Source organism: Haliotis rufescens, unplaced genomic scaffold (assembly GCF_023055435.1).
Source record: "Haliotis rufescens isolate VD_foot unplaced genomic scaffold, xgHalRufe1.0.p SCAF_3, whole genome shotgun sequence".
Taxonomy (NCBI): domain Eukaryota; kingdom Metazoa; phylum Mollusca; class Gastropoda; order Lepetellida; family Haliotidae; genus Haliotis; species Haliotis rufescens.
In genome coordinates, this window is record NW_025964001.1 from 67,739,626 (window position 1) to 67,811,714 (window position 72,089).

The window sequence follows — 72,089 nt, forward strand, 5'->3', positions numbered from 1 at the left end:
GGTACTTTTATTAGTTTTCCGTGTTACGAAATATATTCACTGGATATTAATGCTTTTCACCTGGATAATAAGGTTTATTCATTTCATGATGAGGATCATCTTTTTTAAAATTGTCCCAACTGTATGCATACCTGACAGGGACGACATGGGCTACCATCATGATACGATGTCTTACATTTCTTCTCAGGAGGAATACCATTATTCCTTCTTTTGTTTCTATTTTTTTCTGACTTTTTGGATGGCATAAATGCACATACATTCACAAGATGCAAAAATCCACAAGCGTTTTAAGTTCTACATAATATAAATGCATACACAAGCCTTATTGGTACTAATGTACTCTTGATATTTTCCACTTCATTAGTTTTAGAGGCGTCAGAATTCCAATATGTTCATACCTTTCTTGACAAATCTTCAGTGGTGTCAGTTGGAAGTCGCATCATGATAAATAGTTAGTTAGAGACTGGTATTCCAAGTGAGTGTTAAGAAAATAACAGTTGAAACACATGATTTAGCCATGACTGAGCATAAAAATGCAATAGCTAAGGTATAATCCAAAAGTAATCGTCCACCACAACAGTAAAAGTAGTATACTGCTACAGCAGACGATAGGGTTGAGCCAATCATTTTACTGATAGAGGTCACGTGACTAAAATCTTGACTACTTCCGGTGCTGTGAAGGGTTAATTTCCCTAATTAAAACTAATAAACCAATACATATTTGAGATTTAAGTTCTGATTTATTTAAGCGCAAATGTCTGTTCAGTGTGATAACAGTGACAAACTATGTCCAGACAGCTTAAGACAGAAAGAACCAAATGTCAAACACCACAACCTGTAAACAATCAGTTTAGACCCCTGACATACAAATTAGACCATCAATGACATATCAGTCAACACAAATTTAAACAAACGGTATGAAGCTGCCCAAAAGTAACATCTATCACTAGAATGTGATGCCATCAGTAAGGTGCCAGATTTATTTATGTTTCTGGACGCTCTGTGAGGGACGTCTTGGTCACTTCGTGGGGGAAACTGGGAACTGTCTTTTATCCAAATACAAACATGTTTACAGTTGTAGCTCCTCCTATTTTAAGTTGGATATAGTAAGCTTAGTGATCAGTGATTGCAGGAAGCATAGGAATTGGTCCCTCCTCCCCTTAAGATAGATGGAACCCATATTTTGGTGAATGACTTCTCCCCTGTGAGAGAATATTTTGAGGTCACGTGACTTCAATAAACATGTTCTCACAGCCTCTACAGTACATGGATGGGTTATATTTAGGTATTATTTTGATAAATTGACATCTGTGGAAATGGGAAATATATGAAAACATTACATGTTCATATAGGATTTGTAATAAAAGGTTTATATGAGGTAGGTGTAGAGCCAAGCATTTTTCACTTCCTGTGACAGGGGTTGTGACGTCACTATGGGGGCCTTTAGCATAGACTGGTTCCCGGATCCTCCGCTTGGTGACGCTGCTCTTGCTCCGCTTTCCACACTCTCCTACTCAGGCAGCCAGCAAGCCATGCAAGTACCTCATTCGTGACCCAACTCGTGTTATTCCGAGACAAGCCGAATAGCGACTCGTGCCCCTCTCATGGCCATTTTTGCGACCGGGTTCCGTCTTAGCGCAGACGGGCATACCTAAAACAATTGTCAACTCGTTGCGTAATGGTTCACATTTATTTCCCCATATATTATATATATTTCAAATGCAATTTAAAGCACATCGAGACATGTGGAATTATACAGTATGATTGAACACATTTAAAGGGGCACTGATCTAACGCAATTCCCCGGACTGGTTGTTGCCTTTGTTATTGTTTTTTTTCCCGTGAGTACCCGGATGATACGCAACGCAACTGAGCGTGACCAGAGACTGGGCTACCGTCTGCAAGGACAGCTAAATAAACCCGGAGGCTGGTGGCAATATTTGTTTTACGCATTTTTGCATAAACACTGATTGGTTAACCGTGGTCTGTAAAGATTTCGACAAAGGGCGCATGTTAATTAATTTCTTCAGCCTAAACAAACAGACAAAAAGAAAGGCGGAGTTCATCGGATGTCGTCATTTGGAAATACCCCAGATGGTTATAGTTTAATACTAAAAAAGTATTCATGCAGTGAAAGCATTTTCGGATTTCGGATTGCGTCGATAATACGATTATTACTCTCTTGTTGTCATCCACGTTTTCTCTTATAACCCTACACTTGTGTATTTGTCGTCACTCACTTGATGCTCAGTTAATGAATTTATTACAGGTACAATTAGTGGTAGCACCACTTAGATTACCTGACAAAGGTTCCCATTTGGCATTTATTGTGTCTAGGGTAATTATTCAATCTACATCAAGGTTTGAAGTGAGGTGAAATGTGTGTCATGTAATATGCACGTGGCAGACCAGCAAGAGGTGAATGATCAGTAGATTTGCTTCTTTTTGTAAATCAACGGATCGTTCCTAGTCATCAAAGGATTAACAGGAAATACGTTGATTGATTAATCACCGTTATCTTGCACAGTGGATATGTCAAAAGTGAGTGTTTACATGTCTAGGTTTACTAAAACAAAGGGAATACACTCATATCATGGCGTGAAGTGCCGATGTAAAAACAACATACTTTGTTCAAAGGGTTAACTGATAATACGTTGATTGATTGATCATTGTTATCTATCACTCAATAGAATTTTTAGGAACCGTGGACGTTATGAAAATAGTTGTCACGTGGGCTTTCTCAGCCGACCCTTGAGACTTGACACCTATATGAAACACCTGAAACAATCCAAGTGATCAGTTGAGAAACGAACACGGGTTATAATATCCCGAAACGATATATATCTTTTAAAATATTTGATTGTTACAGAGATACGTGACATCGAATACGTTTCTTTGTATAGCTTCAGACAAGTGGGATATTGTTCCTTTGTGTGGATATTCACGGATACATTCCTCGAACAAGGAAGCTGCCCAAAAATTATACACATAAATTTGGTAGGTTGTAATTATGGTATTTGCATTTTGTTTTCCTTCATTTGCTGTAGCATTGAACCGATTCGTCCTTGTTTCTCTACGTATTGGTTGGGAAATTCTTCAATGCGCGATAGACGTTGTTTTCACAGGTCTTTTCCTTTGTAAGCGTGTATATATTACCGTCAATTTGTAAAATGTGATTCTCTCAGGCAATTTATAAAATGTGTAAATATTTCAGTCATTTTGACTAAAAAATCGGTCCAGATTGATTAAGACGATCAAAAGGGCCTACAAACATCACAACAGATTATTATGTAGGATTAGAAGCCAAACAACATAGAAATGTACTTTTCAATTTAACATTTTCAGTCTCTTGGTGATGACATTAAACATCAAAATGTTTGGAATTCGTTATCATAATAATACAGATGGAAATGTTTTTCAGTCACTTTGTAAAATAACTGAATATTTAGGCGTTTAATAAATTTGAAAATGTTACATATTTTGACAGTAAAGAAATATACACACTAAAAAAAAAAAGGCAATGCTCAGGTGAAATATTTACTTTGTGTTGCAAGTCAAAATAGTGGAAACGAAAATCGCAAAATTACCAAGCAAGTGACTTATCAAAACTTCGTCACCATTACCGATGCTACCCACAGAGATACCTACATTTCCTTATTATCTCGAAAACTGTATTTCATTTTGTCGATCAATGTGACCATACGCCCTTATTACTACCCATACAAGTGACTAATGCGCTTACGAATGGCGCAACAGTGGTCGCGAACTAGTCTAGATTTCTGCTATTCATCCGGGTACTCACTGGAGGAAACAATAACAAAGGCAACAACCAGTCCCGGGGAATTGCGTTAGATCAGTGCCCCTTGAACTGTGTCTTGGGTATATTTTTAGATGCAAGACATATGTAAAATAAAAAATATTTCTGAGGGATTCTTTGACGAAGAACTTGAAATCATACGCGCATTCTGATTGGTTTGTCGTATTTTCGCACATAACATTCATCGATAGGGGGACGAGTGTTCTTGCAGGTTACGGAAAGGGGCGAGTGGTGACGAATGCATAGTACCTCTGCCACAGGCCAGCGCCATGTGACGATTCGTCACATCTTTCACAGTTCATTCAACCGTTTCATGTTTGACAAATCTACAAATTTTCAAAAACAAATGTCAAAGAATGGTTACGCTTCATTAAGAAAGTATTCTAATACGTGAAAATCTACTTGTTTTTGCGTAGTTATCCTTTGTTTACATTGGTTGTACGGCTCCACGTACTGTCATCGAAGCCCTACGGAGAGCTAGCGATACGGTCACTTCGATGTATAAATATATGGTGTCATGCAACTCACTGGCGCAGCATATCTATATAATTGTGCAAAACAATATGTAAAGCGCCCCCAAAGATTTGCGTTAGTCCGTTCTATACTGATTCCTGAAAAAGCGCGTTTGTTTACAAACAAGAGAAAAGTCTGGTCACGTGATATGCAAATGAGCCTGTGGCAGTGTTGTTAAGTGTAACGAAGGTGTCACGCGCTGGGAAGGAGCTTGCCGGAGTAAATAGAAAGGGAGATAACTCACGTTATGAAAGAGGGCTGAGCTCGCACACTGACATGGCTGGCAGAAACCTATTCACGAGAATTTCGCCTCTTCGGAAGGCCCTTCCCCAGCTGCTTCAGGTACTGATATGGGTATCATACGAATGTCTTATCGTTTTAAAGAAGTCTTTATTCTGGCAGACGTAGCAAATATTTCACTAAGGCTTCTCGAACATTGTATGTTGTCACTTTGGTCAGATCGGGAAATGACCTTGGCCTTGTACCTAATTTGTTGTAACTTATGTAAAAATTTCTTTTGGGAATTCAGGTAAATATATGGTTAATTGTTGTCAGTATTTGAGCATGTATCAACGAGTTGGCAGTTTTCGCGAATATTAGACTAATATTGCCATATGAATAACCATCAACAAATTATTTCAAACTTTTCTTTTCATATTTACTTTGAATGACATAAATCTACTCATAAATCTAGATCTATTAGCAAACAAGCATTATTTTTTTTAAAATCCTATTTTGGACCATGTCACAATATTTCCCCCAATTTGGAATCTAAGATAAATCCCTGGCTCATCATGCGTTCAGAAATTCATGCATTAAAGTTTAAACGAAATAATGTACAAAAACGGCATGCGTAAACACAATGAAGCTTTTTCAGCATGCGTACAAAGAAGCTAATTTCCGAAAAACTATTACGAGCTAATTTACTTTCTGAGTCAAAGCCTATATATATTTAGAACAGTTATATATACATCCAAAACATTCTTTCTTTCTTTTTTTTAATCTTAAGATGTTCACTAATTATGGGAAAAACCCAATAGAGTGATGAATAGACAAGGGAGAAAATACTGGTTACCCAATGAAAAATATAAGAACCCAATGAAAATAGAAACCCAAGAGTAGCTATTCTTGGCCAAGGACGTCCTCCATCCAGGCTTTGTTTTGGTAAGTCCAAAGTGCCCACACGTTTAGGGCCTTCTTGGTCAAGAGTTTCTTGATTGTGAATGTGAACTTCGTAAGTTCCCTTCATTTTATAATTACAGGGCATGATTCACCTGAAGTTAAATGTATTTTGTTTGTGTGGGTTTGTTAAGTTTGATTCAACATATCACCATCGCTATTGGGCCTATTGTGTCATGTCATGTCAATAATTAAACTTTGATTGAATCTATTATAATGTTTTCGTTTTTAATTTAGCTCATGTGACATATTATATTTATTCATTTTCATGTTTACTCAAGTCTTACTTTTCATAAGTAGATCTAGGCTATTACTTTCTGCTTTTCAATATATTTCAAAGTCCATTTTCATTCCTAATAAAGTATATGCCTCGAAAAATATAATGGGGTAATTTCGTCCATCTTTGTAAGCTTTTTTGTCCCGTTACATTTGACTTGAACAATAAGGAATTCGAGCATAAATATGTTCTAAAAGTTAAAATCTGTAATATTTGAATGTTTCAGATACGATTTCACCCAGTTTATACAGTAATGCGCACCTTTTCCTGTATATAGCAACCTGTCAAACTCTCCTTTCTTCACCCTTGATGTCATTTCATCCGACCAATTGTATTGCTTGTAACATAACATTAGTCTGTCTTACAGACCCTGATACAAATATATATGAAATACAGCCCATGCAAGTATATAATGTTTGGCAAGTCTAGCAGTAAAATGAAGAGAGTTACTGGGCTCCTTTTTATTATATTTTTATTAAGATAAACTGTTTTTTTATGTAAGATGTGTTCATTTCAGAGACTAGATGTTAGTCTAACATAGCATCTAAAAATAAGTTTTTATGTGCAAACATGTGTAAGGGAACTACTACATCTATTAATAGACATCAACTCAACTCGATAGCGGATATTTTTGTCAGTTCTGTTGTCGACAGTTTTGTGAAAAAAAAGGTATTTCCATGACTCGACAAATTTCCCCCACACCGCGAAACTTCCCCTGTTTTTTCTCAGAATTTCTCATCAGCTTACAGAATTAATACCCACATATATTTTACTTAAAATGAATCTGAGTGTCAGTACTGAATGCAAGTGACAATTCATGTGACAATTCACAATTTCCATGCAATCAGTCCAAACCACCACACCTTATTCATATGATTCCCATCAAAAGAGACCACCTCCGTGGTCTAGTGGTAGAGCGTCCGTCCGGAGAGCGGAAGGTCAGGGGTTCGATCCCCGCCCGCGTCATACCAAAAGACGTTAAAAGATGGTACTTGTTGTTACCCTGTCTGGCGCTCGGCATTAAGGAGCTAAAACAAGGACTGGTCGGCTCGGAGTCAGTATACTGTGTCTGAGTAGGGTATTCATGTTAAACTGCGGCATGGTATCTCAGTGAGCTAGCACTATAAATCGGCATCAGTCTGGACTTGTACAAGCAGCCACACAAACACACACACACGTACATGCACATCGCTATATAAGTGCAATAATCTTGGACGCGACGTTAAACCCCATTTCACCTCACCTCACCCATCACAAGATAAACAATATGTTAAAAATTGATGACACAGCTGTCTGATTATGTCAGTTTAATGGAAGCATCGGTGTCTAGTCCATGACTGATTATTCCCCCTTGTTTTGATTGTTTCAGACAAGGCTGGCCCAGACTGCTGCAGCTGCGGCCCCACAACTCAGCCCCAAGATAAAGAAGTTTCAAATCTACAGATGGGTAAGGATCACATGGCGTATTGACTCCAGAGAAATCATGTTCACTTTATTGACGAGTATTTCACCGCTCCTTACCCATTCTCATCCTTCAAATTGTTGTATCACTGAATAAAGGTGATTTTTGTGTACATATGGTATTCTGGGTTAAGATGATGATTCAATCTTTGTATGAAAAAGACTTTAGATGCTTAAAAACTACCAGTTGTCAGCAATAGAAACAAACATGTTTAGTCCACTAGACCTTATAATGGTAACATAAAGCAAAACCCTTAAAAACAAGACCACCTCCACGGTCTAGTGGTAGAGCGTCTGCCCGGAGAGCGGAAGGTCTGGGGTTCGATCATACCATCGTGTCATACCAAAAGACGTTAAAAGATGGTACTTGTTGTTACCCTGTCTGGCACTCGGCATTAAGGGGCTAAAACAAGGACTGGTCGGCTCGGAGTCAGTATACTGTGTCTGAGTGGATATTCATCGGCATCAGTCCGGACTAGTACAAGCAGCCACACAAACACACACACGTACATGCACGTCGCTATATAAGTGCAATAATCTTGGATGTGACATTTGTCAAGGACTATAGGACTAGTGCTAATTTCTAGCGCTGGTTGTCAGAAATAGGAAAATATACAAGAAATGAGATCTATGCCATTCAGCAGTTATTTTGAACCCTAGTAATGGCCTTTACTCAGCTAATTTCGGCAGATAAACAATCAGTAAACATGTCCTATGATCAATCGATGCACCACTAGTACATATCATTCTTCAGTTGGGGGTGTTGAAGCTTTCAAGTGACCTTCATTGAAGGTCAGGGCCATTGGAATGGTCCTTTGTAAAGTATTTCTGCTTCTTCAAGTACTAACCCAACTCCATGTATAGGATGAACATGTTTATAGGACAGAGCTCCAGATAAGCTTTTGGTGTTGTGGGTATTTTACCCATGCATTTTAAAATCATTGGGTATCAGTATTTCTATCTGGGTATTCAAATTTCTGTTACCCACTAGTTTTTACACATGTGGGTATTTAAGTTAAATATTTAAAAAACACTATTCAGCTAGTCCCTGCAAACTGGTGTCGTGTGGGTTCGAGAGCTTTATAGGACTCAAAAATACCACGATACTTCCACAAGAAAGTGTGATGGCAAATGATCATGATGTCACTGTCATCGTGGAGTTTGGCAAGGTTGACGGAGTGCCCGTTTATAATTTCAAAATAAGTTGCTGATTTGCTAATCGAATACACAGGGTTACTTCACAATACTTTGATGATACGCACAAGTTTTATTTTTGTAGCTTATCTGTAATGTTCGTTGCGTATTTGATATGCTTGGATTTTATTTTACTGCATATTTCTGCATTTCTGATGCGTATTGTATCTGGAGCTCTGGTACAGTAAGCATCACCATTTCATTACTGTACAGGACCCTCTGATTTGATTTATATTAAAGTTTTGAAAGTCAAGGTAAAACCAAGCTGCCATAACAGGATAGTAATAATTTCACAGAATTTGAATATCCACACCCAACATCCCCTCAACACCCAACAAATTTGTTCAAAATGTAATGGTATCTGAAGATTCACTGCAAGTTACTAAGACATGATCGGTCAGTGAAGTTGATCTTAAGTTAATTAGACAAGTCACACACTAATTTTGTGTTGCAGGACCCTGACAAGACTGGTGACAAACCCCGTGTTCAGACCTATGAAGTGGACTTGAATCAGTAAGTACAACATCTCAGTGTACTAGTTTCTACAGTCCACGAAGAGGAGCGCGGATGGCCCTCTCGTCTAAGGTGCCGCAATAGACTCTTTTAATTTCAATATTTTATGTGTATTACTCATTTTTTCACAGAAATACTTTGTTTTCCAACAATTTTACTTCCACCTAAAAATATATTACCCACTGCAAAATTGTTTTTCTAATACATGATCAAAATACATTTCCTCCTTGTTCTAACCACGAAACTACCCGCTAAATAAATATCGTGCATATTACACGCATCATTCTGATTCAGACACATTTAGTGTAACAAGACGGATGTTCCGATTGAACATTTTAGTCAGGCATCGGTTAACTCCCTTTATCGGCTTGTCGACCAGTCACTTGTACGCGAGACGGTTCGCGCAGTTTCGAAGAAAGTAAACATGTTTCAACGCGATGGAAAATGGGTGTGCATTGGTGTGCGTGAAATAATTTATATATTTTGTAACTCTACGATGAATAAGCTTTTAGAAAATACTACGAGTTAGTTTCTGAAAAATATGTACATAGGAGAAAATCGCTGTCAAAAACAGAACATTTTGCTCGATTTTTACACATTTTTCTCCCAATTTGACCGTTTATTATTTTTCTTATGACATTTTTTTCATGTCATTCGATAACTAGTAGGATAATCAATTATTGTACTTAATTTTGTTTTATTAATTTCACAAATAACGCTTGTAGAGACATTTTTGTGCAACATGCAGAAATCCATGGTCCACTGACAGACCGTCACGCATACTGATAGGCTGTGCAGAGTTGGTTCCCTTGGGCACGCCAGAAACCTATGATTCGAATCCCGGTTCGCCCCGATTATTTTTCTAGGTTTGTCAGCACCATACCCATGCTCGTGGGTTTCAAGAAAAGTGGAAAACGTCTGAGACCTGCATCACTTCGGGCTTTCCTCCCACATTAAGCTGACATGCCGTGATATAACTGGAAAACTGTTAAAAGCAGCGTTAAACCCAACTCACTTACCCATTTCAGACTGTTTAAAAAACCCTTTAAGAACTGGTTAATTTTATACTTTCAAATTTTTAAAATCTTCTCAAAGAAAGCAATGTGGTCAAGAACTGAACATTTATGATTTTGGAAAATTGTTTCAAATATATTATAGAGATCACAGTGATCCAGCTTGGGCTTTGTGGTGGTCGTAATCATTATGAGACATTTCCACTGACTTCTAGGCATCATCATGTTGTGCTACATTGATGTTTGTTACTGTTCATATATACTACCGTATTTGACGTAATAAGCGCCCGGGGTGCATTCAAAATTAGAAATATGGGGCTCTTATTAGAATATTATTTTGATGAAAAAAACAGAGTTGAGAGATAAATTTCGTGGTTTATGCTGACAGATGAAATGTTTAAATGCGACAGATTATATTTATTTTTCCAGAATTTAATTGCCCATAATTAAGAATGCATATAACACACGAGTGCGTACTATACACGAATAAATAAGTCTTGTGTACATTGATCAATCGGAAGGAGTGCTAAATGGGATTGTTCACAAGCCAATATATTAGCAAATATCACCGTGGGCGCTTATTAGAGCAGGACGCTTATTACGTTGAATACGGTATATCAATATGAGGTTTATGTTGTCATAACAGACAACACAGGATAATTAAGACACTCATGTCAGACACTTTACTTGATGGCTTAAAATTTCACTTCATATACATTCAGCTCATTTTGAATATACCCAGTGAGCTGCATTGTTGTATTTTTGTCATTTCTCTTCAGTGAACTGCCATTTGAAATGTAGGAGATACCGAGTTTGAGTTTGCTCATAGTGTATGGAAATGTCAAGATAGTTTGACCTATTTGTTTTACTCTGTTGTAACTAAGGCTGGATCAAGGTATATATTCACAAACAGGGTAAAGTTGAAAGTATTCTAACATGTTCTCTGGAATCTCAATCTCATTAAAATCATATCTTAGTTCTCGCTACCGCTAAACAAAGATCTGAGGACATCCCATTTGGGGTCACGTCAGAACAACCTTTCATCCGACCAATCAGAGCGTCGCTTACCAGATCATGAAAGTGACAGTCGGAATGTGATTTCTAATCATGCAGCTTTGAAAACTTTCACACAGTGTATTCCGAACAATAGTTACGGGCTGAACAACTGAATCTATACAATCTAGACCATTTATTAGCCATTCAAGAATGTTCTTTTGTTCAGGTTTCAAAATTTTAAGCGAGAATTTGTCAAAATATGTTTCGAAGCATAGTCGCCAATTTGCAATTAGTGCCGTAAATCACGAGAAAGCTGCCTTCTGATTGGCTAATGTTGACTTCTTGTCAGTAATTCCATTGGTCGGTCAGAGGTCGAGAAAGGTCGGTCTGACGTGAGCCGTAATGGGATGTCCTCAGATCTTTGTTTAGCAGCAGCGAGGACTAAGATCTGATTTCAAAGAGATTGCTGGAATCTGGAATTTGAGGATGTGCAGGTCCTCAGTTGTCTTTACAATTTTTCATTTCATGAAATTAGCATGAAAACAATGTTTGAAATGTATTCTTTTTCTTTGTAATCATAGTTGTTGTCTGTTTTCAGATGTGGTCCAATGGTTCTTGATGCTTTAATTAAGATAAAGAATGAGATGGATCCAACCTTGACATTCAGAAGATCCTGCAGAGAAGGTATCTGTGGGTCATGTGCTATGAACATTGAAGGCACAAACACCCTTGCATGCATAATGTAAGTGCTTCTGCTTAACATGTTCTTGTAGTGGGATGGGCGGTCGGGTAGCCTAGTGGTTAAAGCGTTCGCTCGTCACGCCTAAGACCCGGGTTCGATTCCCGACATGGGTACAATGTGTGAAGTCCATTTCTGGTGTCCCCTGCCGTGATAATGCTGGAATATTGCAAAAAGCAGCTTAAAACCATACTCACTCACTCACTCTTGTAGTGGGGTATTTTTGGTATTGTTGGCAGTCCAATGTAAGTGGGTACCGATGTGTTATGGTTTTGTCTGAATTTGCCTGAACAGGTCTATTCTTTCGGGTATTTCTCCTTTGTAGCCTTTAGAAATGTTTATAACACATTGACAGTCATGTCACGGGTCAAGGCCACCCCCAATGTCATAAAAGTTTAAACAATAACTAAAGATGGATAACTCAAGAAGCATTTACTGAATAAGGAAGAGAATTTATTGATGTCAACTTCTTTATTATGAGGACCACAACGTTTTGGAGTATATGCTTACTCCTTCATCATTTACTGAATGTAATGAAAATTGGTAGATGTCATCCATTAGGTTCGGGCTGTGATGCAAAGAGGTTGTGAGTGAATTCCATTTAAGGTCAGAGGGAAGGTTATCAGTTTGGTATGTTTTCACTGAAATGCTGTTTTCTGCAGATTTATTTCAAGTAATAATGTGGAATTTCACATTTGAAACTCTTTCTGCTTTGTCAGGGATATCATATCATGAATATCTCCTCGTGACCCAGGGAAATCTTTTGGCACAATGAATATCACGTTAACATGTTAAGAGTCAAGGTCCTAAAAATATTTTACTGCCTAAATCAAGTAGGTTTTTCTGTAGGTCAAAGGGACTTGGTACATGTCATATGAAATGGTCTGCCCCCTATATGCTGGATAGCCCTTGGGAAAGTTCTTGACATAACTGAAGGTCAAATTCCCTCTCAAGGTCATTTGTTATGTTGGCAAAACTGAAGATGTTTTCTCTGTAATACTAATGGGATTAATTTGGCACATATCATCCTCCAGGTGGGGCTTTGGGTATGTGTGTCACCAGATGTGGTAAATTCAAAATATTTTTTTATCTTAATGCTTCTAGGACGTGTCTCAGCAGAGCTCTTCAAATTGGATAATTTTAGACCTTCAGCTTTGGATATAATTCTAAATTTTATCTGCAATGGGTGATGTGTTCTCTTCATATTACTTTCACTAAGTTGTGTAGTTTCATGTGGGTTATTTTGGTGTAAAAAGACATTGTCTTTTTTTCCCGCCATGTGCTCGTTGATTCCCACCATTTTGAATTTGTGTTACAATTTTTTGTCTGCAAGGGTAGTCAAATTGTTTACAATTCTCAGCTAGATATGTATAACATATTCATTTTTTTTAAAAATACTAGTAATTTTGGCATTACATAGAATTTAGTGTATCAATATTTGTATACACTTTCTACTCGTAAAAATATCTGCCCAAAGAATATTGTTTAATTCCATGGCAATCTTCCTACTCCGTCTCATCAACAATGCTCTATTTTGCGTAACTAATGCTTACGTTGTTTGGCATGCACACAGACATACAAAGGATGACAGGCTTGTCAAGGCCAACTACCCTTAAGGTACAAGATACCAGTTTTGCGTTCATAGAAACGACCAAAATCAGAGCAAAGCTCTTTGTTTCTTTGATCTTTTGTATCAACCTAGGAAGTAGTACAGGTGTCAGCTTAATGTGGGAAGAAAGCCCGAAGTGATGCAGGTCTCAGACGTTTACCACTTCGGTGAAACCCACGAGCATGGGTATGGTGCTGACAAACATAATCGGGGCGAACCGGGATTCGAACCCACAATCATAGGTTTCTGCACCACAAATCGCGGCGCCTTAGACGACTGGGCCACCCGTGGCCCCTGTAGGAAGTGTTTGCTGACTTATTAGCATGATTATCAATCTGATATGCAGATAATCCAATGACGTCATGTAGTAGGATGTTTACTTTGCTCAAGACTATTCTGTTCATGCTTGTCAACATGGTTATTTTTGGACTTTCTATTTTCCAGTAAGACCGACACAAACCTGAGTAAAACCTGCAAGATATATCCCCTGCCACACATGTATGTTATCAAGGATCTCGTCCCTGTAAGTTTATCATCCTGCTACTATTCATAACAATTTGAATTGTTTGTATAACAGATATGTATGTCATCATCTCTGGTCAGGTTTGATGTGACTACTATATACTGGCCCTCAATATGCTATATACTGGCCCTCAATATGCTATATACTGGCTCTCAATATGCTATATACTGGCCCTCAATATGCTATATACTGGCCCTCAATATGCTATATACTGGCCCTCAATATGCTATATACTGGCCCTCAACATGCTATATACTGGCCCTCAGTATGCTGGCGTTTATGTTGTATCTTTGTTTGTGTTTATGTTTACTTCTTAGAATATTATTCTGACGGTTAACGAAACAGTTTCAAAGCATAATTATTGTCAGATAATATAGATACTGCATTTAACGTAATAAGCGCCCCCCTCTAATAAGCGCCCATGGCTATATTTGCTGATATATTGGTTAGTGAACAAGCCCTATTAGCATCCCTTCCGATTGATCAATGTACACAAGACTTATTTATTCGGTATAATATGCACACGTGTGTTATATGCGTCCTTATTTATGGGCAATTAAATACTGGAAAAATATATCTGTCGAATATAAACATTTCAGGCTGTCAGCATAAACCACGAAATTTATCTTTCAACTATGTTTTTTTTCACCAAAACAATATTCTAATAAGAGCCCCCTATTTCTAATTTTGAGAGAGCCCTGGGCACTTATTACGTCGAATACGGTAGGTGAAGTAGGGGCTGAATCATCATTTACTGCCCTGCTGAAGGGACAGCCACCAGCAACACGATCCATCTGCTAAAAAAAATCACTTGTAAAATGCATTGTTCTGGTTACATTTGGGTTTACGCCAGGTTATACATGTACCTGGAATACTGTTCAAAGCGGCGCTAAAACCCAACCCAGGGTGTTTATAAGTGGAAGACTATATGTGACTGCTTGTAACTTTTATTTGATTGTGTCAATGTTCCTGAAGGTTGATAAGCTTATTTATGTATGTAGGACATGAGCAACTTCTATGCCCAGTATCGCTCCATTGAACCGTACCTTCAGAAGAAGAATGAGACAGAGGCAGATGTGGGAAAGGAGCAGCATCTTCAGAGTGTGGCTGACCGGGCTAAGCTGGTGAGTTGCTTGTGGCTGAAGTAGGGTTTTCCATGCAGCAACAAGTAAACCTTGTGTTGCAGGAGCAATGGAACTTTTAGTAAGTGTTCTTACTCTTAATGGGGTGTTGGGGTAGCCTAGTGGTTAAAGCGTTCGCTCATCATGCTGAAGACCTGGGTTCGATTCCCAACATGGGCACAATGTGTGAAGCCCATTTCTGGTGTCCCCCGCCGTGATATTGCTGGAATATTGCTAAAAGCGGCGTGATACCATACTCACTCACTCACTCACTCACATTTACCTGGCTTCCTGACTGGTATGTATAGGATAAAACATGCCTCTGAGGTTTTGGTTAAAAATGTAAAACTGTGAGCGAGGGAAATGCCCAAGGGCTGAAGGCTCTAAACATCTACATACAGTGTAAAACCTAGGATTTACAATTGAAATGTATTCATCAGGTCCTGGGCATTCCACTGGAACGTCCCAGTCATTGTTGATATTGCCTGCCTTGCTAGTTAACTAATGTTTTTAAAGAACCTTCTGTTACTGTAGTGTGACATCATCAGAGGTTTATGATTGTAGTTAGTTAAACTTTAATTATACCCCCGACCTTTTAGGTCCGTCTGTCCGTCCGAAAACTTTGTCCGTGCAGTTTCTCTTAAACTATTCAGTGGATTCATCTCAAACTTAGTACATATAATCTGTGTCATATGGAGGGGTGCAGTCAAAAGAAAAAAATTGTTTTTATTAATTTTCCATTTTTTTATGAATTTTTCAAACCCTAACCCTATCCATTATTTAATTTGAAACTACTGACACACTAGGCGGGTTGGGGGTATTAGTGAGCCATGCTCACTTTTGCCCTTGTTTAGTTTTATAATTCCTCCTATTCGCCGATAGCACTTTTACTTGCGTATGTTGTTGGTCATGAAGATGGTGGCATGTGTTCCAGGATGGACTGTATGAGTGTATACTGTGTGCGTGCTGCTCCACCGCCTGCCCCAGCTACTGGTGGAACTCTGACAAGTACCTGGGACCTGCTGTCCTCATGCAGGCTTACAGGTATGTCATACACCAATCTCAGGACACCAGGGCAAGATGGCAACTACGTGCAACGCTCAAATAGAGCTCAAACCATCCCATATCAATATAAAGAAATTGGTAGTTGTTGATCATATGCAAATGCATCTTGCTCGATCTTAAACATTGTTCAGTTCAGAAATATTAATATATATTTATACATAGTTTTGGGGGAATTGAGTAACATAATTATTTTTTGGTATAAAACGTAAAACCTTAAATTTTTAAACCTTTAACATTTCTGACATTAGGCCTTCATGAATATTAGGATTGAGATTGATATTAGGTATAGTTATGCAGCAGAGTGAGTAAAGTGGTGAGTATTGAGTTGGAGTATCAAACATCATGAACATATGACCTCAGGATAGAAACAAACCAAATAATATAACTTACAGCAGTGTTGGTATCACCGAACAACTGACTATTACCGAACAAACTTTATGTTTTTTATCTTATCCTGCATTACTACCTTAATGCCTCCACTGCCGTTTTTTTTTTACTTAGAAAACGGAGCTGTGAGAGGTCCTGGTTACAGAAGTTGTTGTTGTACCGACTTGTGGGACGGTCAGGTAGCCTAGTGGTTAAAGCATGCCTCAGATCTCCCACCCTGAGTCGTCCCAGTCAAAGACATACCTGTAGGTGGGAGATTGGGCAGGTTTTGTACCAATTTGTCAATTCTTCAAGATCCATTTGTCACCAACATCCTTCGTCAGGGGTACCGGTTCTCTCCGTAAACTTCTTACCCTATATAGGACTGACCCCCCCCCCCCCTGTCAGGCTCAGCTCTTGCTCGAGATCATTTATCTTCTGGTGCTCAAGCAGGCGGTCGGGGACTTCAGAATTTTGGATAATACACAATCTCGCTATCTTCAACAAGCATTACCTGGAACATCCTCCCTACTTTCGTCTTACTACAGATAAGAATCAATGCCAGTGATTCCCTGATCAGTCTCGACCTCAGGGACGTTTATCTTCATGTGTCCATCCACCCCAGTTGCAGGAAGTTCCTCAGGTTCTTTTTCCAGGGTATCCACTACCAGTGGGCATTTCAATGGCCCCATTGTTATTTCCCTGGATTACCCAGCCAATTACTGCATACCTACACCTGAGGAACATCGACGACCGCTTACTGAATCATCAGGACATGGAAACCCTTTACTTCACAGGGATTTCACGCGTCATCTAACTGCACAACTTGGATGGATCATCAATAAGCCTTAGTGGGGACCCACTCCATCCTTCAAGCTCCAGTTCATAGGCGGCCTGTTTCGCACGGACACGGATCTCCTCCTGGTACCAGATGACAGGTGGCACAAAATACAGCACCATCTGCTTCCTACCCTTCACCAAGCTCACACTCTGTGTCAGTGGCAGGTATTAATGGGCCTTCTTGTGCCAGCTCAGGATCTCACAGCTAGAGGCCTACTATAACGTCCACCAGAGCAGTTTCTGGCCCTGTTTATTCGTCGACAGAACCCACAGACCTCCACAGCACTCCCGACTCAACTCCGCCCATATCTCTGTTGGTGGACAGTGAGATCGAATGTCTGAGACGGTGTCTCCATGGAGGCGCTCCGATGGCACATAATCAATCTAGAATTAGAAGCATTCATCTTGGCCGTGTCTCAATGGCAGTACGGCTCCAGCGCCAAGTACTTGCCATATCCACAGACAACATCACAGTCATCTGGTGTCTGTGTAACCAAGGGACTCCTCAATCATCATCCCGACCGTCTCAGACCTTCCTGTTCTTCCAGTTACTACACATAAGTCTACTGTTCCTTTTTTCCGTGACTGGATTTCAGAAAGACGGTCTTCCTACTCGCCACAGCAGCCTGTGTCAGTGAGCTACACGCCCCAGGACGTCACATGGGTCCGCTTTGAGCAGGGAGCACACGGAGCCGTGCATCTGGGGCTGTGCTGGGCCTTCATTGCAAAGAAACAGCTCCCAGGCCAGATTATATAGATTATGGGCGCGGAAGATGAACTAGAGCTCCGTCTATGTCCGGTTAGAGTGCTTCGTTGCTACATCCGACGATCCAAGGAACGCCGTAGACAACAGCGACGCCTCTTCGTACCGGTATCTGCGACCTCGCGAGCGGAAGTCAGCCGCAACACGATCGCCCTCTGGCTACGAGCCGTCATCCTCCAGGCCTACGAGGACGCGGGATTGGACCCCCCACGCACCAACAATCAGCATGAGATCCCGGCGGTCGCCTCCACCATGGTGCTTCACAGCAACTGCTCTCTACACGCCATCATGGAGGGATGTTTCTGGCGATCCAATGCTGTCATCGCCATTCACTACCTGCGAGACGTCGCATTGGAGGACCTGCAAGGCACGCACAGCCTTGGTCCGTTAGTAGTGGCCCAGCAGGTCACCACTACTACACGTCATTGACCTCGCCTCCAAGTCCAGAGCCGGCCTTTCGACCTCCCCTGGCGTGAGCCCTGGAATAGAAGGTTCATGCCTCATTTGCATACGGCTCGGTGCTCCAGTCTCGACCTAACCGAGCGTTATTGTCAGGCTGCACAGTACCAGGACACAACGCATACCTGACTCTTCCCTTCCATGTAATGGTCATCCAGGCCGACCATGGGCTGAGGGAAACGGAGTTTCCCATACATGGAATGGTCACCTGATGCTGACCACACAGCCGAGGACGGGCTGAGGGAATTTGAGGTTCCCATACATGGAGTGGTCTACCGAAGCCGACCACACAGCCAAGGATTGGCTAGGGAACAGAGTCTGGAAATAGAAGATGAAAGTCCACATCTGAAGGTATGCCCGCCTCCGGTTCCGTCCGATAAAGATGCATTAAGGAGTAATGCAGGATAAGTAAAAAATCTAATCAAATCCTAGATATTTTTTATATTTGTATACTTATCCTGCATTACTGCGTCTAAAGAGACCAACCCATCACAGATCTACCTCCCCATGATGCCTTCCGATGTTTCGGACTCCAGAGTAATGTGAGGATCCGTGACGTCACTTCCTTTGGTCACATCGGAGCTGCGTTATTGGCTGGCCTCTCAGCTAGTTGGAGCAACTTCTTCAAGCATAGACCTTCACACAGCTCTTTTCTCTGTCAAGAACAAGCAGTAATATGCATTAAGAAGTAATGCAGGATAAGTATACAAGTATAAAAAATATCTAGGATTTTACTAGAACAGTGTTGTGGTCCTTGCTTTTCTTAAATATTGTCTTGCCCCTAAAATCCATAGTCCAATTCAGTCTGTATTAATGTCAAGATCACTCATGGTTTAGGTCAAAACTTATTTGAATTATATTCCTATCAAATTGCTTTCGTTAAAAGCATTGGTGAAAAGTGTTTGCATTAGCAAAAGGACATGTCCGATATGGCTTTATTATTATTATTGTTAATCTTTGAGATGGAGTCAGTATGATTAGTTAACTTTGTTGTGCAGGTGGATGATTGATTCTCGTGATGACTTCACTGATGAAAGGCTGGCCCAGATGGAGGACAAGTTCTCTGTTTACAGATGCCACACTATTATGAACTGCACCAAAACTTGCCCAAAGGTATAGTCCTCCACCAAAGCTCCACCTGAACGCCTTCATGTATATTCGTCCGGAATTTTAACAGGCTACCTGCACCTGTCATGTATTTTTATTTCATGACCTGTTTGTCTAGTGTCAGGCGCCATCATCTTCACCTCAGAAACAATTGGATCAAAACTGAAAGTTTACATACTTGTTCCTATCACTGATGATTCCACAATTTGTTCAAGAGGGACCTGCCGTGATATTGCTACAATATTGCTAAAAGTGTCGTAAAACCATACTCACTCACTCAATTGTTCAGGAGGGTTGCAACCGATTTTCAATATAGCCACCTTAACACCTAATTGGAAACCCTCGTTGTTGCTATTACTCAGATATTTTACTTTTAAAAATGTCCTGAAATTTGGTGTGTGTATGTGTGTGGTTGGTTAGTTGTGGGGCTAAACATATGTTTGTTCTATTTTTCCTGATATTTGAGGGGCGGTCGGGTAGCGTAGTGGTTAAAGCGTTCGCTCGTCACGCCGAAGACCCGGATTCGATTCCCGACATGGGTACAATGTGTGAAGTCCATTTCTGGTGACCTCCGCCATGATATTGCTGGAATATTGCTAAAAGCGGCGTAAAATCAGACTCACTCACTCACATGATATTTGAAAGTTTGATGTTGATTTGACCATGCTCCTTAATTCTCTCAAAATACATTTCTGCACACTGTATACATCCTCTCTTTATAAACCACTAGACCAATAAAGTTTAAACTTCACAAGTTTGTTCTCCGCAATAATGTCACCGGAATTTGTTCAAGAGGTTTCATAAAAAAAAATTAAATAAGGCGGCTATGGCAACCTATCGAAAAGTCGATTTTTGGTCATGTTGGTTCTGAATGTAATGAAATTTAGTAAATGTTAGTTAGTAGTGGGACTCCACAATTATGTTCAATATTTTTGCAATTATTAATTTTGACCTTATGACTTGTATTCTCTCAAAATGCGTGCCCTCAATGGGGGTTGAAGTATTGTTAAATTATTGTTCCCCATAGAGGGTATTGTAAGATCATGTCATTCAAAATAGTTTAATATGGCTCTGGTTTCATCGTAAAATGTTATTTTATTTTAATTTTTGACTTAAATCAAGATTTCATGGAATAGGATGGAACATGCTTCTCTGCGTGTATGATGCACACTGCTCGTTACTGATAGATACTGGCACTGGAGCCTATGACAAATATTACGTCACAAGTGCATGGTTTTCAATATCACATGTCATTTGTATTGGACACCATTCATCCAACTGCTGCATGTACCTTGAGACGTAACGTAACAGGAGATATTTCTGTAGCATAATTGACACTCTCCAGAATGAATGCTGATGGGAGAAGGTGGAGATTTAGCATCTGTGATGTAACCTTAGAAAAATGGATTACCACAGATACAACACATGCTGCAGAGTGCATTTTTTTATATATATAGTTACAGCCAAATGTTAAATGAAGGTGTCATTTGTTTCTGTAAGTCACAGGAAGCATGTGAATAGGAACTTCTATTTTTTGCTCATCTCATTCTAATGTAAAGGTTTGCCTCATTTTCAACATATCCTCTAAAACCTGAAGGTTCACAAAGCTGAAGTTCTGTGAACATGTACACTTCAACTTTTGATAGGGACATATCTGTTAATTTCTAAACTTATCCTATGCATATCTTCTTTCTTCTTCCCCGTTGGGGCCCTTGGACCCGGGGAGGATGAACAAGAATGTCCTCAGCATCCTATTGCTGGTCGTAAAAGGCGACCGATTTGGGCAAGCCTATTTGCCGTGGGCTCAATCTCATTAAAATCAGATCTTAGTTCTCGCTGTCGCTAAACAAAGATCTGAGGACATCCCATTACGGGTCATGTCAGAATTCGAATGGTCGGTCCATGATAACCTTTGTGGAAGTGACCATTTTCCAACAATACTTACAACTATTAATCTGTCTAACAAACCACCCTCAACAAGGTGGAACTTTACAAAGGCAAATTGGTCTTTATTCCATTCACTATGTTCTGAAAAACTAAAACCTGACAGTTTCAGGAATGTTCCTGATCCTATACAACTTTTTTTTGATACATTAAATGATATTGGAGATAAAAGCATTCCTAAGTCCACTGCAAACCCTTATATACGTAAACCATGGTTTGATAATAGTTATGAACAAGCTAGAAAAAATAGGTAGAAAGCTGAGCAATATTTCCGCCGACATCCCACTGTCCACATCTTGAATAACGTTAAAATCACGGGCGCCAAAGCGAGATGTGCCTTTAAACAGAATAAATGTCAATCCTGGAAGAACTTTGTCTCAAAAATCAATTCAGGCACACCCATATCCAAGGTGTGGAACATGATTAAAAACATTAAGGGCAGAGGATCCAAATCTGGAGTTCACCATCTGAAAGATGGTAATACACATTTAACCACTAAATCTGAAATTGCCAACAAACTTGGTGACACTTTGGCAAACCATTCCTCATCATCAAAGTATAATTAGTATGGTACCTGGAGAGCAATAACCTCCTGAGTGACATCCAGTGTGGTTTCCCCCTTAAAAAGTACCATTGACCATTTGGTGCGTTTAGAATCATTTATTAAAAATTCCATTGTCAACAAACAACATATTGTATCAATCTTTTTCGATCTAGAGAAGGCATATAATACAAAGTGGAAACATTATTTTAAAAGATTTGCATGAATTTGGATGAGGGTCAGATAACTTCAGTTCATATCTCAATTTTTAAACAAGACAATTTCAAGTACGAGTCGGCTCTACCCTGTCTGATCATTTCGATCAAGATCAGGGTGTCCATCAAGGCAGCATACTATCAGTCACACTTTTCAGCATAAAAATTATTAGTCTCTATAAAGTATTAAACAATAGCGTTGATGGTTCACTTTTTTGTGGGCGATTTCAACATTTCTTGTCATGGTAAGAATGGCCCTGGCTACAGCACTTCGCGTCAGTGATACATGCCCTGGATGTCACCAGGATCCAGTTCGAATGATCCAGAAGGGGAAGAGTGTTCCTAGGCCTTTGTTGGGATTTTCTAGCAAAGAATCAACTTCCCGCCAAGCCTGATCGGTTGTTTACTATTTCCCCGCCCATCGATTTTGGGATTGGATGACGAGGAAGATCTCTCTCCCTCTCTCCCTCTCTCCTGTTCAAGGGCATCATATTTATTTATTTGACTGCATCTCGTCAATGCAGAAAATCACAGAAGAGACTCTTCCACTTCCGCCTCGGAGATTTCCCTGACTGTGCTCTATTTGGCTTCGCTCCAACATCCTTCGAGTGTATAGATACTTTTGCTTGGCTGCCTCCAACCGCAACATCCAACCCACTCGAGACCCAGGCGGTTACTTCCACCATGGCCTTCCACACTGTTTGCACCCTCTCGGCCATCATGGAAGGTGCTTCTGGAAGTCAGACAGTTTTTGCCTCTCCCTACCTTCGTGACATCTCACAAGTTCGGCCCTTTGAACTTGTCACAGCCCAACAAGCACAGATAAAATATTATGTACAAATGATTCTCACTATGTTTTATTACCTATATACTTAATAAATCTTAAATGTTAACCTTGCGTTTCCCAGACTGAGTCCCTCTTCGAGGGTGGATAGAGACTGTAGAGACTAATAGTCTTCAACAATGAAGTCGCAACTGGGCATGGCCGTTCCTCAAAACAGAACATGTCCCGAACCGCATGTATCATTGTAAAATTATCTTGAATGTTTACCTTGCAGTTGAATATGGTTATGAAATATTCATGATACTATATTATGTCAAAACCAGTTATTTCTTTGCATAGTATTGTTTACCCGTTGATTATGATAATTAATGTAATGTTGTTAATATTCCAGAAAAATTCAGGCCAGCAACAGAGCATTGTTTTTCTATGTTTCCAGGGTTTGAATCCAGGTCAGGCAATTGGAGAGATGAAGAAAATGCTCCTGTCCTACAAGAAGACTACTGCAGCTCACGCATGATGAGAGGAACACGAGAGAAGCAGATGTCACCAGCACAACTTAGCAGTGTTCTTGTTGCCAGGGAATCTTCAAGCAACCATCCTAGTACTTTCATGCCCTTCCTTCAATACCATTGTAGCTATGGCGGTGTAGCAACAGGGCAGTGGAGTTGTAGCTATGGGGGTGTAGCAACAGGGCAGTGGAGCTGAATGTTGAAATCAGGCATACTTTGCAGGTTGATTTCAGTGGTATTGCGGTGTTTTTTGGCAATGATGTTATTTTAAGGTATTTACAACACTAGTGTGAACATATTTATTTGCATTTATTTTGTGTATATGCTAGAACGTTTGAGGCCAGTGATATTCTGCTGCCTCCTTGTAATGGTGATTATGGTCTGTATGTTTCGGTTGTTGAATTATTCCTGTGTTTCACATTGTCATCGCAGATCAGACTGACATTTGCCCTCCCAGTTAGCCTTGTACAGTTATGGGGGCGGTCGGGTTACCTAGTTGTTGAAGCGTTCGCTCGTCATGCCGAAGACCCGGGTTCGAATCCCGACATGGGTACAATGTGTGAAGCCCATTTCTGGTGCCCCCAGCCATGATATTGCTGGAATATTGCTAAAAACGGTGTAAAACCAAACTCACACACTCACACTGTACAGTTATGTTGACTTCCACTAAATCCTTTAGACATGTTCATGTGTGCAGCTCCATCTGACAGAGGCACAAGGCCACAGATAAGGTTAACTGTTAAGTTTAACATCAAGTAAATGTTGTTTTAAGATTGTAAATAAAACTGACATATTACGATCATCTATGAAAGAATTTTATCAATGGTAGACTTTTATTCATCTGAAATACGTAAATGTCACAAAATGTCTGGAGGAACTGGCACAGGTGTTGACATTGGAATGGAACTGGTTTGTCATTGGCACTCTTTGTTCAGGAGAGGGCATGGGTGGCCCAGTCGTCTAAGGCGCCGTGATTCGCTGTGCAGAGTTGCGTCCCTTGGGCACGCCAGAAACCTATGATTGTGGGTTCGAATCCCGGTTCGCCCAAATTATGTTTCTAGGTTTGTCAGCACAATACCCGTGCTCATGGGTTTCACCGAAGTGGTAAACATCTGAGACCTGCATCACCTCGTGCTTTCCTCCCACTTCGCGATGTAACTGGAATACAAATGTACTGTTTAAAGCGGCGTAAGACCCAACTCACTCACTCACTCTTTGTTTTGCCCAGGTGTGTAAGGGAGGTTGTGAATGCAGGGGTGCACTCACTACTTGGAGCAGTGGCATTCTTGCAGTTACAGCTAATACTGCTTTATATTGTATTCACGATCCTTGTGTACACATTAGCCAGCCACCAAATGCAGTGGATTTGTTTCTATTATGTGTCGAAACGTTACCAGACGTTCTTGTGTGTTTTACATGGTGGTCTGGTATGATTGAACAGTGTTTCATTAACTGTTGGACTGTTTGGATCATGAACAATGAATTTTACACACAACACTTGTTTTTGATTATTGTGTAACTGTATATATGTATTTGTGGTGAATTAAACTCTGCAAATGCTTAACTTTTGGTTTGGTTATTAGTAGTCTGTTCTACTTACTCTATTGGACAGTGGCAGTGAAGGTGTGTCATCCATCGTTCCATCACAGATAGTTGAGGTGAAATGGGGTTTAACGTCGCATCCAAGATTATTGCACTTATATAGCGACGTGCATGTACATGTGTGTGTTTGTGTGGCTGCTTGTACTAGTCTGGACTGATTCCGATTTATAGTGCTAGCTCACTGAGATACCATGCCGCAGTTTAACATGAATACCCCACTCAAACATAGTATACTGACTCCGAGCCGACCAGTCCTTGTTTAGGCCTTAATGCCGAGCGCCAGACAGGGTAACAACAAGTACCATCTTTTAACGTCTTTTGGTATGACGCTGTCGGGGATTGAACCCCGGACCTTCCGCTCTCCGGGCGGACGCCCTACCACTAGACCACGGAGGCGGTCTCCATCACAGATTAACTTTGAATGGATGATCCCAGCAGTGTCTCTTCTCAAAGTTGCTTACAGATCCAATCGAAAACATGGCAGTCGTATTGAAAGTTCACATTTCTTACTGTGACAAGTTTACATGTATCATTATGAAAACCGATAGACTAAATAGCATGTTTTGGGCATATTTTTATTTTTCACCTTGTATGGCATATCATTATAAAATATATACTGAACAACAAAAGTTCCTGTGACATTGAATAAGATTTAATCCAAAGTTATGTTTTTTACCAAATCTGAAACAATTTCGGTTTGCAACAGATAAAAGACTCCTGTAAGTGTTCAAATGGTTAATTTGCCATACTGACTTCAGAAATGCGTGATTTCATAAAAAAAAAAACATGAACATGCCAAAATGTCAATTTACAAACCAATTGGGTATGTGTCCTCCTCTGGTTGCAATGCAAGCAACACATCTTCGTCTCATGGAATGGACCAGGCGTCGCACAAAGTCCTGTGGGATATCTCTCCATATCTGCTGGAGCATGTTTCGAAGTTCCTGGAGTGTCTGTGGAACACGTTGTTGACCGCGAAGGCACCGATCCATCTCATCCCACGTGTGCTCGATTGGTGAGAGATCAGGGGAGCGAGCCGGCCAGGGGATGACATTCCTGTTGTTTTGTTGAAGAGAATCCTGAATAAGTCGGCGCTGTCATGTTGAAAGGTAATGCCTGGGCCATGACGACGCAAAAACGGTAGAACAGCAGGGCCGGTGATCTTGTCGCGGTAGCGCTGTCCATAGAGATTTCCCTCTACACTATCAAACGGGTCCTCTGTCTTGCTGTAATCCCACCCCATACCATAACGCTGACGCCCCCGAACTGATCTTCTTCCATGACACAATCATTGACGTAACGTTCACCTCGACGTCGGTACACTCGAATCCGTCCATCGCTGTGGCTGAGGTGAAAACGAGACTCGTCAGTGAATAGAACTTGTCCCCACTGCATGGCCGTCCAGCGTAGATGCTGTCTGCACCACTGTAGACGTGCTTGACGGTGGTTTCCTGTCAAAATGGTACGTCTGGCGGGTCATCTGGCGACAATCCCTGCACATCTGAGGCGACGACAAACGGTTTGTGAAGATATTCGTCGAAGGCCAGGGATGCTTCTTGCAGTCACTGTTGCTGGCTGGAATCGATTTCGTAGGTGTGTTGTTCGAATCCAGTTGTCTTGTCGATTGTTGGTTATGCGTGGCCTGCCACTCCGCGGATGGTCTCTGACTGGCCCAGAGTACTACTGCCTTCACCTGAGTAAGTAGACATTCAAATAGTTGTAATGCAAGCTGCTACAGAATCACTTCCCGGTTAAAGGTTGGATCAAATGGTAAAACCCGTTGCTATTCTTCATGTTTGCTGTCAGATGTTTGCCTTGTCGTGTGGTGTACAATGGATTGGTCTGGGGGATGTTCCAAATAACTTCTTTCGGTACGCCGAATTGGGTATTTTTTACAAACACATGCAGACACGCACATACATGTAGGCCTAGGCCTGGGCACAATGGCAGCCCTACCAAGTTTAAATCAAGTCCCGGAACACGCACAGGAAGAGGAGGTTGTTTTCAATGTGGCCAATTGATTGGTTATGACGCTCTCTCTCAGCAATCCGACTGTGCTAAATATATTACTTCATTGCAGTGACGACATTTCTCATTGCCTTATCTTAAACTTATTTGCAGCTCCTTGGTGGAACTGCAATCACATGTGCGCTGACTTGTTGTATGGTACAAGAAAGTCCGCTAAAGCACTGTCTCTTGACAAAAATATATTGTTGAAGTGTTGTGAGTTCAATAGAAGGTTTCTCCTTTCAGAGGTAAAGATCACACACACACACACACACACACACACACACACACACACACACACCTTTCTAAGAATATTAAAGGGCAAGTAAACTGAAACAAATAACTGCGATCTTGTCAGTATCGATTTCCGAAGTTGCTGTTAGTCAGTTTCCAAGAGAAAATCTCACATTGTTCGTAGAAATTATTTAAATGTCCAAGTGAAAGTGCTGAAATCATTCTTGTGGCCGGCCCGAATGTTTTGCTCATGCTCGAAACTTTCGAAGTGGAGAAATATCGAACTGCATTCGAAGTGAATTCTAACTGCACTCTGATTGCATTCTAAATATTCTTACGGTATTCCAACAGCATTCGATCGCATTCGAGGGAGAATCCGAAACGCCAGGCCACTTCAAAATCCCGCCAGAATGTCCCGAATGCGCCTCGAATGAGCCGGAATGCATCTCGATTGCTGCCGGTATCTATTCCGATGTTAAAAGAATTCATCTGGAATGCATTCCGGCGGCATTCTTGATACACCCGGGAGATTCGTGTTACATTCGAAGTACATTCTAAGTATTCGAGCTGCATTCTGTTTGAATTCTTGGACGTTCGAACCATATTCGGCGGCCATTCCGAGCGCGTTCTGAATCCATTCGAGGTGAATTCGTACAGCATTCGAGGCACCTTCCAACCGGACTTCGGGCAGCAATGGAACCGCACTTGTATGGCATTCGAAGTGCATTCTAAATATTCTGACTGCATTCTAACAGCATGCTAAATATTCATACTGTGGAACTACATTCGAACTGCATTCGAGAGCTACACCCGGAATGTGCAAGAATCATTCGAGGCGGGTTCGAAGATCATTCTAAGTATTCGAACGGCATTCTTACAAAGCTTGTTCAATTTGAAATTCCCTCCCGAATGTGGCACGAATTTTGAAAATACTTCATTCCGGCTGGTTCTGCTTGATTCCGAATAAGTGTGTCGGGGGCATTACCTACAAGGCTCGTACCTATCTCAAAGGCCGCCATGCGTCGAAACGGCGCAAGCCAATCAGAATGCGCGTCAGGATATGGGTAGTTCGAGCAATATAATCCCGAGTATTTTGATTAATTTTGGCAATACACTTTTTTGTACACAAACAGTTCACCAAGTAGTTGTGTCATATGTGAGATGTCCTCCTTCATCCCCTTATCACCACGTTCGGGTGAATTTGTATCTATAGCAATAGGTGCTGGGGTTCGTTCCACAAAGCGATCGTAGTACTAAGGTGATCGTTACTCCCATACTTTAACATAGACTTATGACTGTCGTAGCGCTACGATCGTTTTGTGGAATGGGGCCCTGGACAAGAAGGAAGCCCCACAATAAACCACTTGCGCAGCGCGGCTAACGCCAAGAACCAGTTTTAACCGGCGTAAAGGGAATCCCCATTCGTCCCCACTCGCATGTTTCCGTAACCTACAACAATTAAAGGGGCACTTATCTAAAGCAATTTCCGGGACTGGTTGTTGCCTTTGTTATTGTTTTTCCCCGTGAGTACCCGGATGATATAGCAGAAACCTAGACTAGTTCGCAACCTGTGCTGTGCAATTCGTAAGCGCATTTATCACTTTTATTGATAGTATAAGGGCGTATGATCACATTGATCAACAAAAAGAAAGACAGTTTTGGAAGTAATAAGGAAATGTAGGTATCTTTGTGGGTAGCATCGGGAATGCTGAGGAAGTTTTGATAAGTCACTTGCCCTGTAATTGTGTGATTTTCGTTTTCACTATTTTGACTCCCAACACAAAGTAAATATTTCTCCTGAGCATTGCATATTTTATCGTGTTTATATTTTTACAGTCAAAATGTGCAAAACTTTTACTTAGGAAATTTATTAAACGCCCGAATATTCAGTTATTTTACAAATTGACTGAAAAATATGTCCATCTGTATTATTATGACAACGAATTCCACACATATTTTATGTTTAATATCATCACCAAGAGACTGATGATGTTGCGATGAAAAGTACATTTCTATATTGTTTTGCTTCTAGTCCTACATAATAATCTATTGTGATGTTTTTAGGCCCTATTGATCGTCTTAATCAATTTCCGTTAAAGAAATGGACAGATTATTCAGTCAAAATTACTGAAATATTTACGCATTTTATAAATTGCCTGAGAGAATCACATTTTACAAATTGACTGTAATATACAAAGAAAAAGACTTGTGAAAACAACGTCTATCCCGCATCGAAGAATTTCCCAACCAAGACGTAGAGGAAGAAAAATGAATCTGTAAAATGCTACTGCAAATGAAGGGGGGGGGGGGGGGGGGGGGGGGGGGATGCGAATATCACAATTACAACCTACCCAATTTATGTGTATAATTTTAGGCAGCTTCTTTGTTCGAGGAATGTATCCTTGAATATCCACACAAAGGAACAATATACCAAATGTCTGCAGATGTACAAAGAAACGTATTCGATGTCACGTGTCTCTGTAACAATCAAATATTTTTAAATATATATATCGCTTCGGGATATTGTAACCCGTGTTCGTTTCTCAAATGAACACTTAGATTGTTTCAGGTGTTTCACATAGGTGTCAAGTCTCAAAGGTCGGCTGAGAAAGCCCACATGACAACTATTTTCATAACGTCCACGGTTCCTAAAAAAATCCATTGAGTTAGATAACAATGAGCAATTAATCAACGTATTATCGGTTAACCCTTTGAACAAAGTATATTGTTTTTACATCGGCACTTCACACAAGGATATGAGTGTATTCCCTTTGTTTTAGTAAATCTAGACATGTAAACACTCACTTTTGAGATATCCACCGTGCAAGATAACAGTGATTAATCAATCAATGTATTTTCTGTTAATCCTTTGATGACTAGGAAAGGATCCGCTGATTTACTAAAAAAAGTAAATCAACTGATCATTCATCTCTTGCTGGGCTGCCACGTGCATATTACATAACATACATTTCACCTCAACTTCAAACCTGGATTTACATTGAATAATTACCCCAGACACAATAAATGCAATCGTCAGGTATTTGGAGTGGTGCTACCACTAATTATACCTGAAATAAATTCATTAACTGAGCATCAAGTGAATGACGACAAATACACAAGTGTAGGGGTTATACCAGAAAACGTGGATGACAACAAGAGAGTAGTAATCGTATTATCGACGCAATCCGAACTCCGAAAATGCTTTCACTGCATGGATACTTTTTTTAAAACTCATGACGACAACCGATGAGCTCCGCCGTTCTTTTTGTCTGTTTGTTAAGGCTGGAGAAATTAATTAACATGCGCCCTTTGTCGAAATCTTTATAGATCACAGTTAACCAATCAGTGTTCAAAAATGGGTAAAACAAATATTGTCCCAAGTTTATTTTACTGTCCTTGCAGACGGTAGCCCAGTCTCTTGTCAAGCTCAGTTGCGTTGCGTATCATCCGGGTACTCACGGGGAAAAAACAATAACAAAGGCAAACAACCAGTCCCGGGGAATTGCTTTAGATCAGTGCCCCTTTAAGGCTCGTCCCCAATCTCATTAAAATCAGATCTTAGTTCTCGCTGTCGCTAAACAAAGATCTGAGGACATCCCATTACGGGTCACGTCAGAACGACCTTACATCCGACCAATCAAAGCGTCGCTTACCAGATCATGAAAGTGACAGTCGGAATGTGTTTTCTAATCATACAACCTAGAAAACGTTAAAACGGGGTATTCCGAACGACAGTGACGGCCCGTACGACTGATTCCGTCGAAATTATCGTCTGTCTCTCGCTTCCGTGGGATAAACATTTGAACGGAAGGCACGTTCAACAGTACGTGGGAAGCACTGCCATTCAATCGCAACCATATATTAGACATTCTGGAATGTTCGTTTGTTCAGTTTTCAAAATTTTAATCGAGAACAGTGTCAACATATTTTTCAGGCGTAGTCAAAATGGAAGTCGTCAGGTGAATCGAGTACCGTAAAGCTCGAGAAAGCGGCTTTCTAATTGGCTGATGTCGAATTCTTGTTAATCGTTTCAATTGTCGGTCAAAGTTCGCGAAAGGTCGTTCTGACGTGACCCGTAATGGGATGTCCTCAGATCTTTGTTTAGCGGCAGCGAGAACTTAGATCTGATTTTAATGAGATTGGGATCGTCCCCATCTCAAAGGCCGCCATGCGTCGAAACGGCGCAAGCCAATTAGAATGCGCATCAGGATATGGGTAGTGTGAGCATATATAATCCCGAGTATTTAAATTAATTTTGGCAATAGGCTTTTGTTTAACAAATGTGTATAACTGAACAGAATTGTGTTATATTAATTGATGTTTTTTTTCTTGTGAGGCCAGGGGGCACGGGTGGCCCAGTCGTCTATGGCGCCGCGGTTCGCTGTGCAGAGTTACGTCCCCTGGGCACGCCAGAAACCTATGGTTGTGGGTTCGAATCCCGGTTCGCCCCAATTATGTTTCTAGGTTTGTCAGCACCATACCCGTTCTCGTGGGTTTCACCGAAGTGGTAAACGTCTTAGACCTGCATCACTTCGGGCTTTCCTCCCATATTATGCTGGCACGCCGTGATATAACTGGAATACTGTTAAAAGCGGCGTTAAACCCAACTCACTCACTCACTCAGTTGTGAGGCTATGTTGGTTGATTGATTCAAATGTACACGTGCGTTTGTTTACATTCGGGACACGACTCCCTTGACTGCGACATTCGTTCATTTGAGCCATAACTAGTCTAAGCCTTCCCAAACTACAATAATAATATGTGTAATGTCCATTTTGATAATATAAAACGCGAGATTAACAATGTATCAAAGTGATTAACTAGTCACACATTTCAAAACAAATTATTCGAGTACCTGTTAAATATATACATTTTATATACTAATATACTAATATATGACATTTTGTTGCGGACATTTTAGTCTATTTGTCGCAGTCAAGGGAGTCGTTTCACGAATGTAAACAAACGCACGTGTACATTTGAATCAATAAACCAACATGGCCTCACAAGTAACAACATCAATAAATATAACACAATTCTGTTCAGTTATACACATTTGTTAAACAGAAGTGTATTGACAAAATTAATTTAAATACTCGGGATTATATTACTCAATATCTCAACATAGTAGTATGTATATATGTATACACGTAATAAACTTCAATAATTACAAGTTAATAAAACAGTGACAATCTCTTAAATCTGTCCGCCATCCAAACTTCATGAGGCGAAGCACAAGGCAGTCACGTACATTACAGTAAATTTTGTGTCGATAGATCTATGTAACCTGTCAAATATAGATCTATAGCAATAGATCTAATCCAAGTATAGTGCAGATGATATCATATGGTATTTCAATTGTAAGTTTCGTCGTATGTCGTATCAGTAGGTTGTATGTATCGTTTGTGAACATTTCACGAACCGAGCTTCGATACTCGTGAAATTAGAATACTCGCTGGCAAAATCATGACTAGGAAGAAGGTAAGGCCTAAAAAGTTATTGTTGAAAGAGCAAATATGGTAATGACCAAAATGTAAACATATTAATGGTCTATCTTGCACATGAATTAACATTATTCCTGCATTATTTTTGTCACAGATATCCAACAGCACTGTAGTGTGTGGCAAGCATTTCAGGGATGAAGAGAAGAGGAAAACTATTTGCAAAACCTGACTGCAACCAGGTATGGTTGGTTGGTTGGTTGGTTGGTTGGTTGGTTGTTTAACGCCGCACTCAGCAATATTCCAGCTATATGAAGGTGGTCTGTAAATAATCGAGTCTGGACCAGACAATCCAGTCATTGACATCATGAGCATTGATCTACGCAATTGGGATCGATGACATGCATCAACCAAGTCAGCGAGCCTGACCACCCGATCCCGTTAGTCAACCAGGTATGTGATTGAGATATTATTGAGTACACATGTCAGTGATGTTATGTATTAAAACCAAATCTTCTTGAATTGTATAATTTTGTGATCAGCAGTACATATATGGTCTCAACATCTATTTTAAGAGCATGGTTAGCTTCCCACATGATATTTAATGTTTTTAGGTTCTGTCCCTTCAGTCTTTGCTTGGACCCAGCCTGGTTCACAGAGGAAGCCGCCAAGACGTAGAGCAGCACCGCCATCTGCCCATGCAAGGAAAGTGCTTGCTGAAGTTGAAGTACATGGGTATGTGTTGTTTATTCGTTGTTATTGATGTATCTCATCAATGCATAGTATATCCTGTTTCCTGTCTGATGTTTAATTTTCAATGGTGTTTCATTACCAAAGTTCACATGCTTTATGAGCATAAAATATTCATGTTTCGCTCAATGTGAGTCAAAATTGCCTGAGATTAATTTCCATTACGGCCATAAAATGTTTATTTCTTTCCAGAAGTAACATTTCACCTCTGGAACAGGCCCTCTAAGGGAGGAATCACCTGAGTGTACCCAGGACAACACAAGCTTCCTTGAAGCTGAACTGAAAAAAAGAGAAGAAGAGGGCAAAAGATTGACTGCAAAATGTCAACATTTACAAGAACAAATGCAAATGGAAAAATTTGGTGTTACTCGTTTTACTCATGCCAATTCTTTGATACGGTATTATACAGGTTTTAGGACAGATACCTCGTTTTGTGCCTTTTCGTCTTTTATACAGCCCTGTGCATCCAACATGAGAAGTGCATATTATTTCAGATTCCGTTTCTCTTGCAGGTCGACCTCGGACAATGTTATTAATTGATGAGTTGTTTATGTTTCTGTAACCGGGGTTTGTGATGGCAAATAGAAGATCCAACACAGGCTACGGGTGTGAGTCTTTATTGCCTTACTATTTATGATTTATTAACATGATCAATTCATCCAATGATTTGAAAATCATAAATTCTTTTAGTTAACTATACCTCGATAGTGTGTGCAGGCTCATTCCTCCTCTGTAAATGGTAACACCTTGCTGATACTCGGCAGCCATCATCAAACTTTGATGCTGAAAACATTCAGAAAACTGTTTAGGCTCTAGATCTACATCATTTTAACTGCACATAAGAAAAATAGAATTAGAAAATTAGGGAACCTCTCCGACGACAATATTAGTGTTTCTGTGTTATACAATGTGTTTCTAAAACTGTCAATATAAAGGCCTAGACTTCAATCTTTTAAGAACAGTCAACATTTTTCATTTTTTCGGCAGGGTAAATTTCAGGAACTTTTATGCCAGCGACCATTTTTTAAGGATGTAACCGGTAAAGCACCAAAACTTTGACCTACCTTAGACCAATGAATTGCGATCACATAATGGATGTGATATGTCCAACAAATATGCACAGACAAGCAGACGAGCTGTTCAGATACCGGTAACGAGAAGGTTTGGAGCTTAGCCAAGAGCCACTAGACATAAGTTATTTTTTAAATGTTGACAGTATATTGTTTGAAACAGTGGGACCCAAACAGTGTAGATGAGTCTATTGCATGAATGCTTGTTTCACTTATCACTAGATTATTTCATGCATACCAATACATTGATTTCAAACGTTTTTTTAGCGAACTGTCCTCACCGTGTCGTTATCTTACCACCATAAAACACAACCAAACAGGGGTGCGGGCTGGGAGATATGGAACCCCTACCCGCGAGAATACTAGAAGCGACTAGGCAGCATGATGACATTTACTTACTGCGTATGCGATGTACATATCCTTCGCTATAGTACATAAATCCTTTGTCCAGGTTCTCTTCCCCCGAACTTCTGCAATTATCGACCACATACTTCTCGACATACGCAAGTGTAAGTTGTGGAACACATCGAAGATCGGTGGTTGTTTCTTCCGAAGAGCGCGCCATTTCGACTGCATCACTTCCGGTATATTTTGGACAGTCCGCCTCGTTTTGAATCTCGTCATGAATATTCATGAGTAATATTAAGAGTCCCGTATACATGGTATTAACATCTACATTTCATTGACCGCCTCCCTGGTCTTGTGGTAGAGTATCCGCCCGGAGAGCGGAAGGTCCGGGGTTCGATCCTCGGTCGCGTCATGCCAAAAGACGTTAAAAGATGGTACTTGTTGTTACCCTGTCTGGCGCTCGGCATTAAGGGGCTAAAAGAAGGACTGTGTCTGAGTGGGGTATTCATGTTAAACTGCGGCATGGTATCTCAGTGGGCTGGCACACTAAATCGGCACCAGCCACACACACGCACACACACACGTGCATGCACGTCGCTATATAAGTGCAATAATCTTGGGCGCGACGTTAAACCCCAGTGAATGTCGAGGTCATCCAGATAACAGGTCTCAAGACGGAAACTTTTTGTTAAAATGGATTTTTTTGTGTTAAGTTGGCAGGTGCATAGAGGATATATAGATTATAACTGTCAAGGCACGATAATATCGATCAGTGAAATTTTAATCTGTTCAACTGAGTCTAGAAAAAGTGTTCGTATTTTTATTGGACACTGCATGGTTATTACACGGAGTATTGCATGGATTATTGCATGGATTACAACATTATACCGCATGGGGAAGTGGATTAGTGATTACATGATATGCAGCATGCGAAAATCCATGAATGCTAGCGATACTACGTGGGAAAACAGTTGAAGCTAGTTGCACAGCGCAAGGGGATCTGCACGGGATGGGAACGGGCTATTGCATGGGATACTGCTTGCTAGATTGCATGTTAAACTTCACGGGGTGCTGCACATGATACTGCTGGTACATTGCATGAGATACAACTGTATGGGCAGTTGATCGGTGAGGTTCTTGGGACAGCACGAGGTTGTCTGTGGGGTACTGCACGGCTTGCAGTGTGGCATACTGGACTGGGTAATCTATAGTTAGGCTCACGATACGACCCTCTCCCTGGTCTTGTGCAAAGAGAGTCGACAATAATCGGGAACGCGACGTTAAAAAACCATTTCACCCCACCCCATGGTGCTGTATAAGATATTACCTTTACTCGTCAAAGAATTTAGCAAGCTGATTGGCCAGCCGACGTCTTGTAAAATCCAATGCAAGTCCGCGTATATAGTCCAATACAAGTCTGTGTGGATATCATGACGTCATAGCGTTCGATATGACGTCACTTCCCTGTAAAGACACAAACCGTGTTTGCACTTGAAGTTACAATGCTGTAGTCCGAGGCTGGCCACAAGGCAGATCTGATCTTCACACAAATATATTGAACTGAAAATCTCTGGAAGATTGAATTCGTAATGAAACACAAGTTGCATTTTCCTCGCTGAAAGCTCGTGTACTTTTACCTTCGACCTTAGTCCCGTTGTGCCCATGCACCTTCTGCACAGAATGCTGTTTGGAGTGTTGCATTGGTATATGGGTACAGTATAGAATAATGTTTTGTTTGTTTGTTAGTTTGTTGTTTAACGCCGCTCTCAGCAATATTTCAGCTATATGACGGCGGTCTGTAAATAATCGAGTCTGGACCAGACAATTCAGTGATTGACATCATGAGGATCGATACCATGCTGCAGTTTAACATGAATACCCCACCCAGACACAGTATACTGACTCCAAGCCGAACAGATTTAGCCCCTTAATGCTGAGCGCCAGCCAGGGTGTTTAACGTGTTTTAGTATGACGCGGCTGGGATTCGAACCCGGACCTTCCGCTCTCCGGGCAGACGCTCTACCACTTGACCACGGAGGCGGTCCCTCAGAATACAACGAACTGTAATAAACCTTATTAATAAATTGTGAGATCCCAATTGCCGACAACCATGAAAGGTTACCTCAACAATCATTGCTACTGAATTTGAATTTTCGACTTTCGACTATCAACTAGTGTACTCTTTTACATTTGGATTTGCATGTGGTCTCAATGTTGATAGAAAAAGCTAACTGTCTCTCTTTATACTAATCCCTGTCCCAAGCATTTAATGATATACCGGGCAAAACTTCGTCTTTTCATAATATTTCGGTTTATGTAAAAATCAACAGGCTGTATTCATTTAGTTACAGAAGAGGTACCTCAATTCCGCCATTAAACGGTCATGTTGGTACACCTGTGTGGTAGACAGCTCAACCACGTACGTCAACCTTGTCAGCTTTTCCTGGAAAACAAACACTTAAGTGTTCTAAGAAAAGGTGACTACCATGTCATCTCTTATCTTTGTGTTTAAACATCCGGGAAAGACACTCTGGTTCCCTATGCGAAGTAATAACGTTAACATTTTACTGCTTAGATCGCTGTGTTGCTGGTCATCGTGTTTAGATAATAGCTGAAATTCATAATTGATGACATTCTTGAGATCCTCGCAAATAGTCATACCAACCATATATAAGCTACCACCTGTGAGTGAGTGAGTATTTTTTACGCCGCTTTTAGCAATATTCCAGCAATATTACAGCGGGGGACTCCAGAAATGGGCTTCACACATTGCACCCATGTGGGGAATCGAACCCGGGTCTTCGCCGTGACAAGAGACGCTCTAACCACTAGGCTAACCAAGCGCACTTACTACATGTGATTAGAACAAGATTTGGAAGGTGTTGGTTTATTTCGTAATAGTTCTTACACACATGTCTACATTTTGACAAACCTATGTTGAATTGTTCAACATGTCATTAACATGAGAAGACACGCAAAACGTGTTAATACACAGCATATGTATGTGCATGCCTAGAGCGTTTGGTTTTAATGGCATGCTTGTCTCACTTTGCCCCTACAGCGCAACATGCAACCACTTTACAGGGACTGGAGATTACTTTTATTAACAACAAACGCCGCTTGGCGACCGGATGTTGGTATCTAGATCTGTATTAAGCTTGAAATGACATTTACAAAAGCTCTCGCGATATGAACAGATTCATTCGTGCCTTATTTTCACATGTGCTTATACACTTTTAAGACACTTGAAAAAAACGGAAGTAGCGAACATCGTTAACGTGATGAATCGGGTTAAGGGATGATATCGAATGAGTGAGTGAGTGAGTTGAACAGTATAGAATGAATCATCAAAGCAACGCGATATATGTACATTCATTTTCCCCCAAAAAGAGGAATGGATCATCGATCCACGTATACAGGCAGGTGAACTTATTGATTGTCCTATTTAGTTATGATATTCAACATAGGTTCTATTTCTTCGAATGCATTGCCCATCTGGTTAAAAGTTTGCTTGTTTCCTATGCCAATACTGTTACAGTTCACATAGGAGACGAACGTGAGACGTTGCTACAAAGACCTTTATCATACCTCCATGTCATAATGATGAGATCTGTTTGGTCCACGTAATCTTTATAAAATACTGTGTATCCCGGCTTGGAGGGGAATGAATTTCTCAGTGGGGGAATACATCTCTTATACCCCGCCACGAGCAAGGCTTAAGGTGGATTTCTGATCAATTTCTATCTGTTTTCTATCAATTTTGAATTTGTTTGAATTACCATGTCATATTAAAAATATCGGTAAGATAAATTCGTTGTAGCAGGATAAGTCGGATACATGGGGTTATATGCGTGCCTCGTTAGGTTTCATACCACTCGCCTCCGGCCTCCGGCTCGTTTTATAAAACCTAAAGCTGGACGCATAAAGCCCCATGTTTCCCTCGTGATCCTGCTACAACCTATAATGACGACTCAAGTACTGACATGTTAAAGCTATAGCTATACCCACAATACCTCGGCTTTACATTTAACGTACTACCAACCATCTTTCACCAAATTGTAATGGATTCTCCCATTGGCTAACACTGACTCGCAATATTGCGTCTTTGTCAGTGCCATTCGGATTGGTTGAATTTGAGAAGTATGTTCAAAAATAACTAAGTAACCAGGCGATAACGACCAAAACACACTGCTTAAGATATAAAAATGCGTGCGGTCCTCCCAGTGATTTGTTCTCAGATTTCACCTGTCACCATTACACCTGCATTCTGCCTGAAGAAGAAACATGGGCTTCTCGGAGGCGTCTGTGCTGTCAAAGGTTGGACTGGGTCTGGCAGGAGCCGCTCTTTTATTTGATGTCATCGGATTTGCAACTGATTCTTGGATGACAGGAAGTTTAAATTCTGGTTTCATTGGTTCGATCGATCTAAGCATGGGGTTATTCAAAAGATGCGCTGCTGCAGTGTGTGTTTCAATGGACACGGATGGTAAGTATCAATATCGATATCAGGGTATCTTTATCGGTTATCTAAATGATCCACATTAAAGTAAGAATAATTTATCAAGGGCACTGAAAAGGATATAGTCTATGGCAAAAGCGAACAACTTAAAAACAGAGCAAACGCTTCTCTGACAGAAATCAACACATGCATGTTGCTGTGAATTAACGCGACACAACCCCTTCCATTTTCATAAGAAACGTCTGCTCGAAGCAGAGTCGATTGTACGATTCCGATTATGAGCATGCGAATCACTGTTAAATGGTTATGATACCGCGTGTTCGCGTGGAGGTGAGCGTTTCCTGCTCCAGCGGTGGCACCCGTCACAAACGCTTGCAAACACAAAGCAAATGATAAGGGAGATCTAAAACGTTAGATGTAGACTAGCGTAGATCTAGGTTAGAACTGATCTTCAGCAACTCCATGCCAGTTGGTTTCACCAAAGTGGTAAACGTCTGAGACCTGTATCACTTTGGGCTTCCCTCACACATTAAGCTGATGCGCCCTGATACAAATGAAATACTTCTACTGCTAGTAGTAGTAGAAGTAGAGGTAGTAGTAGTTTGTATATGCTTTGAGTATATATATACTCTTCAAAAAATAAAACGCACAGGAAGATTTTTAGTGAATTTATGGTACCTAATAAAGTCGATATATTTAATTTAATGTCATAGATACAAATATGAAATTTTGGAGCTCGATCGTCACATGCTGTCGTTGTACAAACAGTTCGTTGTCATGTCACATAAGGCCACAAGGTTGCGCTGAACTCAGTATCTCGTGTGACCGCCCCGGGCAGCAATCACGGTTCTGCATCTTCTGGGCACTGACTGGATAAGTGTACGAATTCTGTTCTTCGGAATTCTGCGCCATTCTGCTTGTAACGCGTTGGCCAGTTGTGGGAGTGTCTGCGGCGTGCACGTCTGACGTACACGTCGATCGAGTTCATCCCAGAGGTGTTTGATTGGGTTGAGATCTGGAGATCTCAACGGCCAGGACAAGCCGTTGATGTTGGCATTATGAAGGTAGTCTACCGTGATACGAGCTGTGAGCGGTGGAGCGTTGTCCTGTTGAAAAAGATCCCTCTGGCGGTCAATGATTGGAAGAAGGTGAGAAGAATTTGATTCATGTAGCGATTTGCTGTCAAATTTCCCTGAACCACAACAAAGTCAGATCTCGTGGTGTAGGATATGGCCCCCCACGCCATGACACTACCGCCACTGAAATTTTCGAATTTACGTACACAATGTGGTGCGAAACGTTCATTTCGACGACGATAAACACGTTGTCTTCCATCTCGCCGGTGAAGAAGAAATCGTGATTCATCGCTAAACCACACTCGTCTCCAGTTTTTCAAATTCCAAGGCAGTAAGGTATGGCACCAACGCAAGCGTTACTGTCGATGGATCTGTTGCAAAACAAGATCGATAACCGGTCTGCTGGGTCGGATTTCAGCCTCGCGAAGATGGTTCCCGACAGTCTGGTCCGATACCCTCCTCAAACCAGGGATGCGTCCTGCAGTCTCCGTAGCTGTGGCATTGCGATGACGTAGGTGGAACAGTCGAATGTAGCGATCCTGTGCATGGGTTGTAACTCTTGGTCGGCCGGTTTTCGGACGGTCTGCAGTGGAATTGAACTGTGTGTATCAGTCACAAAGGCGGCAAATGGTGCTGTGGTGGACGTTAAAGTGGCGTGTAACAGAGGACTGCGATTTCCCTCTTTGGATACGTCCTGTGGTGATGTTCCGATCGGCAACGTTGAGTCTCAGCATTTTCGAACTTGAAAAATGTTGCCAATTGAATGACACATTATTGGCTTATGCTTGCCTTTTTATAGCCAATACCACGAGTTACGAATGCCATAACTTACACATGCATTTTGCTTTACTGTTTTCCTCCATGACATTTTTGAACAAGTGTGAAGACAATGCCGTTTAAGACATTGCAAATCGACCTGTGCGTTTCTTTTTTTGAAGAGTGTATAGTTTGTTTGACGTTCGAGTTGAAACTCATACATATAGTCTTTATTCCCCTAGAGGAGGGTAACATACATAATCACAAAATATTTTAATAGATTTTCTAAGCTTTATTTCGTTTAATTGATTTTCCGTTTCAATTTCACAGAAATGATTCAAGATGTCAAGTTGTCCTTCATTTGTAAACCACAGACAGTGCTAAATAACATGTCAACTTCGTCAGCTCACGAAGTAAGAATGATTCTCGACTTGTAGCTGTATTTTATTATCACAATTGTGATAAATTCGAGTGATTCATTTATTAAAAAGGAAAAGAGAGGAAGAAAATTAATACAACCTTGAAATTGTCCGATATATTGCCATTGTTATGAACTCCTTCCTTTATCATGTCGTACCTAGTAGTTAAAGCGTTCGCTCGTCATACCGAAGACCCATGTTCGATTCGATTCCTCACATGGGTAAGTTCATTTCTGGTGTCACCGTCGTGGAATATTGCTAAAAGTGGTGTTAAACCCAACTCAACTATACAACGTAGAAGCCTTGTGGTTTCACTGCTACAATATAATGCCATCTACAGACTCGAATGCTTGGCCCCTTTTGACAGACAGAGTATAAAACCTACTTCCCTTAAATAGACAAAAAACGAGACCAACTTATTTACTTGGTTTACAGAATTCGCCGACATTTATTTGCAATATTTATAACTTTTGTTATACAGCTATTGTAACATAAAAAATGCAGGTTTTCAAAGCAGCAGTTGCGATAATAGTCAGTATGATAGCCTCACTAAACATGTCAATAATAGTCAATCAATCAGCTTTCGCGGGTGTTTCATTGCAGAGGACTGGTTGAAAGGCACCAAGGCTCTGGTGATCCTGGGGTTCCTGCTTGGCCTGGGGTCTCTGGCTGTCATCATTGTCTACCTGTTTTTCAAGACAGACCAAATGTTGTTCAAAACAGTTGGGCTCGCTCTCTCCTTTGCTGCCGGTAAGAAAACTGAAACAAATACAATTCTGGTTCAAAACCATTGTGTTTCTTCTGGCTTTTGCTGCGGGTAAGACTACTTGAGAAAACAGTTCTTTTTCTGAAAGGCGCTAAATATTATTTGTATTGGTTCCTATTATGTTTGTAATATTCCTTGGGTTCCTTCTGGCGTTTGCTGCAAGTAAGACAATTAACGAAAGCATTTTCTCCCGAAAGGCGCAAACTTCGCGTTTGATTGCTTTATAGTAAATGCTATTATATGTTTGTTTCCATTGGCCTATATGAATTAAGCACGAATCACACCTCCCCTCATTCTTCATGAAATATAAGCAACAAAAAGCCTTTCCAGTATCAGAGGCTTTCCTAAGGGACCGACCGTTTGATATTCTGACGGGTGGTGGTGGGGGGGGGGGGGGGGGGGGGGGGGGAGGGAGAGGCTTGTATATTACATCTAGATCAGATATTTTTTCACCTATAGTCGATATATTTTTTTTACAAAAAAATATGAGCCTGATTTAAAGAAAAAGAGAAATACCTTGCAGGAATGTAATTTTTATGGAAAGCAATTTCTTATTCGTCCAACCGTCTGCAACATGTACATTTGTTTCGAGAATTTTCAGGGACAATAAGTTAATACATTATTGGGAAGATACGCTGTGTGTACATGTGCATTTGTAAAGTTACAAAATATTGTACAATATTGGGAGTGTTCTCTTCGGTTCACATTAGAATGTTTGTGTTTTACAGCTGGATTTACCATTATTGGAATCATCGTCTTTGCTGCCAAGGGTACAGAAGAGTATAAGACAATGAACTTGAGCTGGTCTTTTGCGCTGACAATAATTGGGGGACTGCTTTACTGTGCTACTGGAATCGTTCTCCTCCTTGGTTAAGTGGATGACATATATGTGCTTACAGACTGTGTAAATATAAGTGATAGTACTGGTATTTATTAGAAACATATATTTCTTTATGTTTCAATGACTTTCATATCTTATGTCGATTACAACAGTTTAGGGAATTCAATCTTACTCACTGTTTTTGTGGTATGCATATTAAACATGAATTTTGAAAGATTTATTGAACACTATTTTTATTCAAAATTATTTGTCACGAGTTTCACTATTCTCATCTGCCTACGTGTACGGGAATCAGTCTGTACATAGAAGTAAACGAGGAGTTATGATTTCGGTCAATAAAGGTCTGTTCTTGCTGAGAAAATATGTTTGTCCTGATTGTTTTAAGTTATATTGGGGATGTCTCTCTGTCAGCCTAACAGACACTGGTACTGTATAGGGCACTGCATGGTACTGTACAGAATAGTGAGTGAGTGAGTTGTGTTTAACGCCGCTTTTAACAGTATTACAGTTATATCGCGGCGTGTCAGCTTAATGTGGGAGGAAAGCCCGAAGTGATGCAGGTCTCAGACGTGTACCACTTCGGTGAAACCCACGAGCATGGGTATGGTGCTGACTAACCTAGAAACATAATCAGGGCTAACCGGGATTCGAACCCACAATCATAGGTTTCTGGTTCGCCCAAGGGACGCAACTCTGCACAGCGAATCGCGGCGCCTTAGACGACTGGGCCACCCGTGCCACCCTGTAGAGAAGCCTACATGGTACTGTATTTGTGGCGGACTTTCTGAAAACTGTTAAATACTCTCTAAGTTGCCTCTTGTAGTCTTGAATGGCAGGAAGACTAAGTACCGTTGAATAAATAACGTTTTTGAGGTAACCCTGTATCATCAGAACTATAGTAAACCTATTATATCAATTACATTAACATTAGGTTACATTAACAATTATTGCTTCTGAACTTGGTGACTCCCTCTCAACATATTAATCCCTGTTCCAGACGTTTCTATGGTAAACCGAAAATGTTGTCTTGTCATGATATACTCTTCCAAAAAAGAAACGCAAAGCCAGATTTGTGTGAGGTAGGAAAATACATTTATACGAGCAGCCGTACAAGGTATTGAGCCAAAATGTTGTGGAGAGAACACTTGGTGATTGTAGTCATCTCAGTTATCGGTACATAGGAAAAGTCCAAGGTGAAGGTCAGCTATCATCAATAACGCGTATGTCCCCTGTTGGAATCGATAGCGGCCTGACATCTCCTGCCCATGGAAGAGACGAGTATGTGAATCACGTATTGGGGAATGGTAGCCCACTCGGCCTGCAACGTAAAAGCCAACTGCTGCGACGTCTGAGGTTGTGGTTGACGTCGGCGTAGCTGTTTATCCATTTCATCCAACAGGTGCACTATCGGGTTCAAGTCCAGGGATCTGGAGGGCCAGGGGAGAACATCAACGTTGGTGTGTAGACAGGCTCTTGTGATCAGTGATGTATGCGGACGAGCGTTGTCCTGATGGAATACACCGTTGCCGTTGGCTGCATTGGGAGGACGTGTGGTAGGAGAATTTCGTTGATGCATCGTTGAGCCGTAAGATTGCACTGGATATGGACCAAACCTCTCCTGCCATGATGAGAGATAGCCGCCCACGTCATAACCCTACCCCCACGAAACCTGTCCACTTCCCGTACGCAGTTTCCGGCGAAATGTTCTCTCCGACGTCTGCAGACCCGTGCTCTTCCATCCCCTCGAGTCCATACCCTGTGTTGACACCAGTGCAGTCGTTGTTGGCGATATTGTCGACTCAATATGACGCGTCGAACAGTCGTTGTTGACGATGTTGTCGACTCAGTATGACGCGTCGAACAGGACGTCTTGCTCGTAGACCTGCTGCTCTTAAACGGTTTCGTACGGTCTCGTCACAGATTCTGCTCTGTCCGGGAATTTGGGATGCGGTTGGTGTGGCAGTGGTCGTCCTTTCACGTAGGTGGCGCAGTCATAGCGATCTTTGGCGGGGGTGGTTACTCTTAGTCGTTCCGACCTTGGCCGATCACGTGTTGACCCATGTTGTTGAAACCGATCCCACCCCATAGCCTTGTGATAGTGCTGGGCGCTACATTGAAACCCTGGCTACAGCTGATCGGGATTCCCCTGCCTACAAGCGGCCCATGACGTTGTTTCTTTGCACTTCTGTTAATCTTGGCATGTTGATGAACTGTCACTTTTCGATTGACGCAGATGCCAGGCAATAAAAAAATCCAGCACTTTAATACCGTTTATAGTGCTGCTGCATGCAGTACGTGCAGCTTCATGGCCCTTTTGTTAATGCACTGGGTGCGTTTTTCCGAATCGTACGTGTTTCCCGACTAATGGTTTGCATGTTCTTGTTGTGATCATTTTGATCCGGGAAATTTGTCACTGACACTATACACATTAAACCTCTTCATTTTGTATGTGCAAGCCTAAAGCGTTTGGTTTCCATGTCATGCCCGTCTCACCCTTGACCTGTACAGTACAACATTCAACCAACATGAAGGGACTGGAGATTTTTGTACCGCCGCTTGAACTGTGGGTCGTGAAATCGAAAACAGTGAAAATCGTTGAGGTGATGAAACCGCACCCAGGGAGGATATAGAATGAGTGAGTAAGTTAATGACTCCGTGGTTGAAAGACAGTATAGCCCCCACATTCACGTTTCACAAAAACAGGAAACCATCACAGAAACCTACAGGCAGAGTTTCTTTGTTTGTTTGTTTGTTTCTCGCCACACTCAGCAATATTCCAGCTCTATGACGGCGGTCTATAAACAATCGAGCCTGGACCAGACAATTAAGTGATTGACACCATGAGCATCGATCTACGCAATGGGGATACGGTGTCATGCATCAACCCACTCAGCAAGCCTGACCACCCGATCCCGTTAGTCGCCTGTTACGGATAACCATTGGTTACAGGCAGGTAAATTTATGGATTGTCCTACGTTAACTATGATATTCAAGATATGGTACCACTTGTTGAATTCATTACCTATTTGGTTAGAAAGTATGCTCATTTCCTGATGTCGCTAAATACACATTTATGAGAAAAGTTACAAACACTTATTGATATTTAAAGCCGCTTTGAACAGTATTCCAGTTATATCACGGCGTGTCAGCTTAATGAGGGAGGAAAGCCTGAAATGACGCAGGTCTCAGACGAACGTCGGCGTGTTGCGTTCAGGAGGTTGTGCCGTATGGTCGAGGGCGTGTCTACGGGCCTTTGTGTCTGAATATAGGTTTATGTCTGTATATTAATGCATGAGTTGGGCTATATCAGCAAATACAAGTAGAATAACGCTGGAAAAGGCTTCATGAATTGTACCACCTATGTGTGGAATCGAATTTTTGTTTTCTACGTTTTCGCGAAAATAAATGATGTAACCGGTGGGCTATCCAATCGTTTGGCAACAAAGGCACGAGGAGCACCAGTGGCGGGTTGAATGGTGATAAAGCTGAACTATCCAATAGATATATGTTGATAATGAATCAGCCAGAAATGTAATTACCATTGAGAAGGAGTGGAAGCATCGTCCACGCCTCATAACCAGTTGCTTATTTAGGCAAGAACGTTTAAACAACCCCTCACATGCTCTTACACATTTGGATGTGCATGTGATCTCAATGTTGATAATAAAGGTAACTTTTTAAGCATTGAATATCAGTTTGGATGGGTTCATTGAAGTGTGAACGATTTCAAAGCGCTGGTTAAACTGCGTGAACCTCCGAGCTTGCGGTTTACTGGTCTCGCCGAATAATATCGTAACAATGTTTGCTTAAATTTGAAGTTCTCTGGATTCGCGGAAGAACATTGCAACAATGTTATTTTGTCGGTTTTTGCCGGCTCTCGGTCACATACGTTTCCCCACTCATACTCAGTTACGCAAAATAAAATAGGTCTATGAATATATACCACATAATCTGAAAATATGTCAACATCAACATAATTTTATTCTCTGAACACATTGACAAACGATATTTGGGATTAATCAAATCTTAATAATTGATAACAGGAATGTGAACAAAAATATAAACATGACTCGATGCACCGAGTTGAGCTCAACCATCAAGTATGGATGTATATATGATATCACATAAGTTTGTAAAGAGGTGCATTTCGAGTCGAACGGGAGCATGAGGGTGAAATTAATACCTACTGCTGTTGAAAATGAAGTTTATGGAACAGTTGTGGAAAATACCCTGATGCATGAACTCTCCCGTGGCACTAGCAAATTGGGAATATCACTGATTTATGAATGTGTTGCTTGTGTTTGGATAATCGCAAACTCATATTCGGACGATGTGGAATGGACTGGTGGGGATTGAACGGAGGGTTCTGAAACTTGTGTGTTTTGTGTTAATTTACAATGTCAGGGTGTGTTATATTTGGAGTTTGTGATTCGTCGTGTGTGCTGTACTACTTTGCTTAGCTGGTGTTTCTTGTCACCTGAGATGGACTTACTGTATGACCTGATGCCAGCTTCATTTCTGTGCCCCTTCCTTCCTCATGTGCCGCCGCTTCTCGGCCTAGAATGCACGGAGAAGGTCGGCCAACTCAGAAACCGGAACATTCGTCACCACTCGCCCCTTTCCGTCACCTGCAAGAAGACTCGTCCCCCTATCGATGAATGTTAAGTGCGAAAATACGACAAACCAATCAGAATGCGCGTATGATTTCAAGTTCTTCGTCAAAGAATCCCTCAGAAATAATTTTTGATTTTACATATGTCTTGCATCTAAAAATATACCAAAGACACAGTTAAATGGGTTCAATCATACTGTATAATTCCGCACGTCCCGATGTGCTTTAAATTGCATTTGAAATATATATCATATATGGGGAAAATGTGTGAACCATTACCAACGTGTTGACAATTGTTTTAGGTATGCCCGTTTGCGCTAAGACGGAACCCGGTCGCAAAAAATGGCCACGAAAAGGGGCACGAGTCGCTATTCGGCTTGTCCCGGAATAACACGAGTTGGTCACGAATGAAACCGGAATAGAAATTCCGTCTATGGGTAGAATGGTAGGCAATTTTGTTTGTTTGTTTAATCTAAGTTTCTTTCCTTACCTTTTTACGTCTTTTTTTATAAAGCTAGATAAATTTTATGTCTCTTACCATTGAACACGTTCAGAGCCTACTGATTTTGTGTTTTTCATTTTAGATTTGCTGTGTCTTGGTTTCTCAAAATCTTTGACTTTTTTCCCGATACGATAGTGAATCTGGTTTTAGTTTGGGATTGATCAGGGACAGTCGCTTTGATCTGTGTCGGCGGCCACATCTGAACAGGGTAGATCTAGTCTACAACATTGTTAAATTTCATTCGCAATTGTCTTGCTGCTAGATTCCTAGATTGCTAGATTCCTGTCATTTCCGAAAACAAGGCATGAAAGTCAATATCGCTCGATAAATCAATTTCATTCACCTCAGTAATTTTACAGAATTCATCTTCTTCACTTGCGTTCTTAGTATTGATAGATAGCCATTCCATAACCAAATCACCGTGAGGACAATCCATTTTTTTTCATCTAGCAGTTATTCGACATTAAACAGCAGAATCAAAGCATTTATCTATTTTTTAGTCAGATGAAATGTTACAAGACCAGGCAAAAATACTAAATTAATTATGTTGCGGTTAAATGTAGGGATTAAAAAGAAAATAGAAAAACAAGTTGATTGTAAACATCAGTGTAATCAGTGTAAACATCAAAGTATGAAATTATTAATATACGCAACAAAACAAAAGTTCCTGTAACACCAATATTTTAGTGTATTTTTCAAACAAATTAAGTTTGGTTTTCAATATTGTAGTACATGTATATTGTAGTACATGTATGGAATCAAGTCACAAAAACACAACTGCTACAGAAAAGCATGCATTCCATGCAAAAGTTACTTTTATGCAAGCCCCATGCATTTCACTTCCCAAGAATGGCTATAAAAGCATGTGCGTTAAAGGGATTCCATATGCATTGTTTAGCATTGTGCTGACAACAACCACTCAGAAAAACAACACAATTACGCAATTATTCAGCCTTACGAAATGCCACGCCTGTCCGAAAATGAGCCTCTGCGAACCATTGGTATGCTTGAAGCAGGATCGAGTCAACGTGATGTGGCAACGTTGGCAACAGACGAATGCAGTCAGAGACCATCCTCGGAGTGACAGGCCACGCGTAACCAATAATCGACAAGACAACTGGAATCGAACAACACACCTACAAAATCGATTCCAGCTAGCAACAGTGACTGCAAGAAGCACCCCTGGCCTTCGACGAATAACTTCACAAACCGTACGTCGTCGCCTCAGATGTGAAGGGATTATTAGCCAGACGTCCCATTTTGACAGGAAACCACCGTCAAGCACGTCTACAGTGGTGCAGACAGGGTCTACGCTGGACGGCCATTCACTGACGAGTCTCGTTTTCACCTCAGCCACAGCGATGGACGGATTCGAGTGTACCGACGTCGAAGATAACGTTACGTCTATCATTGTGTCATGGAAGAAGATCGGTTCGGGGGCGTCAGCGTTATAGTATGGGGTGGGATTACAGCAAGACAGAGGACCCGTTTGATAGTGGTAGAGGGAAATCTCAATGGACAGCGCTACCGCGACAAGATCATCGGCCCTGTTGTTCAACCGTTTTTGCGTCGTCATGGCCCAGGCATTACCTTTCAACATGACAACGCCCGGCCAATATTGCTCGACTTGTTCATGATTCTCTTCAACCAAACGACGTGAATGTCATCCCCTGGCCGGCTCGCTCCCCTGATCTCTCACCAATCGAGCACATCTGGGATGAGATGGATCGGCGCCTTCGACGTCAACCACGTGTTCCACAGACACTCCAGGAACTTCGAAACATGCTCCAGCAGATATGGACAGATATCCCACAGGACTTTGTGCGACGTCTGATCCATTCCATGAGACGAAGATGTGTTGTTTGCATCGCAACCAGAGGTGGACACACACGCTATTGATTTGTAAATTGACATTTTGGCATGTTCATGTTTTTTTTTTATGAAATCGCACATTTTCTTATGTCAGTATGGCAAATTAAACCATTTGAACACTTACAGAAGTCTTTTATCTGTTGCAAACCGAAATTGTTTCAGATTTGGTAAAAAAAACATAACTTTGCATTAAGTCTTATTCAATGTCACAGGAACTTTTGTCGTTCATTATATATAAACCCCATCTTGACACCAAGTTTATTACATGCCGGGCGTGTCCTAATATTACCGTTTGTATAATAAACGCTATCCAACCAATCAGCAGGTTGGGTTCACTGAGACCCGGAAGACGCGCCACTTTCCCGCCATAAAGCGTTCATGTAGGGACAGGTTTATTATAGTTCAAGTGATCTGACCTCGACACGTTTTCCCTGAACGCTTGAATTTCTAAGAAAAGATTACCACCATGTCAGCTGTTAATTGTGTTGGTTAAAGCATCCGGAATTGAAATGTGGCTGAGTTATTCGAAGCGATAAAAGTAAAATGTTACTGCTCACGTTTTCTGTTTGCCGTTCATCATGTACTGGACCGCCCTCGTGGTCTAGTGGTAGAGCGTCCGCCCGGAGAGCGGAAGGTTCGGGGTTCGATCCCCGGTCGCGTAACACCAAAGACGTTAAAATATGGTACTTGTTGTTACCCTGTCTGGCGCTCGGCATTAAGGGGCTAAAACAAGAACTGGTCGGCTCGGAGTCAGTATACTGTGTCTGAGTGGGGTATTCATGTTAAACTGCAGCATGGTATCTCAGTGAGCTAGCACTATAAATCGGCATCAGTCCGGACTAGTACAAGCAGCCACACACACACACACACACACACACACACACACACGTGCATGCACGTCGCTATATAAGTGCAATAATCTTGGACGCGACGTTAAACCCAATTTCATCTCACCTCATCATGTTCTAATAAGTTCCTAACTGCTGACGGTACCCAGACTCTCTCACGGTGTCCGACCAAACATATCTAATTTACTACATATGATTGCAACAAGAGTTGCATGGTAATTGTGTTGTCATAATTCTATACTACACAAACCTTCCTACATTTTGAAAAACGTATTTTGAATAGTTCAATATGACGTTACTACGAGCTACACATTTGAACGAAAAAACATGTAAAAACGTGTTATCTGTTTGGTCCGCGCAATCTTGATAAAATATTGTGTATCCCGGCATGGAGGGGAATAAATTTCTCAGTGGGGGAATATATCTCTGATACCCCGCCACGAGCAAGGCTTAACGTGGATTTAAGATCAATTTCTATCTGTTTTCTATCAATTTTGAATTTGTTTGAATTACCATGTCATATTAAAAATATCCGTAAGATAAATTCGTTGTAGCAGGATAAATCGGGTACATGGGGTTATATGCGTGCCTCGTTATGTTTCATACCACTCGCATCCGGCCTCCGGCTCGTTTTATAAAACCTAACGCTGTACGCATTAAACCCGATGTTCCCCTCGTGATCCTGCTACAACCTATAATGACGACTCAAGTACTGACAGGATCGCTTGGTGCGAATTTCGGATTATTAAAAACTTGCTATGGTGCAAGTTGTACTTCATTAAACTCTTCCGGAGGTACGTTTCATTTAGATTTCAGAACTCGTATCGTTCTTGTATGATTACAATTCGTCAAACCATAGTCGATTTCTTCATATTTTACATTAATCAAAAACATTTTCAATAATTTCGGTTCAAGGAAAGAGGCTGGCTTGGAGGGTTCACCGGAGTATGCAAACGTTATGCATTCTTAACACAGCAGTTTTAATAAGGCGACATAATATCCATGAAAGTTTGTTTGTTTTGTTGTTTAACGCCGCACTGTACGCGAATCAGTCTGTATATATAGAGGTAAACGAGGAGTTTATTGATTTTGGTCAATAAAGGTCTGTTCTTGCTGTGTAAATGTGTTTGTCCTGATTGTTTTAAGTTTGTATTAGAGACGTGACTCAGTCAGTCAACCAGACATTCCTGGGTATTGCCATGGATTATACAGGGAGTCGTGGTAACAGGGTGGGTCATTCCCTCCTTCGATAACATGGGATTGTATGGGTTGTTTGGATATTGTTTGGGACGTTTATTTGAATTGAATAATGCATGGTACTGTATAAAACAGTGCATGGTACTGTTTAGGAAACTGCATGGTACAGTATAGGATACTGCATGGTACTGTGTAAGATACTGCGTAGTATTGCATAGGATACTGTATGGTACTGTTAAGGATACTACATGGTGCTGTGTAGGATACTGCATGGTACTGTATAGGACACTGTATGGTTTTGTATAGGATACTTCACGGTACTGTATAGGATACTGCATGGTACTGTATAGGATACTGCATGGTACTGTATTGCATACTGCATTGTACTGTATCGGATACTGTATGGTACTGTATAGGATACTGCATGGTACTGTATAGCATACTGCATGGTACTGTATAGGACACTGTATGGTTTTGTATAGGATTCTTCACGGTACTGTATCGGATACTGCATGGTACTGTATAGGATACTGCATGGTACGGTATTGCATACTGCATTGTACTGTATCGGATACTGTATGGTACTGTATAGGATACTGCATGGTACTGTATAGGATTCTGCATGGAACTGCATAGGATACTATATGGTACTGTGTAAGATACTTCATAGGATACTGCATGGTACTGTATAGGATACTGCACGGTACTGCACAGGATACTGCACGGGACTGTATAGGATACTGCACGGTATTGCTTAGGATACTGTATAGTACTGTCTAGGAAACTACATTGTACTGTATAGGATACTGTTTGGTAATGTATAGGATACTGTGTGGTGCTGTGTAAGGTACTGTTTACGATACTGCATAGGATACTGCATTTTATTACCCACGTGGTGAAGATACAAGTGGTAAGATCCTATGATACTATGATACATGATACTGTATAGTATACTGCATGATACTGTATCGTGTAAAGCCATGTACTAGATAGGATACTGCATGATACTGTAAAGGAAACTGCATGACACTATATAGGATACTGCATGATACTGTATAGTGTACTGCACGGTACTGTATAGGATACGGCATGATACGTTATAGTACTGCGCGATACTATATCGTGTACTTCATGGTGCTGTATAGGATACTGGATGGTACAGTGTAGGATACTGCATATACTGTATAGGAAACTGCATGGTACTGTATAGGATACCGCATGATACTGTATAGTGTACTGCACGGTACTGTATAGGATACTGTATGGTTCTGTTAAGGATATTCCGCGGTACTGTCAAGGATACTGCATGATACTGTATAGGATACTGCATGGTACAATATAGAATACTGCATGATACTGTAAAGGATACTGCACGGTACTGTATAGGATACGTCACGGTACTGTATAGGATACTGCATGGTACTGTATAGGATACTGCGTGATACTGTATAGGATCCTGCATAGTACTGTATAGCATACTGTATGGTACTGTGTAAGTTACTGTGTAAGATACTGCATAGAATACTGCATGTTATTACCCACGTGGTGAAGATACAAGTGGTAGGATACTAAATCCGTACGTCATACGTCTGTCGTACAAGGTTGACCTCGTTTAATTCGATTTGATTGGATACCTGTGACCTCTGTTACACCGGAACTACCTTTTTCATTTATTAAAAACATCGCGAGACGTCATTCGCTTTCTCAACTACAATAGAATACTGCATGGTACTGTATAGGATACTGCATGGAACTGCATGGAACTGCATAGGATACTATATGGTACTGTGTAAGATACTGTATAGGATACTGCATGGTACTGTATAGGAAACTGCACGGTACTGCATAGGATACTGCACGGTACTATATAGAAAACTGTATGGTACTGTGAAGGATACTGCATGGTATTGCTTCGGATGCTGTATAGTACTGTCTAGGATACTACATTGTACTGTCTAGGATACTGTATGGTAATGTATAGGATACTGTATGGTGCTGTGTAAGGTACTGTGTAAGATACTGCATAGGATACCGCATTTTATTACCTACGTGGTGAAGATACAAGTGGTAAGATACTATGATACTATGATGCATGATACTGTATAGGATACTGCATCGTACTGTATAGTGTAATACCAGGTACTAGATAGGTTAACGCATGGTACTGTAAAGGATACTACATGGTACAATATAGGATACTGCATGTTACTGTGTAAGATACTGCATGGTACTGTATAGGATACTGCATGATACTTCATAGTACTACGCGGTTCTAAATCGTGTACTTCATGGTGCTGTATAGGATACCTCATGGTACTGTATAGGAACCTGCATGGTACTGTGTAAGATACTGCATAGTACTGTATAGGATACCGCATGATACTGCAAAGGATACAGCATGTTACTGTATAGTGTACTACATCGTACTGTATAGGATACTGCATGATAGTGTATAGGATACAGCATGGTACTGTATTGGATAATACATGGTGCTGTATAGTGTACTACATGGTACTGTATAGTGTACTACTTGGTACTGTATAGGATACTGCGTTGTGCTGAATAAGATACAACATGGTACTGTATGGGATACTGCATGGTACTGTATAGGATACTACACGGTACTGTAGATGATACTGCAAAGTACTGTATGGGATACTGCATGGTACTGTATAGGATACTGCGTGGTGCTGAATAAGATACAGCATGGTACTGTATAGGATACTGTATAATACTGTATAGTGTACTACATGGTACTGTATAGGATACTACACGGTACTGTATATGATACTGCATGATACTGTATAGGATACAGGATGGTACTGTATAGGATACTCCATGGTACTGTATAGGATACTGCATGATACTGTATAGGATACAGGATGGTACTGTATAAGAAAATTGCATGGTACTGTATAGGAAAATTGCATGATACTGTATAGGATACCGCATGATGCTGTATAGGATACTGCATGGTACTGTATAGGATACTGCATGGTACTGTATAGGATACAGGATGGTACTGCATAGGAAAATTGCATGGTACTCTATAGGAAAATTGCATGATACTGTATAGGATACCGCATGATGCTGTATAGGATACTGGATGGTACTGTATAGGATACAGGATGGGACTGTATAGGATACTGCATGGTACTGTATTGGATACTGCATGATACTGTATAGGATACAGGATGGTACTGTATAGGATACAGCACGGTACTGTATAGGATACTACACGGTACTGTATAAGATACTACACGGTACTGTAATGGATATGCATGGTACTGTATGGGATACAGGATGGTACTGTATAGGATACAGGCTGGTACTGTAAAGGATACAGGATGGTACTGTATAGGATACAGGATGGTACTGTATAGGATACTGCATGATACTGTATGGGATACTACATGGTGCTGTATAGAATACTGCATGATACTGTAAAGGATACAGGATGGTACTGTACAGGATACAGCATGGTACTGTTTAGGATACTACATGGTACTGAATAAGATATTGCATGGTACTGTATATGATACTGCATGGTACTGTATAGGATACTGCCTGATACTGTATAGGATTCAGGATGGTACTGTATATGTTACAGCATGGTACTGTATAGGATACTACATGGTATTGTAGATGATACTGAATGGTACTGTATAGGCTACTGCATGGTACTGTATATAATACTGCATGATGATGTATGGGATACTGCATGGTACTGTATAGGATACTTCACGGTTCTGTATCGGAGACTGCATTGTACTCTATGGGATACTGCATGGTACTGTATAGGATACTACATGGTGCTGTATGGGATACTGCAATGTACTGTATAAGATACTACACGGTACTGTAATGGATATGCATGGTACTGTATGGGATACAGGATGGTACTGTATAGGATACAGGATGGTACTGTAAAGGATACTGCATGGTACTGTATAGGATACAGTATGGTACTGTATAGGATATTGCATGCTACTGTACAGGATACAGCATGGTACTGTATAGGATACTACATGGTACTGTATAAGATACTGCATGGTTCTGCATGGTACTGTATAGGATACTACATGGTACTGAATAAGATATTGCATGGTACTGTATATGATACTGCATGGTACTGTATAGGATACTGCATGGTACTGTATAGGATACTGCATGGTACTGTATAGGATTCAGGATGGTACTGTATATGTTACAGCATGATAATGTATAGGATACTACATGGTATTGTAGATGATACTGAATGGTACTGTATAGGCTACTGCATTGTACTGTATATGATACTGCATGATGCTCTATGGGATAGTGCATGGTACTGTATAGGATACTTCACGGTTCTGTATCGGAGACTGCATTGTACTGTATGGGATACTGCATGGTACTGTATAGGATACTACATGGTAATAATGATTGATTAAGTGAACTGTATGTGATATTTTCTCTCACTACAACAAACAATTTAAACACAAAGCAGGGTCTTCACTTCTAGTCAACACCATGTCCCCGAGGCATAGGGAGTAACTGACTATAAAAGTCCAGTTTCCACCCTTGCCGAACTAGGCTGGTATTATGGAGTTACATTTTGGCTGGGCTAACGAGTCCATAGTCCAATCAAAATCGCGCAACGAAATCGAAACATCCTGCACCAGAACTAACATTTCACACAACATAGTACAAACAAAAGATAATAATCTGATAATGCAGATATGTACGAGTAGTTTAATAAAAGCGACATGAGAAATCTCTAATAAAAGCACAGTTTGTTTTACGTTTCCAACTGAGCGTATCCTGGCACATCGGGACCACCTGTCACAAACACATGCAAAGGCAAATCAAACATGCGCCTGAACAAACAAGGTGACATATGGGATTTGCATCAGTCTTCAGCTTTGTCACTGATGCGTCAAACGTTGAAACGTCCTTCATATGTCTACCAACCACTTTGAAAGCTTCACCAAGATCTTGAATGTTGTGACCCTGATCAAACAACTGTTCAACAAGAGTCGCTTCAGCGTCGAATAAGACTTTATCATTGTCGTAAGTATAACGTGTGCTTTTATGATGCGGGTTTCTTCAAGTAATTGCCAAGATTAGAGTGCTCGTAAATTTGATTTGCAATATTTACGGCTTTTGTTACTGTGTTAGTTTAACAACATACAATGTTTGTTTTTTTTCCAGCAGTTGCTATGATACTCTGTATGGGAGCCATAATAAACAATACTATAATAGTTGTTTCAGTGTTGAAGAGTTTTGAACGAGTCAATAAGTACACTGATTTTGACAATTTTTGTAAAGTTCGTACCAGCAATCCATGTTGTTTTATTATCAATGGAAAGATATGATGAATCGTTAGCAATTTTAAATTAAATTTTAAATTTTAAACAGACACCCTTAAAGCATAGCATCCTTGAAAACTCATATGACCTTTGAAGCTGTGAACATCAGCTGATCATGCAAGGAATATTCGAACCTAAACTTTGAACGAAATCTTATAACTTAATTAAAAAGTTTGCTATTGTACAATTGTTTTGCTTTTTTTTTGCAATGGACTGGTTGACTGGCACCAAGGTTCTGGTGATTCTGGGCTTCCTGCTTGGCCTCCTTCTCGGGGTGTCATCATTGTCTACCTGTTTGTTTAAGACAGATCAACATTTGATATTGTTAACAGACCTCTTTTGACTTTAACTGTATGTTCCCGTCTTTTTTCAGGCGAACAATTGACTTGCCTTTGAGTGTGTTTGTGACGGGTACCACAGGTGGGACAGGATACGCTCACCTTTTTGCGAACGCCTCATATCACCACCATGCTCGGGATACAGTCGGAAACGTACAATTGACTCTGTTTTTGCAGAGATTTTGGAAATGGTTTTATTTTATAAATACGGCGAAGGCGTGAAACTATGTTACTCCTAATAAGGTCATGGTGAGTGAGTATTTAGTATGTAGGCATCATGCCCATGTACAAGGCAAATATAATGACAGTTTGGTAAATAAGAATATCACACGGTATAAGAGTGTTACATTATTTTACAAAGGATCATCTTTTATCAAATCCATGGTATAATGTTATAAATGCACGGACATCAGTTTCTAAGGATGTTCAAATAGACAATTCCTCTCCACTGATTTACACTAATGGGCTTGAAATGAAAGACACCAGTGAAAATGCCTGATCTGATTCTTATGAAGATCGATGCATAAAGATTCAGAGTGATAAAAACTATCCACAAGACACTGGGGATGACTTTAACATTTCCCAATATTTGAGATACAATCGAGCATGCTTTTTCTACGACGATTTCATACTAAAGCGACCACACCCTTTCCGTTTTGATCAGAAATCTCCTGAACGTGATGCGACTCTGTCACAAAAGTTGTTTGATCAGGGCTGTAACATTCAAGTAATAAGTCAGCTTGGATGTATAATGCAATTATTTTTACTCGTGCCGTGTATTGACTTGCCTCTGCGTGTGTTTGTGACGTGTGCCACAGGTGGGGCGGGGGATAAGCTCACCTTTCACAGCAACCTGTTACCAAGACTATTTGATACAGTACCATAGACACATGATTGTGAATCGTACAATGAACTGGAATCGTACTGAGAAGATATTTCTTATGGTTGTGAAACGGTTTTCGTTGCTTTTAATCTTTAATTCCTTCACGTGTCAGGATGCATTATTCAGTCATACAGTCTGAGGTACATCAGTCTACAACATTATGTGCTAGGTGACCGAATTAGTCTCAGACGTGGTTACGTTTTATGTCCCTTTGCTTTTTAACGCACTCCAGCTATATACGGCGGCCTGTACGTAATAGTCTGGATCAGACAATACTGGGCTTGTATCATGAACATCGATCTCTGCAACTGGGATACGATGACATGCATCAACCACTTCAGCGACCCTGACAAACCGGTCCCGTTAGTCGCCGTAATTTTCATGTCACAACCAGCCCGATAGCTGCTTCTTTGTGTGTAAATCAGCGAACTTGACCTGACCTTGTGTTACAAGAACAATCAGCCCTAGCCATAAAGGACAAAGTGTTTCATTGAAACACCCACAATTCCCAGAAATGTGTTCAATGGGAAGTCATATAAGCCCTTGTCGCAAGATGATTGGTTGAACGTTATCCAATTAAATTTTTCGATCAGAGTTATTCGATATCTCCTCACTGCTTTAGTACACAGGCGTGCACCGCAACATTGGATTGCCGTGTTATCAGCTTGAAGAATGTAATATCGTTGACCTTGGCGTTTCACGATAACGGATATGGGATGATGTAAACACATATATACACAATACACAAGATCGTCACAGATAAAAGATTTGTGTTCATGTTAGAAAAAAATTACAGAACAAAATCATGAATATACAATGCCGTTTAGAAAGTGGGATAACACTTCTTAGTGAAGTAAAAAACGGGTACTTTTAGGGGTTGAGTCCATTCTGGACTCGAACCCACACTCTTAGTGTGAGTCACCAAAACCTCCAGCGCACAAAGTCAGCGATCTCACCCACTCAGCCATCGAGGCTTCCAAAAAATGAAAAAGTCCGACAACTGATAGTCCAGATCACGTACTTTGTGTATCCTTCTGACAAGTGTACATTGGGACGGCTCCCATGAACACGAAAAGCCATTATGAAAGTGTAAAATGTAACAAATATTTTATTTGGGATAACATTTCCTCAGTAAAGTACACATTCTGTTCTTTTGGGGGTTGATGGGATATTGACAGGGATTCTAGCGATGCGATATATATGACTAAATTGGATAGTCGTGATAGCTGCATCATGGCATATGTATGTGTGTGCTACATCCGTGGTATATTTATGTGTGTTACGTTACGTTACGGCGGCATGATGCGACCAGAGGGTCGTGCCGTATGTCGGAGGGGGTGTTATGGTGTTGGGAGGAACACCGCTGGTCATCGTTTACGGGAATTCGACAGCTCAGCGTTACTTGGCGTTCTTCGTGCGATTGTCCTACCATTTTGTTAACAGGTGCCACGTGGGGTCCTTTATCAGCATGACAACGCCACACCCTATACAGTCGGAATCACCCGTGAAGATCCGGGTTAGAATAGGTCTTCAGCAACCAATGCTTGCCGTAAAAGACGATTATGCTTGTCGTAACAGGAGACTGGCGGGATCGGGTGTGAGGCTCGCTGACATCGTATCCCAATTGCGTAGATCGATGCTCATGATGTCAACCACTTGATTACTTTCAGACCGCCGTCACGCATCTGGAATATTGCTGAATGCGGCGTTAAACAACAAACACCGCAGCCAGAATCGTGCAGAACGTCCTTGCCGCCGACAACGTCCACGTGTTGCCGTTGCCGTTGCCGTTGCCTGCACGTTCCATAAACATGTCCTTCCCTAAACTGACCCAGGCCCTCCATGAAGTATGACGCATCCCACGTGACATCATCAAACGACTAGCTTTTTCTGTGCGCCGGGGGGCGGTCGGGTAGCCTGGTGGTTAAAGCGTTCGCTCGTCACGCCGAAGACCCGGGTTCGAATCCCGACATGGGTACAATGCGTGAAGCCCATTTCTGGTGTCCCTCGCCGTGATATTCCTGGAATATTGCTAAAAGCGGCGTAAAACCATACTCACTCTCTCTCACTCTGTGCGCCAGAACGATTATGCTTGCCTTGTCACGCTATTAATGAGACGTGAACGATTTTAGATGTGTGTGACACTGTGTGGCCTCCGTCCAATTCGTTGAATGGTTGTTTTACCTACCCCCTCACCCCACCCCCGCCTAAAGTCGGGCAACTGTCATGCCAATATCGGATGATGTATGACTGCTTTTGTTGAGATTTTGATCTTTTCAATACATTTTACTTCATGCATCATTTTTTTTTTTTTTTTTTTTTTTTTAAATTGGAGTTACTTCAAACTATGATAAAGTCACTTTTGCCGTCAGTTGAGAATTACGACATATCGCGGTGATAAATTAAAGTAGATAGCTGCATGTGTGCTAAAACATATGAAGTGAAAACAAGCCATTCCGTCTATAAGGAATATTATTATAGTAATGACAAAAATTGTAAATTGCACTTTAAAGAAATGTCAAGTTTCTTAGCGATAAACACCATCATTGAGTTTTGATCACGTGGTTGCAATCCGGGTGAGAATCGACAGTCAGGTGACAGCCAGCGGTTACATTTAGCAGTGAACTTGGTCAATGGCGCTTTTAATACTACACCTGCACGTTCCTGCCGTTCAGTTCGTGCTGGCAATGTACGTAGTACTCTGCACACACTGCTACTCATAGTCACTCGCTACTCAATTGCCGATCCTCGGTCGGGTTGTAACCACGTTATCAAAACTCGATGTTTATCGTTTGATAGGCTTTACGTACAGCTGGATATCACAATAGCCATAAATCATTCCTAAAGTCCCACAATACCAATCAGAGTACAGGTTGCAAAAAAGAGTTTTTGATCCCTTTCGTAAGTGACCAAATACCCTTTGAAAACAAATACATCGTTACGTTTTACGTTGTTCTACATGCCTGAACATACCCTCGTTTAGAAGAAATCTGCCTAAACCATAAATCAGTACTGTCAACTTTTGACTTGACTCTACAACCTGAAGACATGTCCATTCCTCTTTTGTACTGTATTCCAAAGCTCCATAAAAATCCAAATAAAGATAAATATATTGTTGGGTCCAGCAAATGTACCACTAGATCCCTGTCTCAAAGACTAACCATAATCCTTACTACAATCAAGGAAGCACCTTCTTTATATTCACAGAAAGTATTTGAGACAGTGGAATTAATGTCATGTGGATTCTCAAAAATAAAAAAATAAAAAAAATTGCTTGACTTTTTGCAATCTCAGAAAAAAGTTCCATTCTGTCAAAACATTTGATTTTTCAACTTTGTGACCCGTGAAGATCCGGGGTAGAAAAGGTCTTCAGGTTCCAATACTTGCCGTGAAAGACGACTATGTTGTCGTAAGAGGCGACTAACGGGATCGGGTGGTCAGGCTCCCTGACTTGGTTGATGTATCCAATTGCGTGGATCGATGCTCGTGATGTCAACTACTGGATTGTCTGGTCCAGACTCGATTATTTACAGACCGCCGTCATAAAGCTGGAATATTGCTGAGTGCGGGGTTACACAACAAACAAACAAACAAGTTTCAACTTTGTACACCACTATCCCACATGTCAAACTTAAGCAAAAACTTCATTCCTTGGTCCATGGAGCTTTTGTTACGTGAACAGAGATACAGTACGTATTTATATTCAGAGGCTCAGGGAAATATGTGAAAAATGAAAGCAAATGCTACCTGAAGTTTACTGATAAAACAATTTATCATATAATGGGTAGGTTTCTCGGCAGGATAAAGCCAACGGATAAAAACGATATCCGTTGGGGTCATATGCGGATAGAGATGCAAATATCAAAGGTCAAGTAGGGACTAATTTCACTGTTTATAAACAAACATGGCGTCGCCCTCGTCATTCGGCGATCGAGTCAGAATTAACCATCGGAAATCTGGATAAACTACAGGGATAATTGCTATCATTATCAAAAGAACAGTTTAATATACCGAAAATCAGTGTCTAACTGTGACGTAGCTAAAGCATTTTATAAGTTTGGGCAACTTTAGAGATATAAATTTCGAAACAATTTTGCGAGGGCACGAGGCCTAGCCAAGCGGGATCAGTAGCCATATCTGTGCTTGTAGATCTCTGCGGCTTGAAACCTTCTCCGCAAATTTAAATAGTTGGATTTGGCCGAAATATGTTTGGATTGTTACCTTGTTTCGTTTTGTTGCTGTGTGTACATCTGACTACACTTCTTAAAGGGGCACTGATCTAACGCAATTCCCCGGGACTGGTTGTTGCCTTTGTTATTGTTTTTTCCCAGTGAGTACCCGGATGTATAGCAGAAATCTAGACTAGTTCGCGACCTCTGCTGCGCCATTCGTAAGCGCATTAGTCACTTTTATGGGTAGTAATAAGGGCGTATGGTCACATTGATCAACAAAATGAAATACAGTTTTCGAGATAATAAAGAAATGTAGGTATCTTTGTGAGTAGCATCGGTAATGGTGACGAAGTTTTGATAAGTCAATTGCTTGGTAATTTTGCGATTTTCGTTTACACTATTTTGACTTGCAACACAAAGTAAATATTTCACCTGAGCATATGCTTTTTTTTATAGTGTGTATATTTTTTTATTGTCAAATGTGTCACAAATTTATTAAACGTCTAAATATTCAGTTATTTTACAAAGTGACTGAAAAACATTTCCATCTGTATTATTATGACAACGAATTCCAAACATTTTGATGTTTAATGTCATCACCAAGAGACTGAAAATGTTACGTTGAAAAGTACATCTCTAAGTTGTTTGGCTTTTAATCCTACATAATAATCTGTTGTGATGTTTGTAGGCCCTTTTGATCGTCTTGATCAATCTGGACAGATTTTTTAGTCAAAATGACTGAAATATTTACACATTTTATAAATTGCCTGAGAGAATCACATTTTACAAATTGACGGTAATATATACACGCTTTTGACCTGTGACAACAACGTCTATCGCGCATTGAAGAATTTCCCAACCAAGACGTAGAGAAACAAAAACGAATCGGTTCAAATGAAGGAAAACAAAATATAAATATCATAATTACAACCTACCAAATTTATGTGTATAAGTTTTTGGCAGCTTCCTTGTTCGAGGAATGTATCCGTGAATATCCACACAAAAGAAAAATATCCCACTCGTCTGCAGCTGTACAAAGAAACTTATTCGATGTCACGTGTCAAATATTTTAAAAGATATATATCGTTTCGGGATATTATAACCCGTGTTCGTTTTTATCAACTGATCGCTTGGATTATTTCAGGTGTTTTACATAGGTGTCAAGTCTCAATGGTCGGCTGAGAAAGCCCACGTGACAACTATTTTCATAACGTCCACGGTTCCTAAAAATTCCATTGAGTGATAGATAACAATGATCAATCAATCAACGTATTATCAGTTAACCCTTTGAACAAAGTATGTTGTTTTTACATCGGCACTTCGCGCCATGATATGAGTGTATTCCCTTTGTTTTAGTAAACCTAGACATGTAAACACCCACTCTTGACATATCCACTGCGCAAGATAACAGTGATTAATCAATCAACGTATTTTCTGTTAATCCTTTGATGACTAGGAACGATCCGTTGATTTACAAAAAAAATCAACTGATCATTCATCTCTTGCTGGGCTGCCACGTGCATATTACATAACACACATTTCACCTCACTTCAAACATGGATTTAGATTGAATAATTACCCCAGACACAATAAATGCCAAATGGGAATCTTTGTCAGGTAATCTAAGTGGTGCTACCACTAATTGTACCTGTAATAAATTCATTAACTGAGCATCAAGTGAATGACGACAAATACACAAGTGTAGGGTTATACGAGAAAACGTGGATGACAACAAGGGAGTAGTAATCGTATTATCGACGCAAGCCGAAATCCGAAAATGCTTTCACTGCATGGATACTTTTTTTTAGTATTAAACTATAACCATCTTGGGTATTTCCAAATGACGACATCCCATGAGCTCCCTTGTTCTTTTTGTCTGTTTGTTTAGGCTGAAGAAATGAATTAACATGCGCCCCTTGTCGAAATCTTTATAGATCACAGTTAACCAATCAGTGTTCAAAAATGCGTAAAACAAATATTGCCTCCAGCCTCCAAGTTTATTTAGCTGTCCTTGCAGACGGTACCCCAGTCTCTGGTCACGCTCAGTTGCGTTGCGTATCATCCGGGTACTCACGGGGGAAAAACAATAACAAAGGCAACAACCAGTCCGTTAGATCAGTGCCCCTTTAACGTTATGACCAATCTCATTAAAATCAGACCAAAACAAAGCGGTAGCGAGAACTAAGGTCTGATTTTAATGAGATTGCGTTATGACAGGACAGACCGACTGTCAAAAGCGTCTGGACGTGGCCCAAGCTCCTCACAGCGATAGTAGGTTCCCGGAGCTCTCTATACTATATGTTACCGAGAGTGTAACGAAGGTGTCACGCGCTGGGAAGGAGCTTGGCCGTGGCCGTGACGTCTCATAGGTTAGAGTAGCTTCCCTTTGACAAAGGGCAGTTACTCTAGCGGACAGACCAATGGATTGCCGCGAAAGGAAAATAAAAACTATTGTTGTTTTGCGTATATGTTGCTTCGCCACTGTATAAGAAACAGATTTCAGTTGGAACTATATTCGCTACTGTCACTGTCCGACTGACACATCACTTACCATGTGACGTAATAAATATTAATGCGCGCATTCCAGGAAAACTCGCAATGATTTGGTTATGTATGTGAGAGAGGGAAAGCGATTTTGAAGCACAGAATTAAAGAATGACACTATATCATAAAGAGGTTATCACGCTTGTGTGTTTTGCTCGCTAAATACAATATTTATTCCTAATGCAGGATATTTACCATCCCCAAACACACCCGCGTGATAACCTCTATATATGAAATGCTGGACTTCCTCATTGATAATATCCACGTAAAAATTGGGGGTAAGAATAAATAGGCATCCCTATGGGCACCAATTGTGCTCCCCTTCTTGCGGATATGTTTCTTTTTGCATATGAATCGGAATTTCATCTCGGATTGTCAAAGTCAAAACAAAGGTAATATGGCTAAGAAGTTTAATTTAAGCTTCAGGTATTTCGATGTTCTGATATCGTTTAATAAACAATCAAAAAGCCAATTCCCTTCCACTGATTTAGCCACCTGAACTAGAAATAAAGGAGACCAGTGAGACCGCCACATCTGTTTCATATACAGATCTATGTATAAAGATTCAAAGTGGCAAAACACTCTCCACAAGACAAGAGTTAAAGCAGCCATACACATGCACGCACGCACGCACGCACGCACGCACGCACGCACGCACGCACGCACGCACGCGTATTGCACTGTGAACATTTCTCCCATTTCTCATCTGGTAGATGGGTACATACATGTTAGGATGAGAGTTGTAAGTTGCGTTGATAAAACGATAAGCCACAAAATAACTACATGACTACATGTATTTGTTTTCTACATAAATGCTTAATTCTCATTTTACAGAAATGATTTCAATTTTATCTCTTTCTTTATTCTTTCCTAAAGTCTAAATTTGTCCTGAAGCATGTACATACACCATGAACTATTTAGACATATACTAAGGTTGGATTCACAATACGACTGTAGCAAAACGAAAATTGTTTTTCTACATATCCCATTATGACGAAAACCATGATTCGATAATCCTGACATTGAACTGGGAAGAGTACCTACTGAAAGACGGTACGTTACTGTATTACAGTCGGGTTAAATCTCATAAACAGGGATGTTGTCACGTCCCGGGATTTTATAGGATATTCCAGGCAGATTTGCTATATCATGTATTATACCCCGGTATTTTATTAACACAACTTCCGTTCAGATTGTAACATGTAATATTAAATCAAATGACAAATGTTTTCTGTATAATCCCGAGGATCGAACACACTACCTTCGTATCTGTAGCCCTTTGAGTTTACAACTAGACTACAGAGACGCTGATAATTCTAAATACTTTTTAGAATGTCTTTTTCAAGAACCGTACGCCAGCAAGAGATGTTTTAGCCCGTTTCCTAATGTTCATGGAAGGTATGTTTGAAACATAAAAATGTTGATAAATTTTGTTTTAAGTTTCTTTTTTCGGTTTATATGTTAGATAAAACACTTCCCCTCGGGTTTTTATGTGATGTCCCTCGGTTTTATCTCGCGGATGTGGGGTTTAAATATCATAAAAACCCTCGGGTGGGCTTTATCCTACACACACATTCGATCATAATGAACATAACACTATATCAAAGGCATAATTATTGAAAGGCACAGGAAGAGATTTGAATATAGTCAACATTCCTTAGACCGGACCTTGCATTGGTGTTTCGATATTTTAAGAGCGATTCATTCAACTTCGCCGATTTTTGATTGCTGTCACGTCATCATTTTGTGGGCCCATATGTATTCACTGATAGTGAACCACAGTCACGTAACTCAGCTCTGGCAGATGGCGTTTTCAATAGTCCTACATCTGGAACTGAAATATCTCTGCGTATTTAGGCTAACATTATAATATTTAACCGCTAGATACACAACATAAGATTACATTTAGACATACAAAGGTTTGAAGAACTTCTTTCAAACTGCTCGCTAGAGTGGCTATTTCCCCCAACCTTCGTGCCCCTTTAAAAAACCCGTACAGGTATGATTCCCAATTACGTAAATTTTGTTTATAAAATACCGTATTTATCTGAAATATAATAACCATATTTCACTCTGGTGAAATAACATGAAAAGACAAATGCCTTTCGTGATTTTGTCAAATTTTATTCTTTAGCTTCTTTCTGTAGTTCTCCACGTGTGTACAAACTGTTCAGGCCATTTCGGGTGTTCCCCGCCGTAATATTACTGGAATATTGCTAAAGTGGCGAAAAGCCATACACGCTGATCTTTCTATCGTTTCCGCGCATTTTGTACAGGATATTTTTGCTCTATAATCTATGCAACAATAACTTCACCGTGTCGGCGACAGAATATTTCCAAAATTATCAAAAAAAACAACTTTGTAATTTATTCAACGAAACAACGTCCTTGATATATATTTAAAAAATCATGTTTTTCAGTGAGGAATCGATCCAGAATATATATCATCTCTTCAGCAACATCAAATAAATCACCAAGGCCGGAAGTACTACATAGTTACATGCCCTTAGTTTACAATCATGGCGTTCACGTTTGCTGCGTTTTGCTACATAGCCGCTCTTATTTTTACTGCTGTGCTTATATTCTTCGTAATATTTCACGTAAGACTTACATGTTTACAAGTGTACATCTTATATTTGTAAACCATACGATACCGACATGATAAACATGTGTAGTCATTCATTAACACCGGTATTCTTTATGACAATGTGAACACCGGCCTCATTTCGTTCAATGATTCACAATCACATTGTCATGGGCGTATGTATGTCACGTCCCGTTGGCATCTTTACTAAATATTCATCATTAAGCATAACATTTATCTCCCCAATAACCATGTCTTTTTTATTTGGAAACCAGAGATATTGGTTTGGTGCGGGGTGGAATTGGCTGTGTACATGGTGTAATTTGTATGAAGTCCAGGTTATTTCTATCATAACGAATGCGGATATTACAAGTAATCCGAATGAGCGATCCACTTTGATGAATTCCAGTTTTATTTCGTGGATAATATTCCATTTAAGTGGAGAACAAAGTAATCTATGGCAAACAGAAATATCAGCTAAAACTGACCATAACATGGTTGTCTATGACCATGATGACCATGACAACTATTCAAATTCCATTCCAGTGATAAGTTGCTAATTCGGCTATTTTCATGTAACAACTAAAGATTTGAATACTTACAGGCATTTGTGATGGTCTGTATGTGTATCCTTGATAATAACAACATGCAGAATGTAATGACATGTTGAAATGTACTGGACATCTATTGATCACCATTCCCCATCCAAATTTGATACATTACAGATACATTTTTACATTGTGTTCTATAAACAACATCCATGCATAATTAAAATGGATTTCTGTGATTATTGAATTCTGAGAACTGATGTATGAATTCCCTGGGCTCCTACGAGATTCTGTGGCTATACTAATGAGATCTAGTGGTCAGTATGTAAGACTGGCTAATGTGTGTCATTGTGGCCAGATAGTGTGAATAGTTGCTCATGCTATCAACATGGCTACAATTGGTTGCCTGGCCCAGACACTATTCTATACATGATGTCGCCACTGGGATATTGCTTGAAAAGGAATATTGCTGTGTTGTGTGCTGGATAAAAATATCATTCATTCTTTGTAGATCCCTTGAAGTTTTTTAAAGTAATCATGGTAATATGACTTAATATTGCTTAACTTGACAAGTGTTGAATATTCACATGTTCGATCATGTATAATATATCATTGCTTACCAAGGTTAAAATCTGTTTTTGAAAGCTTAAATAAACTTGTGAAAAATACATATATGAGTATTCAAAGTTAACTAGTTAGAGTGTTTTTCGGGGGTTGGGGGCACGGGTGGGGCCGGTCGTCTAGGGCGCAGTGATTCGCTGAGTTGTGTCCCTTTGGCATGCCAGAAACCTATGATTGTGGGTTCCAATCCCGGTTCGCCCCAATTATGTTTCTAGGTTTGTCAGCACCATACCCATGCTCGTGGGTTTCACCGAAGTGGTAAACATCCGAGACCTGCATCACTACAGACTTTCCTCCCACATTAAGCTGACTTGCCGTGATATAACGTGAATACTGTTAAAAGCGGTGTTAAACCCAACTCACTCACTCACTATATTGGGGTCAAATGATTTTTTTCCACACACATTCTCACACACCTTGATAATCAATGATGTGACTGAAATACTCTTCCAAGAAACGTTAAAACCAACTCACTAACTTACTCTTAATGTCTCTCCATAGGATATTGCTGAAACCTTTCTAATTAAAATCAGCATCAAATTTCATTCACACTCATTCCTGCTATAAGTGTGTTCGTATTTATTAAAAAAAATTCAGTGAGCAAGACATTTTGTTCTCTTAGGATGACTAACATTCTTGATTGATTTTATTTCAGATAATTGCATTTGACGAGTTGAAAACAGACTACAAGAATCCCATAGATCAGTGTAACAGTTTGAATCCAGTATGTATTTCTGATATCTGATCTTATAGTATTTTATACCGTGGTATGTGCACATGGTGCATGCATGAGGATTTTGATATATGTTGTATATAGAGATAAACAACCAGATTATACAAGCATGTGTGTCATACTGATTTTAGGAAATGAGTGTCAGAATCGTTGTATTTCTCGAGTGAGAGCAAGGGTAATACATGAATTTGGTTTTGTAAAATCAGTATGATACACATGCGAGTGTAACAATTTCTTCATTACACATTATTTCTTAATTGTTTTAATTGAGCTCCCCTTTTGCATGTTTTGCATGTTTGGTTTAATGCAATGATCACGACCCCTGTCTTAGAAAACCACAATTGTCTGATGATGTCAACAATCTTCAGGTATGACATCGTTTCTTGTGTGATATCATTCTGACTTTCTTCTCAATATGTTTCAATTGACGTCAACAATGCCATCCAGATGATGTAAATAATAAACTTGTGATCGTGAAGTGAATTTTGCAAGAGTACACCATGTACACATTATTTTATAAACTTGGTTATTTCAAACCCTATGGGTAATAAATATGTTCATGTATTAGGTTCAACAATTAAATGTAATATTCGGATAAGATCCAATTAATAGCTCTAATTTTGTGTGTATCTGTACCATGTGTGAAAAGGTATACAATGGTATATACTTGCTAATGATACCTGTAGACATGGTGGAGACTGAGCGGTTCTTTTCCATATAATAAATACATGGCATGTCAATTATCAAAATGGTCAATGTCTTTAGTGATTGCAATATATTTTAATGTTTTCTGGGCCCGTAAAGATGCGGGGTAGAATAGGTCTTCAGCAACCCATGCTTGCCATAAAAGGCGACTATGCTTGTCATAAGAGGCGACTAACGGGATTGGGTGGTCAGGCTCCCTGACTTGGTTGATGCATGTCATCGATCCCAATTGTGTGAATCGATGCTCATGATGTCAATCACTGGATTGTCTGGTCCAGACTTCTTATTTACAGACCGCCGTCATAAAGCTGGAATATTGCTGAGTGCGGCGTTAAACAACAAACAAACAGACTATGCTTTCTGTAGAGATCAGAAACAGCTAATTGAATTGATATTTTCTTTTCACTGACCATACAATAAACATAACAAGTCAATTCAGAATTTCACTTTGAAAAGCCTTGTCCTGAATATCTATAGAAAACTTGATATTGTTTTCATTTCTTTCCAGCTTGTGTTACCTGAATATGCAATACAGATTCTGTACACAGTGCTGTTTGTATTTGCCTGGCAGCTGGGATCGGTTCTCTTCAACCTGCCTTTGTTAGTCTATCATGTCAGAAGGTACGTCACAAGTAATTCCACCGGTTTTAAAATGTCAAGAGAATTAGTTCAAAAACTTCAGGGAAACAGTCATGGAGTATGTTATGGATATTGCAGTCTGTGCATTTTGACAGGGTTTGAAAAAACATTTATCCGCGACAAATAACATTCAGGATAGATTATGTATCTGTGTGGAGTGCCACCTTCACCGTTTAGTTGATGGTACTTCTGTGGCAGATCATTTTCATGGACTGGTGAGCATGGTGAGGATAAAACGAAATTCTAATCCCGAGGTTGTCACATTGTTATTTTTTTTCTATTGGATCATTTCAGTAGATGTAGAACCTGTGGTCCATTATGAATATGAGAATGATCTTGTTAAGAGCTTTTTTTCATTTTTATTTTACTTTACTAAGGTTACTAAAAAATAATAGTCTTGGTTCTCAGACACCACCCTTATCATCATAAAGTTTGCCGTATGTTTCGTTTTTTTATTTTCATTTTTTTAAAAACAGAAAACAAAAAAATCCTTAAATATTCAGTAGTCTAACAGTAGGCAAATACTGTATTCTAGTTTTTTGCTCATCAAGGAATACATTTATTATGTAGAGAGGCCCTTTCTCAGATTGATTGTACACAAGTGTTGTTTTGCTAAACAACTG

General features: G+C 40.4%; 4 protein-coding genes across 4 annotated transcripts in view; 3 read left to right on the forward strand and 1 right to left on the reverse strand.

Moving 5' to 3' along the window:
• The first annotated feature begins 4,516 nt into the window (after positions 1-4,516).
• LOC124123845 (succinate dehydrogenase [ubiquinone] iron-sulfur subunit, mitochondrial-like) lies at positions 4,517-24,544 on the forward strand. The gene is made up of 9 exons (XM_046487030.2): positions 4,517-4,672; positions 7,156-7,233; positions 8,896-8,954; positions 11,562-11,705; positions 13,756-13,834; positions 14,836-14,958; positions 15,890-15,999; positions 19,447-19,561; positions 23,476-24,544. Exons 1-9 carry the CDS (start codon positions 4,607-4,609, stop codon positions 23,554-23,556), a joined length of 855 nt encoding a protein of 284 aa, XP_046342986.2. The 5' UTR covers positions 4,517-4,606; the 3' UTR covers positions 23,557-24,544.
• An 8,700-nt stretch (positions 24,545-33,244) lies between these two features.
• On the reverse strand, positions 33,245-35,450 carry LOC124123851. Its single transcript, XM_046487036.2, has 3 exons — positions 35,052-35,450; positions 34,283-34,365; positions 33,245-33,861 (listed from the first exon to the last, which is right to left on the reverse strand). Exons 1-3 carry the CDS (start codon positions 35,311-35,313, stop codon positions 33,817-33,819), a joined length of 390 nt encoding a protein of 129 aa, XP_046342992.2. The 5' UTR covers positions 35,314-35,450; the 3' UTR covers positions 33,245-33,816.
• A 3,727-nt stretch (positions 35,451-39,177) lies between these two features.
• On the forward strand, positions 39,178-43,678 carry LOC124123847. The gene is made up of 3 exons (XM_046487033.2): positions 39,178-39,486; positions 42,314-42,460; positions 43,205-43,678. The coding sequence occupies exons 1-3, from the start codon at positions 39,285-39,287 to the stop codon at positions 43,348-43,350; spliced, it is 495 nt and encodes a 164-aa protein (XP_046342989.1). The 5' UTR covers positions 39,178-39,284; the 3' UTR covers positions 43,351-43,678.
• Positions 43,679-68,136: 24,458 nt separating this feature from the next.
• The window catches only part of LOC124126057 (protein cornichon homolog 1-like), a 13,328-nt gene continuing 9,375 nt past the window's right edge, over positions 68,137-72,089 (forward strand). Inside the window, exons 1-3 of the mRNA XM_046489484.2 lie at positions 68,137-68,236; positions 70,045-70,113; positions 71,336-71,448. Of these exons, the coding sequence (XP_046345440.1) occupies positions 68,156-68,236; positions 70,045-70,113; positions 71,336-71,448 (263 nt within the window). The 5' untranslated portion in view covers positions 68,137-68,155. The remainder of the gene's footprint in view (positions 68,237-70,044; positions 70,114-71,335; positions 71,449-72,089) is intronic.

Bases quoted from the DNA above. Each gene is read 5' to 3' on its own strand.
- LOC124123845 (XM_046487030.2), top strand. From the start codon at position 4,607: ATGGCTGGCAGAAACCTATTCACGAGAATTTCGCCTCTTCGGAAGGCC. The intron at 7,234-8,895 runs GTAAGGATCACA...TTTGTGTTGCAG, and splicing joins AGTTTCAAATCTACAGATGG to GACCCTGACAAGACTGGTGA. The intron at 19,562-23,475 runs GTATAGTCCTCC...CTATGTTTCCAG, and splicing joins GCACCAAAACTTGCCCAAAG to GGTTTGAATCCAGGTCAGGC.
- LOC124123851 (XM_046487036.2), bottom strand. From the start codon at position 35,313: ATGTATACGGGACTCTTAATATTACTCATGAATATTCATGACGAGATT. The intron at 34,366-35,051 runs GTAAGTAAATGT...GAATGTTTTCAG, and splicing joins ATATGTACATCGCATACGCA to CATCAAAGTTTGATGATGGC. The intron at 33,862-34,282 runs GTATAGTTAACT...TCTTTTTTTCAG, and splicing joins AGCCTGCACACACTATCGAG to TTCAGCTTCAAGGAAGCTTG.
- LOC124123847 (XM_046487033.2), top strand. From the start codon at position 39,285: ATGGGCTTCTCGGAGGCGTCTGTGCTGTCAAAGGTTGGACTGGGTCTG. The intron at 39,487-42,313 runs GTAAGTATCAAT...GTTTCATTGCAG, and splicing joins TGTTTCAATGGACACGGATG to AGGACTGGTTGAAAGGCACC. The intron at 42,461-43,204 runs GTAAGAAAACTG...TGTGTTTTACAG, and splicing joins CGCTCTCTCCTTTGCTGCCG to CTGGATTTACCATTATTGGA.